Source organism: Urocampus carinirostris, chromosome 8 (assembly GCF_059441175.1).
Source record: "Urocampus carinirostris isolate Australia breed hairy pipefish chromosome 8, RoL_Ucar_1.0, whole genome shotgun sequence".
Lineage (NCBI taxonomy): Eukaryota > Metazoa > Chordata > Actinopteri > Syngnathiformes > Syngnathidae > Urocampus > Urocampus carinirostris.
In genome coordinates this window covers 43,989,989-44,062,077 of record NC_142356.1, presented here as the reverse complement: position 1 = coordinate 44,062,077, position 72,089 = coordinate 43,989,989, and the positions used below count along the sequence as shown (strand labels likewise).

General features: G+C 41.4%; 1 protein-coding gene across 2 annotated transcripts; it reads right to left on the bottom strand.

The window, feature by feature from the left end:
• Positions 1-22,726: 22,726 nt before the first annotated feature.
• On the bottom strand, positions 22,727-59,773 carry LOC148361969 (uncharacterized). Of its 2 annotated transcripts, XM_088342835.1 has the most exons (10): positions 59,451-59,772; positions 51,043-51,137; positions 48,806-48,884; positions 43,814-44,135; positions 39,615-39,686; positions 37,015-37,387; positions 36,468-36,804; positions 31,657-32,483; positions 27,618-27,860; positions 22,727-24,833 (listed from the first exon to the last, which is right to left on the bottom strand). In XM_088342835.1, the coding sequence occupies exons 1-10, from the start codon at positions 59,543-59,545 to the stop codon at positions 24,580-24,582; spliced, it is 2,697 nt and encodes an 898-aa protein (XP_088198961.1). In that variant the 5' UTR covers positions 59,546-59,772; the 3' UTR covers positions 22,727-24,579. The 2 variants fall into 2 exon arrangements, with proteins under 2 accessions (XP_088198961.1, XP_088198960.1); XM_088342834.1 differs by having other exon boundaries at positions 36,468-37,387; positions 59,451-59,773.
• Between the last annotated feature and the right edge of the window lie 12,316 nt (positions 59,774-72,089).

The window sequence follows — 72,089 nt, the reverse complement described above, 5'->3', positions numbered from 1 at the left end:
ACACAAAGTATCGTATTTTCCGCACTATAAGGCGCACAAAAAATCTGATTTTTTTTTAAAAAGCTGACTATGCGCCTTATAATCCGTTGCGCCTTATATATGGATCAATATTGAATTACAAGGTCTCGCAACTAAGAGAAGCAGCCACCGACTCCATTTTTCGCGTAGAAGAAGTGCGCTGTGCATACTGGGAAATATTAAACAACGATTCTCTTTTATTTGTGCGTTTGTATAAAGACCCTGAAATGGCTCCTATTAAGAGACACGCTTACAACGCAGAGTTTAAACTCAAGGTGATCAGTCACGCAGTAGAACACGGAAATAGAGCAGCAGCGAGAGAGTTCAACATTAATGAATCGATGGCCAAGTAAGTAAGACTAAACAAAGTTTCCGTGGCAATAAAGCGAGATGGCCACAGTTAGAGGACACACTTGAACAGTGGGTTGTTGAACAAAGAGCAGCAAGTAGAAGTGTCAGTACAATAACTATTCGAATGAAGGCAACAGCGCTGGCACGGGAACTTAACATTAAAGAATTCAGAGGTGGTCCTACTTGGTGTGTGTTTACGTTTTACATTTTACAGTTATTGTGTTATTGCTTTATTGTTTTGCACTTGTTGTTTTTGCACATTACGAATGTCACTATATTACGATTGCACTAACGTTTAATTTAACAGTATCAGACGTTTTTTTTGCATGTTGACTAAATGGAGGAAAAGTGAAATGTTATGCCTTGCTGTTGTTCAAAGATGTTAAAGATGTGTCACGAAAAAGCTTTACCTCAGAGAAAATAATAAAACGGCTGTTCATTCATTTTGGGAGTGAATGAAGATTGTGGAAAGCTAGTTTGTTATATATTAATAAAGTTTGACTGACCTATCTGACTGTTTTGTTGACATTCCCTTTAGCGCAGCACCATCTAATGGTTGCATAACGTAACTACATCCTCTACTGTAGCCAAGTCAAGTCACATTTATTTATAGAGCCCTTAATCACAAAAATGTCTCAAAGGACTGCACATGATTACAATTACAAAATTGCACAATTACCTGATATTAAACCAGCATGCACTTATAGCGCCTTATAATGGGGTGAGCTTTACTGTATGTATGGAAAAAGTTTTAAAATATATCATTCATTGAAGGTGCGCCTTATAACACGGTGCGCCTTATAGTGCGGAAAATACGGTGATATAATACTGTATGTCCTTTTTTAAGCACCTAATATGATAATCCTTTAGGAGCAAGCCACTGGATGAAAGAAAGGCCTTTCTCAAGTTAAAAACCCCTGTTGCAACCCTGGTCATATCCCTCGAGTGACGTGACTGACAGCAAGACGAACACATACAAAAATAAAGAAAATAAAAAAGGGAAAAAGTAGCAAAAAACACACAAATTTTTTTGGGACCACGGCCAACCCAAATGCCCAAACACCCAAACAAGTTAAGCACATCGGCACCCAAGTTGGTCATGCTTTCGTCCCTCCAGATGAAACTGGACACAAGAAAGCGGCCATGTCACTCGGGTCCGGGTGGCACAACACACTCTTCTGTTCAACAGCAGGTCCCGACAGCTTTCACTTGTTTACCCCTGCCCCATCATAAGGGTGCCCTACTCATCCCTTAGAACGCGTCCAAACATCCCACTATCCTTTCGCAACACCCCTCCACTCATTCCTATCACCAACGAGAGCTATGGCTTGCACTCATAACACTATCCATCCACGTCAATCGTGGCCTTCCTCTTGGTCAGGGATGGCCAACCCGCGGCTCGCTTTGCCTTCCCCACAGCTAGATGGCACACAGACAGTGTAAGCCTGTTTGAGTGTCGTCAAACGGGTGACGAGAAAATATTTGACAAAACATATTGTAGTCAATTTACGTGAAATTACCTCTTGAAATGGCAGGTAAAAAAGCACAGCCAAACGAAAATATAAGGAAATGAAATGAAATGAAATGATCTGCATTTATATAGCGCTTTTCAAGTCAAGACTTCCCAAAGCGCTTTAGAATGTGCTGCCATGTAAGGCGCTAACCTGCATATTGGGGGTATTAGGGGTTCAGTGTCTTACCCAAGGACACTTCGACATGTAACACGGAGAAGCCGGGATTCGAACTGCGATCTCTTGATCCCAAGACAAGCAGAACATAGGCCCTTTTTGGCAGAGTGGGAGAGTTTATATTTTTTTATTGAACGTAACGGCAAGCCCATCTGCCTTATATGTGACGTAGCATTAGCACATTTCAACGCTTCAAATCTTCAGCGTCACTTCAGCTCACTCCACCCTAACATCGGACAGGAATTACCTAGAGGGACCGAACTTCGTAAGAAAAAGTTGTTAACTATGAAAAGCAAGGCAGAAAAACAGTTGCATTTTTTCCCCAAAATTATGAAACACACTGAGACCGTAACACTTGCATCGTATTAGTAAACTTGGAACATAGCACGGGCTAAAAACCTATACAACGAAGGGGAATTCATTAAAAAATGCCTCATTGACGCGTTTGATATCTTGCCTCTTGGAGACAACAAACTAAAACAGAGCATATCAGATGTTCAACTGTCTCGCCACAGTATGGAACAAAGAATATCCAATATTAATGCTGCTGTTGAATCACAGTTGCATACTGACCTTCAAACATGTGAATATTTTAGTGTTGCATTGGATGAGGGCAGTGAAATACAAGATAAACCTCAGATGGCAATATTTGCGCGGTCTGTGTCAAATCAATGTGCAATCAAAGAAGAACTCCTCGATATTGTGCCATTAAAAGACAGAACCCGTGGCATAGATGTGAAAGAAGCAGTGATGACTACGATTGCAAAAGCAAATCTACCCACACCGAAACTAACTGCAATAGCACGGATGGATCCATGAACGGGCTTGTGGGACTGTACAAAGCTGATCAAACATTTCCAGACTTTTGGGATATCCCCTGCATCATCCACAGGGAGCAACTCATGTTTAAATCACAAAATTTTGACAACGTCATGAAACCTGTGATGGAAATCGTCAACTTCATCTGCACACATGCGCTAAACCACAGGCAATTCAGGAATCTCATCGCTGATCTTGACCAAGGGCTTCCAGGTGACCTGCCGCTGCACTGCACCGTGAGTCTGTGTTTTCCATCCTGAAACATGTGAAATGAAAGCATCGATCTCTTCTGACTGACACTCATTTAAAATAATTGCTTAGAGTAGCAGTAACAGAATACAACCCAGATTTGAAGAGGATTGTTAAAGATAAGGATTGCCAGAAGTCTCACTAAGCAGCAAAGTAAGAGAAAGATGTCATGCTTGAACTAAGAGTGTGTGTAGAACAGTGCTCACAATGTTAACTGTTGAAAAATATTGATATTATCATGTTGGTGTGGTTATTTTCATTCGAGTAGAGGTCTGTGTATGCGTGCATACAGGATTAAAGATTGTTTATGTGTACCCATGTGTATAATGTGGCTTTTTTTGTAACAAAGAAAAAAAAATTGACTCGCCCCCGTCGACAACTATGATGTGGCTCTTTGTAGTAACACAGACGAAAAATTGGCTCTTATTCGCTGAATAGTTGGCTACCCCTGCTCTAGGTCTCCTTTCATTTACTTCTGCTCTGTAGATCCTCTTCAACATTCGCTCCTCATCCGTCCTCTCCATGTGTCCAAACCAACCAACGACTCTCTTATCCACACGCTAGCTCAGTTCAACTACTACTACTGTTCTGTCTCTCACAATTTCATTTCTCAATCTATCCAATCTTGTCACTCCTAGCAGTTTGCCTCAAAAGCGTTTATTTTCCTTCTCAAATCTGTGTTCAGGTTCCAAGTCTCTGCACCATAAAACGCAGTCGGCACAATCACACTCTTATACAGTCCCCTCTTAACATACATACTCATACTCTTGTTGCTCATCACTTTCCTCAGAGCACCCAAAACCTTGCTTCCTTGATTAATTCTGTGCAATACCTCTCACTCCATTCCACCAACTGCAGCCACATCACAACCCAAGTACCTAAAGCTTTAAACTACTTTGAGCACCTGTCCATGCAACCTTATTTCTAACGCCATGCCTACTCCATCACATGAACACTTCATCACCTTACTCTTCCCAACATTCACACATAACTCACACCGATCACACACCTTTCCAAACTCCGTTACCAACCCTCTCAATGTTTCCTCAGAATCAGCCACAAGTGCTGTGTCATCTGCAAACAACAACTGACTTCCTGCCACACCGTTCCACTGTTATCCATCATCTCTACACCTCTGCCAAATACTCTTGCATTCACCTCTCTCACCACACCATCCATGTACACATTAAACAGTCATGGTGACATCACACACCCCTGTCTCATACCAACAAAGGGTAGCATTGAAGAATTTTTATGTGAACAGCAGAGCATGTGTTAGAGTAAGGAGTGAGACAAGTGAGTGGTTTCAACAACTTTCCACCCACTCTATACATAACCATCACCTGACACAACGCCTCTCTATCAACTCTGTCATACCCGTTTTCCAAGTCCATGAAAGCCAAATAAACAACTTATCTTTTGCAAAATATTTCTCACACACTTGTCGTACTGCAAACACCTGATCCACACATCCTTTTCCTTTCCTGAAACCACTCAGCTCCTCCATCACCACCTCATCGGTTCTTCCTCTCACTCTCTTAATCAAGACTCTTCCATATAGCTTACGGACAACAAACTGATACCTCTCGAATTGCTACATTTATACTTATCATCTTCACCCTTATACAATGGCACCACACATGCATACACCGGGGGTTGGCAACCTATGACACGGGGGTTAACCAGTGGCACGCAAGCGCACGGCAAAATAATAATGATTATACTTTAAAAATTCAGATTCAGATTCAGATTCAGATCTACTTTATTGTCATTCTAGTACACGTGTATACAGAACGAAATGTCGATACATCTGACCCGCACAGTTTCCTCGAATGTACAGATATAAGTAAAAGTTGTATTGTATTATGGCTACGTATAGTATTTTACCATACCATAGTGCCGATAGTGCAAGAGGAGTAGCTAACCAGATGTGCAAAATGGGCATTCAGGTTAACAAGTCAGGTAAACAGTAACATTAACACTGTAACAGTAACGCTGTAAGTACAATAGTGCAGAGAGCAAATGTGCAAGGAGTGGCAAGCTATAAAGAACTGCCAGTAGTGCAAAAAGTCAGATTAGCAGCCGTTAAGATTTAGGTTAACTATATGTTAGATTGACCATTTAACAGTCTAATGGCCAGGGGGACTAGACTACTGCGGAACCTGGTGGTCCTGCACCGCACACTGCAGTACCTCTTCCCAGAGGCTAGCAGAGTGAACAGTCCATGATGGGGGTGAGAGGGGTCCCCGATAATGTTCTTAGCATGGGATAGGCAGCGCTTCTGGCCAATGTCCTGAATGGAGGGAAGTGTAGTCCCGATTATTTTCTCTGCTGTCCTCGTTACCCTCCTCACACTACCCCAGTCGGTAGCGCTGCAGCCTCCACACCACACAGAGATACAGCTGGTCAGGATACTCTCTATGGTGCCCCTGTAGAATGTGATGAGGGAGGGTGGGGGCAGGTGGGCTCTCCTCATCCTCCGCAGGAAGTACAGGCGCTGCTGTGCCCTCTTAACCAGTGATGCAGTGTTCACAGACCAGGTGAGTTTGTTTGTAATGTGCACCCCTAGGAACTTGATACTGCTGACAACCTCCACAGCCTTGTTGTTGATGCAAAGTGGGGCATGGTTGGGCTGGTTTTTCCTAAAGTCGACAATGATCTCTTTAGTTTTGTCAACATTCAGGACCAGGCTGTTGTCCCTGCACCAGGCCACCAACTGCTCCACCTCCTCTCTGTAGGCCAGGTCGTTGTCGTCCCTGATGAGGCCCACCACTGTTGTGTCGTCAGCATACTTCACGATGTGGGTTGTGGCGGACCTAGGGACGCAGTCGTGTGTCATCAAGGTGAACAGCAAGGGGCTCAGGCCTTGGGGGGAGCCCGTGTTGAGGTAGATGACATCTGAGATGTTCTGACCTATCCGCACTGATTGGGGTCTGTCACTGAGGAAGTCCAGCAGCCAGTTCCGCAGGGGGGTGTTGAAGCCCAGGAGTCTCATTTTGTCTACCAGATGTTGTGGGATGATGGTGTTGAATGCTGAACTGAAGTCCAGGAACAGCATCCGCACATGGGTGTTCTTCTCCTCTAGGTGTGTCAGGCTCAGGTGAAGCGCAGAGGAGATGGCATCCCTGGTGGAGCGGTTTGTCCGGTAGGCAAACTGAAAGGGGTCGAATGAGGAGGGGAAACTGGAGGTGATGTGCTCTTTAACCAGTCTCTCAAAGCACTTCATTATGATAGGAGTCAGTGCAACGGGCCGGTAATCGTTGAATGATAAGATCTGGGGTTTCTTTGGCACAGGGATGATGTTGGCAATTTTGAAGCATGATGGTACTTTGGCTTGGTCTAGCGAGGTGTTGAAAATGTCTGTTAGTACACAAGCCAGCTGATCGGCGCACTCCCTAAGTACCCGCCCCGGAATGTTGTCCGGGCCTGGAGCCTTCCTTGTGTTGACCCCTCTCAGGGTCTTTCTCACGTCGGTTGAGTCCAGGTGGAGTGCCCTTTCGTCCTGATTTGGAACCGCTTTCGCTGCAGTGGTGCCGTTTTGTGCCTCGAACCTTCCAAAGAATTTGTTGAGGTCATTCAGAAAGTCCATGCTAGTGTCCTGCACTGGGGCGGTGGTTGGCTTGTATTTGGTAATGGCCTGAATGCCTTTCCACATATCCCTGGTGTTGGTTTTATTGAGGAAACGTTCCTGGATTTTTTGACTGTACGTTCGCTTTGCTAGTCTGATAGCACGGTTCAGGTTAGCCCTCGCTGATCTCAGCGCCTCCTTGTCACCAGATTTAAAGACAAGGTTCCGTACTTTTAGTTGTTTGCGTATCTCAGCAGTCATCCAGGGCTTCTGATTGGCACGGGTGCATATAGTTTTGGTATTGCTGACGTATACTGCGCATTTACTGCTATAGGCTGACACAGAAATGGCGTACTCATCTATATTTATTTTGTTGTTGTAAGTGGCAGCCGATTTAAACATGTCCCAATCAGTGCAATCAAAGCAGTCCTGTAGTGCCTCCATTGCCCCCTCAGACCACACCCTCACCTGCTTCACTGTAGGTTTTTCTTTGGTCAGCAGGGGCTTGTATGCTGGAATTAGCATAACAGAAAGGTGATCTGATGAGCCAAGGTGGGGGCGGGGGGCTGCTTTATATGCACCTTTGATGTTTATGTAGGCCAGGTCTAATGTGTTCCTACCTCTTGTAGCAAAATTTACATGCTGATGGAAATGCGGGAGAACTGTTTTCATATTGGCCTGGTTAAAGTCCCCCGCCGCAATAAAAATGCACTCGGTGTAAGCATGCTGCAGTTCACTCACAGTTCGGTAGAGAACGTCCATTGCCTCCTTCGTATTAGCGCTGGGGGGCTGGGGTTTGGTTTTGGCTTCTAACATGTGACCAGGAGGCGGGGTTTGTTGTTAGTCTTACTAGAGAGAACTACAAAGGTAAGACATATCTTTTGGTGCTCCACAAAAGAAGTTAATTTTAAACATTATAACCCCAGCTGACAAATCTCTCACCATGCATAGTAATGTGATTGATATTGTCAAGCTGTTTAGGTTTATTTTTGTTTTGTTTCTGTTTTACTAAATATTAATTCCCCTTGTAGAGATCAAAGAGATCAAACCCAGCAGAAAAAGCTAATGTTGTGACTTATCCATTTGCAGGTAAATTGTACCCATTTTTATACTCATTATTGTTTTAATTCCTATTTTCTCATATACATTAAAAAAGGATGATGTTGGTTAAAATTCAGACTAAAGAAAAACATGTTGAATTCATTGTAAACGTTAAAAATCCACTATACGATCTCTTGTTAAAAGTATCTTGTTAAAATGTAAAGATGTAAAAATGTATTGTGATATTCTAAAATGTATTTTCTGTAAAGTGAAAAGAAAGCTCTTTGATATGCTTTGTTGTTAGTCTTACTAGAGAGAACTACAAAGAGATCAAAGAGATCAAACCCAGCAGAAAAAGCTAATGTTGTGACTTATCCATTTGCAGAAACTGTAATAATAAAAACCTCATCATCCAGTCCAGCGTGAATGTGGATCTTTGGTGGGACACGTACACCGCGGTTACATTGGTACAATGCGCATTTTACCTGGAATGTAGACATTTTTAGTTGCGCGCAGTGTTTAGGATAGCGCCCGTCCTTTTCTGTTTTGTGTGTGAGTGCGTGTCTGCGCCACGCCTCGCAAAGAAGAGGTCCGTGTTTTAACGCAGCCAACGAAATACACGCGCGCGATAAATGAACGAATCACGACTGCTCCCCAAGCGAAACCATCGCGTTATTTCCAGCCAGCGTGGACAGATGACTGGGGCTTTGTGCAAAAAATTACCGTGCTGTTTTGTGCATTATGCCCTGAGAGCGTTGTACCTCGCGCATCAAGTGTTAAACGTCATTACGAGACGAAACATGAACATGAATTCAAGGCGCAGACATTAAAACATGCTGTGTCCAGATACAGCAAACAAACACAGACCCTGAAAAGCTTTGTCACTACTAAAAACACCACCACTGAAGCGAGCTATGCTCACTGCATAGCAAAGCACAGAACACTATTTACTGATGGCGAATATTTAAAAAAAAAGTGTGTGTGTATGCGTGCGCTTGACTTCTGCTTTTCGACTGTTATTTCAAGTTTTGATATTTTCTGCAACAAGATATCATTGATGAATGGTATGGTAGCTGTCCGTTGAACTTGTTTTTGATTGGAGTTCATTGTTGTTGAAAAATGGTTGATTCTGGTTAATTCTTGTGACAAAAAGTTGAAGTCATGGATGGCTACAGGCCTTTCCACTTGTTATTCACATTCCATTTTTATTTGATCGATGAACAAGAATAGTGGAAGATAAGTGTTTTTCAACCCACTAATGTGCCGTGAGAACTTGTCTAGTGTGCCGCTGGAATTTGCCCAATTTTATTTTTCAAAAAAATCAGGCAATTTTTCAGTATTTTTGCTATCTTCAGACGAGGAACTGTAATAGTCATCCATATCAGTAGGTGGCAGTAGATTTTTATATACTTTTTTATGTACTAATTATCTGCTCTTGAGGTAGCACAGTACATTTAAGAGCTAATTTGTTTAACAAAGTGGTTTAAGATTGCTCTGTAGAAAATAAAAACATAAAGCACATCATTGTTTTTTATTTTAAGTATTATTTTCTTTTTATATACTAATTATCTGCTTATGAGGTAGTACACTGAAATATTTGACATAACTTCATTTTCAAACTTTTGCGACGGACGGTGTGCTTCTGATTTTTTTTTATCAATAAAAGTTTACCCTGGTTCAAAAAGGGTTGAAAAACACTTGAGTTATACGATTGAAATGTACATCCATGTTGTATATTTGGACTGGTGTAAAATGACAGCTCTGTTGGATATTAAAAAAGTGCGAGTCATTAATCTTGGTGTGGCACACTGATTTACAAGGAAATTTGAAAGTGGCACTCCACACCAAAAGTGTTGCTGACCCCTGCACTACACCAATCATCAGGGACCACACCACTTAAAAAGCATACATTCACCTTTTGTGAAGCATTCAGCAGTACAACCATCCAACCCAGGCGCCTTCCCGCCTTTCATTTATTTCACTGCCTCTTGCACCTCCCATGTTTCCACAGGCTTCACATTTAAATCACGCAACACGGGCATTCTCCCCATACATCTGTCTGAAGACTCTAACTGAAAGTCTTAAGCCCTTTTGCACAGTGTTTCAACAAGCCCAGAGCAGGTACAAGTCAAGTCAAATACATTTATATAGCCCTTAATCACAAAAATGTCTCAAAGGACTGCACAGGATTACTATGATACAATTACCTGATCTTATACCAACATGTTCAGTTTCAATGTTGAAAAGTTAAAAAAAACTGATCGAGCTAAGGAACGATTGCTCTGGTTATCAAGAACAACGTAAGCCTTTACTGTTCTGTTTTTGTCACTTTTAGGAGACATTTGTGTGAAGCAATTTTTTCACATGAACGACCATACTGACCTGGACCGTTCACTTTTATGCAAGTTGTTTACTGCTGCCTTTTCGGGTCTTTCTCCCTCCCCGCCATCCCCTTATCAGGAGAAGGAACTCTGTCCTTCTGTAGTGGAAGGCCAGGATCCCTGACAGTGTTGTGGTATGTACTACCGCATTCAGAGCACTTTTCTGTAGATTTATAGTAACTAGTGAGATGAATGTCGGATGAGCAGCACTTGCAACATGTGCTTTTTAACTTGAGAAAGGCCTTTCTTTCATCCAAACTTTCTTATTTGCAAATGAAGCTTTAAAGTTTGCGGCCTCTGCTTTTGCATGGGCGCGGGCAACGCTGCTCCGTGATGACAATGAGAGGGCTGATGAAGCTTTATATGATTTCCTGCTTGCCATGTAGTCCACATTGAGAATTAACTGCTACCTTTTAACTTTAATGTCATCGATATGACACCGGACCAAACCATCAAAGAAGGACAATGACCACAGTGGACGTCACGTGTAAGTAGCTTTAATTCCTTTTCTGAATGCTGAAAACTGTAATGTACATTAGAATGCATTGGGTCCATGTGCCAATAAGTTCACGACAAAAAAGCAAGTTAACATCTGTCAAAACGAAAACAAGATATAGTTGTATATACATCATATAGATATTTTTAGAAACTTACGGCATTGCCTTGTTAATCTTTCAACATGAATGGAGTCAGATTAGAAAATTTACTTGTTCTGTCAGCCCGTGTGTAACTACTGATGACAACAATTCTTTTTTTGTCCGCAGAGAGGTCCTTGCCATGGTGTGGGATATTGGGAGTTTCAGTGACCAGTATGACAGTGTTAGAGAGCTGTACTACAGATTCAACACACCTGCTCCCTATTCAAGCTTAAGACCTAGCAAGAGTAATAAGTCACATGGTATTTTGGAGGAACTTATTTTTATTGTGTCTAAGTGATGTTTCTTTAGTGTTGTTCTATCCATCCATCCACTATCTGCACCGCCTATCCTCAGTAGGGTTGCGGGGGTGCTGGAGCCCATCCCAGCTATCTTCGGGCAGTGGGCAGGGGACACCCTGAACTGGTTGCCAGCCAGTCGCAGGGCACACACAGAGAAGGACAATTTACTCGCTCAGTCACGCCTAGGGACAATTTGGACCGGCCAATGTTTTTGGAATGTGGGAAGAAACCGGAGTGCCCGGAGGAAACCCACGCAAGCACGGGGAGAAATTGCAAACTCCACACACAAAGGTTCGATCTCATGACTCCAGAATTGTGCCGCACACGCGATAACCACTGCGTCGCCGTGGTGTTGTTCAATTGAACGTTTTAATGAAATATCTGCAGTGGTATGAAGTGTGTACTCCATCCAGCCTATACCAGCTATCTTTAGGCAGTAGGCAGGGGACACCCTGAACTGGTTGCCAGCCGGTCGCAGGGCACACAGAGACAAAACAACTCACTCGCTCTTTCACACCTTGGGACAATTTGGACCAGCCAATTAACTTGACATGAATGTTTTTGGAATGTGGGAGGAAACCGGAGCTCCCAGGGGAAACTCACGCAAGCACAAGGAGAACATGCAAACTCCGCACAGGAAGGCTGATAGCTGGATTTGATCCCATTACCTCAGAACTGTACCGCTGACGTGTTAACCACTCAGCCGCCCTGCCGCCGGGGTGTACTCACATTTATGAATTTGTGTATATTTTTGTTAGGTTCATGTCACCAACATTTTTAATAAAACGCTCTGAAATAAAAGAAGACATAGAGAATCGGTTATTTAGAATTAGTTACTTTATTAATCATCATTTTGAGAGCCCCGGAGATCGAGCTGTTACGAATCTCCTCGCTTGCTCGCTAGCTGGGCTCTGAAGAAATCTCCGAATCTCCTTCTTTTTATTATGTTTTTTGCCCTGTAATACATGAGTCTCTTTACTGAGGGGCGGGGATTCTATCTAACAAAGGAGACTGTATTCTAACTTTTGCTACGTAGAGTTAATCAGTCTTCTTTGGAAAGCCTGGTTTCCGGCCGATGATGGAAGGTTTCCTTTTGTTTTGGGAGAGACTCCCTTTCCTTCTTCTCACGGCTCTTTGGTGAAAAACAATCTTGAGTTATGGCATGAAGAGGTCATTCCAGGTCAGGCTACATCCGTTGGTATGTGAGAACAAAACACAGTCTGTATATCAAAACACAACTCATGGCCTTGGAAAGTAATTTACAGGCTGAGAACTCTTCAAAATGGCTGAGAACACATATAACATTTTAAATATCAACTGTAGGATAAATATAATTATACAATCCTAACAATTTTAATACAAGTTTCAGCAAAACTGCCAAATTCGCTCTCTAGACAAAATTTAATTCTACAGCACATTTTATTCACCGTGTATCGTTAGAGGATTTGACAAAATTAATTGAAGTAAGAAAAATGCCAGAACCGGTGTTGAATTCCAACAAACATACCACTTCAAACTTGTCTCCCTACCGCAGTTACTTAAGATCATTGAGTCTCTATTTAACCTTAATTTATTTTCTATATAAAGGTGCAAAACAAGGTGCAAACAGACATCTTTTGTATAAATATCACAAAATAATGCAACCGAGGATACTGACATATTGACCTAGATTCCTTAGCAACATTTAGCCAAAACAGGGTCTGTTTGTGTGACACCTTAACTGTAGTAGGAATTATGCTCTTTATATACTGGACCGAACTGTTCTCAATAATAGCACTTAGTTGCTATGCACACAGTAGGATCGACTTCGTGCTTACCTGATTTGGATTGCTACAGATGATATTCAAGTACAATTTCATTTCCGAGCCGTATGTACTTATGAAAAGAACCATATATGGCTTGCTAGTCATAGGTTCCCGACCCCTGGGTTAAATGTTTAAAAAAAAATGCACACATCTGGAAGCAGCACAACCTCGGGAGAAATAATAATTAAAATAAGCTGACAGATAATTTGGAATTATTTAAAAATATTCAATGACAAAGTATAATTGACGTCACATATTAAAAGCTTTTTAAGGCCAGAAAAAAAGCCTTGCAGGCCCTGACGGCCCACAACTGATACATTGTCGTGATACTTACAATTTTTGTTTGATGGCCCGATTAAAAAGCATGACGGGTCATATGTGGCACAAGAGCCATAGTTTTACTAGCAATGCTCTTAGCGGCAACTTAGCACACCTAGCTTTTAAACCTACTGTATCGTCTAATATGTGTCATGAAAAATACGTGATCAAACACTTGCAGGGGATTTTTAGAGCGGAATGATGTGAAGATTGCACAGCAGCGACAGCTTATATTACAGTGCTAATGCAGTGAAGCAGAAAATGAAGGAGTGTGGGGGAGAAAATAAAGCATCAATCGCTCTTCTTAGAACTGAAGAACACGTTTCAGTTAGTGAAATTACAGCAATGTCATTGTTTATAACACATGGGTGATTAATTGTATGCAGCAACATTTTGGTTTCTTGATTTTTGGAAAAAAAAAAAAAAAAAAAACAGAAATATACTTCTCATGGTTTTGTGATTTTATTACAAAACTAATACGTTTAACACTAAGAATTTCATAGCAAGCTCAGAAATGGATACAATTAGAATTAGAGCTCGTTTTCTTAAATATTTTCTCAGAGTTTTGCCAAAAAAAGCTTGTTTTTTAAAATGTTTTGTTCATAAACACATACATCTATACAAGCAGTCTCCAACATGGTGCCTCCTAAGGACAGTTGAGGTGCACGTGGACCTGTTCTGAAAATAGCTCACCAGTGCTGGGTCAACGAACTTTTCTAGTAAAATTTAATTTTTTTTAATATTGGTTGAATGAGTCTTTTTAACCCTGTCAAGTCATGTTTATTTGTATTGCCCTTAACTGCATAGAGTCTTGAAGGGCTGCACAGACTACAGAGCACTGTAAGCCACAGACTATTACTACACCATCCCCCGATCTAAAACCTACCTACCAGCTCGGTAGCCTAGATGGTAGGGTGCCCGCTCCGAGACTGGGAGGTCGCTGGTTCAAGCCTCGGCCGAGTCATACCCAAGACTTACAACATTGGTACTCATTGCCTCCCTGCTTGTCCCTCTGCATTAAGGGTTGGAATTGGGGGGTTTGGTCACCTAATGACTAAAATAGCTGCGCCCTGTTTGGCTGCGGCTGCATCGGCTCGCTATAGTTTAACTGTACGGGTCAGGTGTATCGACATTTCGTTCTGTGTGCATTGTTACAAAGAATGACAACAAAAGTAAATTCTATTCTTCTATTCTTCTTCTTCTACATGAGGGCAGGGAAAAACTCAAAAACCTCAATATGAGGAGAATGTAGGGACCGCACATGTAATCCCCCTTTTAGGATGACCAGGCTGCAATGGACATTGCAAAGACAAATAATACACAGATATTGTCAACATAAAATATACATTATTCATATGCTATGCTCTCGAACCTGCAGATCTCTTCTTGGCTCTTGGGATCACTAGTAGACCAGCATTTTCAGAGCGAAGGCTCCAGACCGGAACAGAGGGGGGAATTCAATCTGAAAGATATGAGGGAGCAAGTCCATGCATTATTTTGGATATTACCAACAGAACCTTAAAATCACATCTTAAGCTAACAGAGAGCCAATGCAGGTTAGCTAAAATCGGGGTAATGTGATCAAACTTTCTTAGTCTTAGTTAAAACTCTCGCTGCAGCATTTTGTACCAGCTGAAGGATCTAAGACTTTGGGAGAATCATAATCCCCGCATCCGACTGAGACGGCATAGGGCGAATTTTAGAAATGTTGTTAAGATAGAAAAAAGCTGTTCAAGTAATATTCTTAGCGTGTGTTTGAAAGGACAGATTGGGATCAAATATGACACCTAAAATTTTGACAAGGTCCTACAGCAGCTAGAGTGATGAAGCGCCGGAGTCCATTGGCAGTAGAAGATCATTGGTTACCTTAATCAGGGCTGTCTCAGTAGAGTGGTTAGCCCTGAATCCTGATTGCATGGATTCAAAAAGATTGTTTTCGAAAATAAAATCATTTAGATGCTCTGCCACAACTTGTTCAAGTACTTTAGAAAGAAACGGTAGGTTTGACACAGGTCTATAATTAAGGGGCCGGTCACACAGCAGTTTGCGGCTGAATCACGGCCAGAAATTTCTGCCTGTGAGGCGGACGCTATTGGACGCTTTGAGATCGCCATAGAGAAGAGATACAGCAGTGCTTAACACGCGGTCGGAAATTCGCGCGCGAGTGGCAGTTTTGCGCTGCTCAATTCTTTAAAGCGCGGGTACACAGCCTTTCACGGGCGTATCAAGGCTGAACCAGAAATTTCTGGCCGTGAAGCAGACGCTGTTGGGCACTGTTGGACGAGATACAGCAGTGCTTTACTCGCGGTCGGATATTCACACGCGGGTGGCCGCGCGAAAAAGTTTTGAGCTGCTCAAAACTTTGAGCACGTGTTAACCGCGGGCGGCACACGAAGTAACGACGCGGAAATGACGCGGAACGACGTGCTCTGGCCGCGGCCAGGGCGTGGTTACACATGGGTAGGACGGGAAATTTCAGCGGGTCATCGTGGGTGGAGCATGGTAATAGCATGTTCTGCGCCTGTATCGCGGTGTTATTACATGAAATTAGCGTGTTACGCGTGTGACGGTCAAACGCCTTTCTCCGCGTATATACAGCGCGATTTGCCGAGCACACGTCAGCTGTGCTCGAGACGTCAAGGGGGTGAACATGGATCCCCGTCAGCGTAGTGACCTCGTCTTAATCCATTTATATTTCTTGACATTTCTTTTCAAGATAATAAAATAAAAATGAAAAACTATTACAATAATAACATATTGGCTTTGCGTAGGAGTCGGATTTGGGCACAACACCGGCTCGGGAGCTTTTATACCCGTGGTCCACATGAGAAAAAGACGCAGAAATTACGCGATGAGGAAGCGGAACAGTCGCCGGCGTCTGTTTTGCGGGCATACCACCGATGAACAGCGGTTTGGCCAATTTTGCGCATTTTCCATCGCGGGCAACCACGGGCAAAAAAAAAACGCAAAATTTTAGCCGTGATTCAGCCGCAAACGGCTGTGTGACCGGCCCCTATCATAAGCTTTCTGGATCAAAGTTGGGTCGTTTCAGTGTAGGTTTAATAACAGCGGACTTAAAGCCGCTGGAACTACACCTGAGGAGAGTGATATGTTTATAATATTTAGAACTGAAGGTCCAAGGATCCCAAAAAGACCTTTAATCAGCAAACCCGGAAGCAGGTCAAACAGGCAAGTAGTCTGTTTGGCCGTATTCACCACCTGTTTAAGATTATCAAGTGACAGATCGATAAAAAATAGGCAAAAAATCCCTGGACAGCCACCAGATTTCAGACCTTTAATAAGTAATGTATTCACATTTTCTTTAGAAATTTCTTCCCGTATACGTTGAATCTTATTAAAGAAGACCATAAAGTCATGGGCTACATCTGTAGAACTATCTGGAATTATCTATTGCCTTGTTAGCGATGCTACAGTGTCGAAAAGGATTTTGGGGTTACCGTATTTTCACGACTATAAGGCGCACCTAAAAGCCTTTTTTTCAAAAGCGGACCATACGCCTTACAATACAGTGAGCCTTGTATATATGGATCAATATTAAGTCGCAAGGTCTCTCATCTAAGGCAAGCAGCTGCCGACTAGATTTCCCCCAATAGGCGAAGTAGTCCACGGTGTATGCTAGGATATATATACCGGTGTTTCATTTCCTAACTAATGTGTCAATCATCGTTGGGATTGGTCACTATTGGCTAAAGTTATTGGGAGGTAAAGGAGGCCAGTCTTATTTAGCATTTACAGGTTCGTGTAGGCTAAAGCGGGCAAAACAAAGCCTGCAATTGGCCGAAAAAGATGTGAATCACATGTTTGGTTGCTCTACGGCCAGGAGAAAACATTTCTACTCCTGTAGTCTGTATTTGTCAACAGGAATTATGGGGCTAAACAGACAGCTAGCAACAACCAACATCCATCGATGCAGATGCTTCTCATCTGATTTTTTCTTTTGTCGGCATTATTGTGTGTTTTGGAGTGTCTAAATGTTTTACACGGTTGGATTTACTACACTCATGGCTGTAAGAGGACCATGGTTGCGTATTATTACAGAACGTGATGGCTGCAAGACGACTTTGGTGAGCTACTTTATATTTTCCCAGTATCTTGTTCCTGTCTGATCTTGATGTTTCTGTGATGAGTCTATTTTTAAATTCAATTCAATTCAAAGTGCTTATTGTCATATGCACAATAAATAACCACAATTCCATGCACAATTAAATTCTTACTTTGCTGTCCACACAGTTGCCAGCAAAAAGAAAATAGAAACAAAGAAATGATTGGCATTTCTTGAATCCCACCACACCAATAGTTTACCCTTCCTAATGATGTGGAATGAATGAATGAAAACTTTATTTCGAACATTAAAATAAAAACGGAACAAGACACATATTTGCTTCTTTGCGAGCCGTCTGAATGTTAAGGGGTTAATACGTTTGACTGAACAGACTGTTTTGTTGACGTTCCCACTGTAGCGCCCTATAGTCCGGTGCACCTTGTGTATGGAAAATATAGGACAAAAAACTATTTTTGGGGGGTGCGCCTTATAACCCGGTGCGCCTTATAGTCGTGAAAATACGGTATTCTTTTGTGCCGCAATCACCTTCAGCTGGTACAAAATGCTGCACCGAGGCTTTTAACTAAGACAAGAAAGTTTGATCACATTACCCGACTTCTGTTCCATGGCATTTGAATAACCTATATTTTATGTTGACAATATTTTGTGTATTATTTATTATTGCAACATCCATTGCAGCCTGGTCATCCTGGAAGGGGGATTACCTCATGTGCGGTCCCTTCTCAAGGTTTCTTCATTTTCCTCATGTTGAGGTTTTTCATGCTCTAATGTAGGTTTTAGATCAGGGGGTGGTGTAATAATAGTCTGTGGTTTGCAATAACCTGTGGTCTGTGCAGCCCTTTGAGACTCTTTGTGATTAAGGGCTACACAAATAAACATGACTTGATTTGACTTGAATAAGTGGCTGCACCGCAGCCGAGTGTTAAGCACATCCGCAGGACAGTCCTTAGGTCATGCATCCCAATCCAGCAATCTGTATGTTCTCGCCGTGCCTGCGAGTGTTTCCTCAGGGCACTCCAGATTTCTCCCACATTCCAAAAACATGCATGTCAGGTTAATTGTCGGTCTACAGGTAAATTGTCCCTCGGTGTGAATGGGCGAGTGAGTGGTGTGTCTCTATGTGTGCCCTACATCTGGCTAGCAACCAGTTCAGGATGTTCCACTGCCCGAAGTTGGTTGGGATGGACTCCAGCACTCGCTACTGAGGATAAGCGGTGCAAATAATTGAATGATTTAAGTATTTTTTATGGACATTTTGCGACTTTTACAGAATAATAAGGGACGCAAATGATGCGAACATGACACGTTGTTTCACAGAGAATTACCCACCGACAAAAACATAAATGCACTAATGCCTGCTATCTTTTCTTCTTTTCTCTCAGGGACCAATGAAACGCGATGCAAGCGAACCTCACAAGTGTTCTGGTCCATGAAGTAATAGTTCTATCTAGTCTCCGTTTATCATTCTTGCAAACTAGGAAATTTAGCGGGTGTAATTTTTTTCAAGATTTTTTTGTAAATCATATATGATGAGCAGTGCAGATAATGGATAGAAATTGTCTTGTGTTAAACAACTTGCATATTCAATTAGAGCATGTGCGGCCTTACAGATTTGACTTTAGCGACCTCTGACGGTACAAGCGAGCCTCACAAGTGCTTCTGGTCCATGAAGTAATAGTTCTATCTAGTGTCCGTTCAACATTCATGCAAACAATTTGGCGGTTGTATTTTTATTTTTTTTTTGTAAATAATAAAAAAAAAGACTGCCAAGCGTATTTAATGGAGGATTGTGGTATTTAAACCTAAACCTATGTCTGCATTTAATACCAACCGTTTTATATTTTAGATATTTCCTCATGGGCGATTTTAGGTTCAGAGTTTTGGGGGTGCTGAGCACCTAGGGTTTTCTTCATTTCACTTAAAGTGATATATTATTTAAAATTCCATTAACATTTTAATTTAAATATTTTGCTAAAGAGGTGGCACAGTGGATGAGTGGTCAGCACGTCGACGAGTGGTCAGCACGTCGACGGCCCAGTTTTGAGGTTATGAGTTCAAATCCAGCTACTAGCCTTCCTATGCAGAATTTGCATAATCTGCCCACGTTTGTGTGGGTTTCCTCCAGGCACTCCGGTTTCCTCCCACATTCCAAAAACATACATGTCAGATTAATTGGCCGATCCAAATAGTCTCTAGATGTGAATGAGCAAGCGAGTTGCCTGTCTCTGGGTTCCCTGCGATTGGCTGGCAACCAGTTCAGGGTGACGCATGGCCACTGACCGAAGATAGTTGGGATGGGCCCCAGCACTCCTGCGACCCTACTGATGAGAAGAAATGCAGATGAAAGATGGATGGATATTTTGCTAAAGGACTTTTGTTTTAAAATGTCATTATTATTAGTAGAATGTTTCGTTTTTAAGACTTTTTATTGCTTGAATGTTCCTTTTTCTAACAGAATTATCACACTCTTCCTTAATAACTACTCTCACCATAATACACCGGGGCCTCCCGACTCTGCCGTTATGCACCAAATGAAGAGGAGTGCTAGGTATGAAATTGACTGAATCATTTCAAGGCAGTGAAGTATTTTCGATGCTGGATTGTTCACATCACTGAGTTTTGTTTTTCTTTAATTTTGCTAGCATTTTTCAATAAATTAAAGCCTATTCTGTTTTTATTAATGAAAATTGAGTTTTAAAAAAGTTGTAATATGAGGGTGCTTGAGTGCAAAATCTGGCTGATTACACCTGTGTATTTTATATTAAAACATATATATATTTATATATATTATTCAAGTGATTAAATGTTTTTAAATACCACATATTTATTAATCCCCACTTTCAATAAACATGTGATGTATACCTGCAGATTTTAAATATTTGGAGAAGAGTTTGCACAACTATAATTAAACTAAGTAGGCCCAACAGTTGACATTATCAGAACAACCCATGTGTCTTATTTCTGGAATAAATCAAGTATAATACTGACCAGAACTAGCCTTAATCTTAATGTCCAAAGAAAGGACAGTGTCGTAATTGTAAATTGTCAGTTTTATGGTCCTTTTATAGAGCAGTTTAAAAAAAAAGTAGGATTTTAACATACAAGTATGAATTTATTTTGTCATAAGTCAACAACCCTACATTAAGCATCCATCTGAAGGCTTAATTTAAGCCTAAAACTAGCCAGATTTTTTCCAGAACATGTCTGGTGCTGTCACATCTAATTTTAAACGTACATGTTGTTACATTGATCAAAATTGGTTGTATCAAAATTAAGTGAAATATTTTTTCGAAGTACCAACTAATCAAACCCAATTTTACCAGTCCCATTTGTGGACTAAATCAAGTCTGAAGCCGGACAGATTTGCCCAAAAAACAGCCGTTGTCGTTACTTTTAAACTTTTAAATCGGCAGTTGGATGTTTCTTTTACGGCAAAGAGTTATATCAAAAAGAAAAAATTCGGTTAAATATTCTTTTGAACCAGTATTGAATTGCAATCAGGACTAACAACTCAATTTTCGAAGTCTCTTTGTGGAGTAAATCCAGTCTAAAACCAAGCGGATTTTTCCAATCAGTGCCGTCGCTTTTCTGTTAGTTTCATAGAAACTATCTCGTTCAAAAAAAACAATTGAATTATTGAACTATTTTCAAAAGCGGTGCAGCATTTTTACCAATTAATAGTACTACAGGTTAACAACCCAACTTTGGAAGTCCTATTTGTGGACTAAATCAAGCCGAAAATGTTTTTTTTTTTTTGACAAATCTGGTCAGAATTAAAGTTTAAAACCAGACAGATTTGTCCAAAATACATCGTTTTGTAAATGTTGTTTAAAAAAAAAAAAAAAAATGTTACTTTCATTGTAGATAGTTATGAAAGTTAATTGAATTGTTTTTTTTTCAATGTACTAATAAATCGTACCTTTGGTTAACAACCCAATTTTAACCATTTTTGTTTAGCTGTCCTTTTGTTAGGACGTACTTTTGTTGACCAAATCAAGTCCAACACCAACCACATATATCCAAAAACACCCAGTGTGGTAACTTTAAGTAAAATGTCAGTTTTCTGTTACATTTACAAAAGATTGTTGTATTTAATAAAATAAAATAAAAATTTAAAAATTGCATTTAACCCAATTAAAAAAAACAAACACTTCAACCTCTAATATTTAAATTTCATCAGGAAACCACTCAATACAATTAACATATCTATCCAACCATCCATCTTCCGCTTGTCCGGGGTCAGGTCAGCAGCCTCAGCTGGGAAGCCCAGAACTCCATATTCCCAGCCAATTCGCCCAGCTCAACCGACATGATCCCGAGGCGGTCCCAGGCCAGCCCAGAGACGTAGTCTCTCCAGCGTGTCCGGGGTTTTTCCTTTGGCCTCCACCAGGCAAGAGCATGCCACCTTTTTCCGGCCAAGAACTATGGTCTCCGTTTGAGGTGCTGATGTTAATCCCTGCTGTTTTGCACTCTGCTGCGAAGCGCTCCAGGGAGAGCTAAAGTTAATGGCTTGATGGAGCCAACAGCACCACAACATCTGCACAAAGCAAAGATTCAATGCTGAGCCCGCCCAAAACTGCCCCGCTACAACGACACGTCTCAACTACAAATTCTGTCCATAAAAGTTTGAACAGAATGGGTGACAAATGGTAGCCTTTGCTGAGTCCAATCAGACACACTACTCGCAATGCGGCCAAGAAACTGGCACCAGTCATACAGGGACCAAACAGCCCGGATAAGACTCTCTGGTTCCCCATACTTCAGATGCACCCCCCACAGGGCTCCCCGAGGAACACAACTGAGCATAGAGCCAAGTGCCTTATTAAACACAACATTGGCTGCAAGGATGGTGCTTCTACTCTCGGCCCTTACTTCATTCCTCATCCTGCATGGAAATCTGCCAGTCCCAGATCTTTTGGGACTTTTATGGAAGCCATCAGGCTATTTGACACTGGCGACGCAAGAAGGCGGGCAATGCTAATCCATGTGGCCTGTGCAGTGAAGGCCAACGGATATTTCAAAGCCTCTGACCCAGGAAATGCGTAGACTGCATTCCTCGTCTTTCTCTTCACCGCTCCACAGAGCCGAGGTGCGACGGATTATCTTACGGCAGCGTCGACAGCTTTCCACCGTTACGTCACCAACCTCCAGGGCTCAACCACACTCTGCAGGTTCGGAGATTTGGAGGACGAGATGATTAGAGACGAGCTAGCTGAGCAGACGACAAATCTAACAGCGCAACAAGCCCGGGCCAATGATGGATGTTGGCCCGGCCAGAAATCCTACCTCTACTGCAGTGTGTAAAGCTTGTCCGCTGCTCCACAGCCCAGACAAAAACCACACTACTCCTCCTGAATCCAAGATTTTACATCAGTCATGGTCAAAAATATAAGGTAAAATATAAAGTGCAAAACAACAACAAAAAAAACAGGAAGAGATCTGGCTTTAAAAGAAAAACAACACCAACCAGAGCGAAACAATCATTTGTTTTTTCGTTTATCTGACAAGTATTTACAAACAAGAAAATATACTCGGAAATAGAGGATACGTATAGTCTTAAAACTTGTTATGTACAACATATATGACAAGGCTGAAGCAAAGAATTGACATTCGAAATCAAACTAAAGTTTAATTTGACTTCAAGTATGAGTCTTCGGTTTTCACGGAAGCTTTTAACCGATAGAGATGTATTGAATGATTTTTTTTTCACCGCCAAGTGTCAGTGACAAAAATACGCCAGCTATTGACACAAATATCAAAACACAAAAGTATCACATTTCACAGGTGATAACAGCTATGTCTAAGGAAAGAATAACGACCACAAGTCATATCCAGAACAAGGAGGTCAAAAAAAGTTTTTTTCCTGCAGTGGAAAACAAATGTTGGTTACAGGTAAAGAAAAACATGAGGGAAAGAACATGCACAAATTCTGAAAATGTCAACAACAAAACATTCTGACGTCACCTTAATCGTCTTTCACGTGAAAACTACAATCTCAACTCTGAGTGAAAAAAAATTACCTCCATCGCAAGCTCTCAGTCCAATAACACCAAGTACATTAATTTACTGTAAGGATTAGGAAAGTAAATTGAATGACATACAATGGGACAAATAAGTATTTAGGCAAGTTATCTTAATGAAAAACGTGGGGGTGGAAACGTGCCGTTTTTCAAATGGACCAGGACGACTGATCCGTGTAAAAGAAAGAATGAATGGGGTCATGTATCAAGAAATTTTGAGTGAAAATCTCCTTCCATCAGCAAGGGCATTGAAGATAAGACGTGGCTGGGTCTTTCAGCGTGACATTAAACCTAAACACACAGCCAGGGCAACAAAAGAGAGGCTTCCTAAGATGCATTTAAAGGTCCTGGAGAGGGCTTTTATCCAGATCTCGACCCCATAGAATATCCGTGGAGGGAGTTGAAAGTCCATGTTAACCAACGACAGCCCGACAAAACATCACTGCTCTAGAGAAGATCCGCATGGAGGAATGGGCCAAATACCGGCAACAATACATGAAAAGCTTGTAAGAGTTACAAAAATCGTTTGTTTCCATTCTTGCCAACAATAGGTACGTAACAAAGTATCAAGATAATCTTTTGGTATTGACGACACACTTATTTATCACCATGATTTTCAAATTAACTCTTTGAAAATAAAACTTGCACAATTAGTGGTTGAATAAATACTTATTTACCCCACTGTAATGCACAATACTGAGGCTAATTGCACCATTAGAAAAAAACCCTCTTCTAGGCTTGGCGTAAAACTTAAATGTTCCTTTCATTCTAATTAAACACATTAATGAGCGGAGACATCCCACCTAAAAAAATCAGAAAAGGCTGCATTACATTTACTGTCTTCCTTTGATCAGCTTTGTAACGATCACAACTATTCATATCAGTAGGTGGCAGCAGATGACTTTTTTACACGCTATAATTTGCTAATGATGTTGTTTAAGGAAATTGATTATATATTGATTATGATAAAATAAGGCCAAAAAAAGGAAGAACTTGCCAATAATATTGCTGATTTGTATTATTGGGTTGAAACTATTCACTTTTTGTAATGCGAGTTTAATGTAGATATAAACATAAGTAAAATTGTTGTATAAATACAAGAAAAATATGAATCGTTTTCTGACAATGAACTAAGAATGTAATTTTTTTTGCAAAGGGAGTGTATTTTGTTGTAAATTGAAGTAAACATATACAAATAGAAACAAAAAGTAAAATGACATAAAAATACATAAATGGCGCTGAATGAGTTAATGGCTCTGACTGTTAGATGTGAATAGTTCTTTCTGGGAGTCCTTTATTCTCAACAGACGGAGAGGGGCTGCATCTCGCTTTCGCGCCGTTGATTTTTCTTAAGCAGTTGGATGCGATTGTGGCAATAAAACTTGATAGCTCGCCAGTCCCGCTGGTTGCTGACCAACAGGGGACATTTTTGTAAGCAGCGCTCGCAGTCGGCTTTTGCGGGCACTCGGAACTCGTTGATGTTTTGGGTCAGGTGAGCCTCCACTGCAGCTCGCTCTGCTTCCGACCAGGGACGCTTTAGGACGCCGCGCTTACCTGAGGGGAGGAAATGTTGTGGCGTGTCAATGCTTGGCTTCACGGATCCATTATAACAAGAAGTCTCAGGAATTTTCTTACCCATTTCAGAATGACCATCAGACAGCCAAAGGGCTGTGCAATTTAAAAATATATTATCAGCCATTTCGTCAACATTGTTATGTAAATGCATCAAGGTGGGGTTGTTCAAATGAAATGTGGTGGGTGGTAGTACAAAAATACTACAGAAATCAAACTGCAGAAACACTACAAAAATAGAACAAGAGTAGTAATGCAAAAATATGTGCTCGTTACGCCCCTATTTTATTTTCGTCAGATTAGCTGACTCGTTCACAGCAGAGTTTGCCTCATTTACAGATCAAAGGCTAAACTAATCCATTCAGTTGGCTGCCCTTTGGGCATTCTATGTAGGAAAGCCAAATGGCTTGGCTGAGGTACTTTTGGTGTTAAGAAAAATTATTTGATTTTAAAAAAATTAACACATTGCATTACTTGTGGCTTTCATATTTCTGTTGAGACACAAACTTTGTGGCAATATTTGTGACATATAAACAGGTTCTTTGTCCCATAAGGGACTTAACATTTCGTATATTTTTGTTTCTTTATTCAAGTTATGTATGCATTTAAATGAAGAAATAACGAGATGGATAAAAAAAAATGGTTCCGTTAAAAATAATTCAATAAAATGGTTTCATTAGAAATACACAAATAAATAGATGAGAAATAAAAATGTACTCCCCAAGAGACATTGTTAGATGCCCCATTTTTTTCATTGCATTGTTATCTGGACAATAAAAAACTAATTCTATAGATGGACAGTATAGATCACATGCTAGAGCCAATAACAGAGTTCAATAATCGCATGCTGAAATCAGAAGCCACAGGAAAAAAGACCAGGAGCAGAAACTGGAATGGACCGCTAATAGCGCCAATATCAGATCCAAGAACAAAATCCAGAATCAATATGGGATTGGGACAACCTTCGAAGTAAGATCGAGCCGAAGAAATACGAACAGGGTCTTTTTTCTTAACCCAAACAAATTGTTCCATCTATAATAGCACTATTCCCAACACTGCTCAGGTATGACAACGCTTTAAACGTACCGGCGTTATTTTTTTTCAGTGACGGGGTCATTTGACTCACTTTTTTACCTGTTACTTTTGCTGTGTTAAGTACGTTTTAATGCATGTTTACGTGCGTTTACGTAGGCATTTTGTGTGTATTGACCAGGGCTGCACCTTTTTGGAAAAAAAAATTGTGATTTTTCAGACCTGTATTGCAATTTCAATCCGATTTTTGATTTTTAAAGAAAAGTGCATTTCCATGCTTGTCTTGTTTATGGGGAGAACTTCAACTTGCCTCGAGATGACATCCTTAGAGACAGAGTATACGACTAACAAAATCACGACTCTAGATGTACAAATAAAAACAGGATTGCAGTTGAATAAATGGTAGTTGTTGTTATGATACATAAGTACAACAAAATTGGGCTATTCCTTTCAGTGTAAGAAAGCGATTTAGAGAGTGGATGACTAGCTACAAGCTTGTGACGGGTAATCGCGACTTCTGCTAGGTTTTTGTGATGATTAAAATACAAGAGTCACGAATGTAGCCGTTTTACACCAGTGGTAGCTCCAAGTCGTTCGTTATAGTGGCACTGGATCAGGCGTTTGTGACTAGCCACGTTTGGCAGTGGTAGCTTAAAACTTGTTAGCTTAGCTGTTAGCTTTCCCTTCAGAAACTGCCTAACTCCACCCGGCGGAGTAAAGGCCCACACTAAACCACACCCCCTACATTGCATATTACCGTACTTTTATTGTAGTGTGTATTTTATGTAGCACTATTTAAATACTCTATTCAACACGCTACAGTGGGTATTAACACGTCACACTGGGTATTTGAATATTGTATTCCTTTTGCTTTATTATTGTATTGTTCTCAGCGAAGGGATGCTGCTGGAAATGTGAATTTCCCTGCGGGGATGAATAAAGTATCTATCTAAAGATTCCTGGACACGATTAAAGTCCAGGGAGCACTTACTGTTGATCATATATTCTTTGCGCTTTTCTGACTTTCCTCAGAGTCCGATTTAATTGATCAATTAATTTTCAATGTAACGAGTCACTAAAGTTGATTGTGTTTGTTCAAGTGACCAGTTGTGCACCCGGCTACACCAGCCTATCGAAGCCATGCACACACATCCCGCAAACTTTGCCCCGCCTTTATTGGCTGCTGCCATTAAAACCTGCTTCTGATTGGTCAGTACTGCTAAACCCTGAAATGTGACAATTCTTTCGGCCAGACACTCCACTCAAATAACAAACTGAAACAATAAATCCTTGAAAAAAATGCAGTGTTTTGTGGTTACACTATCGCACCACGTCATTACGATATGGATTACATTTTGGTAAATCGTGCAGCCCTAGTATTCACATACGTTTTATGTGATGACATACGTTTCCGTGCGGGTTCCCCTGCATTTTCACGTATGTACGTACACCACGAGTTTACTTAAGTTCTGTGTTTACGTACAATTTTGTGCGTGCTTATGTACGTTTCCGTGTAGGTTTAAGTACATTTTCATGTGTGTTTACATACGTTTCTGTGTGTGTGTTTCAAGTGTATGATAATTGTTTTTCTAGTGAGGTGAAATAAATATTACAAGGTTTTAGTTACCGTACTTTTACTTTAGACCAATTTAGTTATTTACCTCAGTTACTTTTTTGGAAGGAGTAGAGAGTAACTATAATTACTTTTTTCAAGTAACATGCCCAACACTGTACCTGAGCCTCTCCTTCTGTTGATTGGCAGTACAGGAGGAGGAAGAGAAGGCGGAGCAAGTATCTTTGCGTTTTGGGGTTTCTTGGGTCGCCCCACTCTACCGTTGTTCTTGCCTTTCCGGACATAAAGCATGGTGGCTGTAGATTTAGGAGACGAGGCCTGCGTAGGCGACTCTGGGTTCTCCTGGACATGCTCCCCTTCAGATTCTCCCTCCGAAAATGAGTCTGCGGAGTTTCCCGACATGACTGGAGGGTGGAAGAGAAAATAGGAAAATGTATCAGTCTATCTATGGCAGTGTAGAGGTAAGATCCAGCCCTACCTGACCCAGACCCACAGGTATTAAAGCCTGACTCAGCCCGAACCCAACCCATCAACTTAATTTGCAGAAGCCAGGAGGAAACCCAAAATTTCATATTTTCTTTGAGAGGACTTGGGAGGAGGAGAGGTGATTTATGATAAATATACTTTGCGTGTGTAAGGTCCTGGGTTCAAACCCCAGCTTCTCCAATAAACTTTTACGATCCCAAAACTGAATGTAACATCCTACTTGCCCACATTTCTTGTGTAAATATTGTGTAAATTATAACCTTTATCTTCTTGGTTCCTTTATATTGTGTAAATTATAACCTTATCTTCTTTGTTCCTTTATCTTATTTGTTTTCTTTTATCCTCACTGTGAAATGTGAACTGGAGTGCCACGTCAAATTTCGTTGTCACAATATGTTCAACCCATTTTGTAACCATGACAATAAAGGTATATTCTATTCTAAAGCCAGTCTTTTGTAACTAAGTCTAGATTCAAAGATACTGTGTAAACATGTACACCTTTTATATTTCTTTAGATTTTTTTTAAGTGTTGAGTGACAAATTTTAAGGCTGTCAGGGAATTTGACGGATTGAAATTGGGCACGTCCTTAAAGGTGCTGTCTGGAATTTGTTATTCTCTACCGCTATCTCCTGGCTTTAAATCATGATAAAAGCCTAAGGCAGATCATTTATCAAGTCATTCTTTTTAGGCTTTGGGTTGGCGTTTGGACTGTATTTGAAACAGGAATTTCTTACTTTTACTATTTTCATGCTACACAAAAAATTGCGATGACTAGCACAAAGTCACTTTCCAACCTCCCACCTTTCTCCCACCCTTTACTTCTACCTAATGCAGGGATGCCCTAACTTTTCAGAAAGCGTGCATGATTTGGCATACTGAAAATGGGTGAGGACAGACGATTCAGCCTGGATATTCTTTGAACAGTCTTTCATTAATTCAGCCTCCATGAAAGGTTTGCAGTGCTTTGCTATCAGTGTCGCGACCTTGTAGTAGAGCTGTACAATTAACCAAAATCTTATTGACATTTTTTTTTTGCAATCACATTCAAGATGAGTTTAGAATTGGCATCTTAGCTAGAACACAGCTGGGACAATACCATGAAGACTTACCTGGTCCTAGGTTATAGTTGATCAAACTAAACATTAGTATTTTATACAATTTCTAAGGGTAATGATCTGATTTGCATTTATATACCGGTTTTCAAGTCAATGAAGACTTCCCAAAGCGCTTTACATTGTGCTTCACATTTACCCATTCACCCACACTCACACACCAATAGCGGCCGTACAGCCATGCAAGGCGCCAACCTGCTTATTGGGGGCATGAGGGGCTCAGTGTCTTACCCAAGGACACTTCGACATGTAACACAGAGGAGCCGGGATTCGAACTGCGATCCCAAGACGAGCGCTTTTCCTCCTTAGCTACTGCCGCCCGGGTATGTCTGCGTGTGACTGGTAACATCATAGAAACAAGTCTTTGCTTCTTAACAGTCTGACCGCTAGCAGGCGGGTTAAGGCATGTTACTAGAAATAACACTAAAATGCAAAAGTAGGATTTAAAAAAACGAAATTATTCTTCTAAAGATGATTTAAAATAAAAAAAAAACAGTTGGCTAATTCACTCATGGAAGAATGTATGTAATGGCAAGTCAGCATCAAAGTGTTAAGTATTTACAAAAATAACAAAACTAGCAAATAAAATGCACCTTTCTTTTAAAAATCACATCGAAATTGCAACACAGGTCTGAAAAATTGCAATTAGGTTTTTTTCTCAAAATCGTGCAAGCCCTACTTTGTAGCATTTTCATTTGGCTCGCATGGTCTTGTTAAAAAGCGCTGCTGTACTGTTGAAACATCTTCCAGTTGATTTACCTTTCCACACCGTTCGTTTGCAGTTAGCTTTTACTTTACTCCCATCCCCCCTGACCAGGATGCGGCGGCCCTCACAGTCAACTTTCCTTTTTTTATTTACAGTGACATGTTGTAAATGGGATGGGCTAACATTTTCACAGAAAGCCAAAGGAAAGGTGGCCAAAGGGCTATTGACATCAATTGGTGAAATAGTGAAAGAATCATCTGTACAAATGTATTAAATACTATGGTCAACATTACTGGGGGCCACATATCGTTGATTTAATGACAGAGGCCGCAGGCCAGTAGTAATTTTTATTACGTGCCGTAACTGGCCTCCGGGCCGGACTTTGGATATGCCTGCCCTAATGTGTTGCGTGTCCAAGCAGATAGGCACGGTGGAAATAATAAATTATAAAAGTTATTTGAACTTAGCTGGGCATTGTTAACACATATTTATTAGATTAAATATTATATTTAAACCTTTTAGGGAAACCTCAAATGACACACCCCACCTTTAGAAATCTAGCGCAGCACTTTAAGAGAAGCCGAGAGACAAAGCATAAACCGAAAGTTTTTTTTAAATCATTTTTTTCTTAAAATGTAGGTTTTTTTTAAGTTTAGTATCCACCCATTATTTTAGGAAACATTTTTATAAACTTATATTTTTATTTTATTCAGCGAGAGAGAAGCAAGCCTGACCCAAACATAATAATTGGCACTTTAGGCCCGACCCGGACCGAAATCTGGGTTGGGTTCAGACGCGGGCTCGGGCATAAGATCTTACCTCTGGTCTTCCTATGGCAGGGGTCTCCAAAGTGGTGCCCGCGGGTACCAGGGTGCCATTTAAGGAAAACTAAGGTACATGTTTGAAAAGTAGCTCACCAGAGCTGGGTCATTGGGATTTTCTAGTAAAATGATTGTATATAAAAATTGGTTGACAGGAGTCTATTCAAACCTATTATTAACAATTAACCTGGTTAACAACATAGTAACAACATAATAAATTTTGGATTTAGAAGTTAAAATAGATTCCAGTTCATACTATTAATAACTTTTTAATCAATTAATTAAAAGAGTAGAATGAGAATCTATTCATGGATTAAAAAAATGTATTCTTTCATATTTTTATTGATTATTTGCCAAAAAATACAACAAACTAAATTCTAATTTGTGGGTTTTATAAAGCAGATGAGCAAAAAGTTTGAATTTTTTTAGCAAGCTATCTGGCTGCATTTTTAGGTTTGTAGCTAACTAGCAATCTTCCTACCTTTTTGAGTAAGCTATCTAGCTAGTTTCTTTACATTTTTTGCATGCTATATAGCTAACATTTTAACTTTTTTGCTAGTTATCAAGCTACATTTTGGCCTCTTTCCTAGCTAGCTAGCTTTATTTTTAAGCGCTCGATCTGGCTATTTTGAGGGCTTTTTTACTCTTTTAGCTAGCTATTTAGCTTCCTTTTGTTTTTTTTACTTGTTTACCTGTCTAGCCAACTTATCAAGCTACCTTTTTAGATATTTACCAAGCCAATAGCCACGTTGTAATTTTAGAAATACATCAAATTGGGTACCTTTTGCGCTAATTAGTAACAAAATGTAGCTCTCAGCTAAAAAAAAGGTTGGAGACCTCTGACCTATACCAAAAGCTGAAAACAATTATCTTTTTCGTCAAAAGGGTTTTTTTATGTTCAGTGCCAACACATTATTTTAGTATACATTTTCATAAATATATTTTACCAAATTCAGCAGGGAGAAACTTAATGGTTGACATTTTAAGCCCGACCCGGGCTTAAGATCTTATCTCTGGTCTACCCATGGCAAAAGACTAAAACTACAAACAAAGTTTGCTCTTCTGTCTTCTTACCATCCAACTCCAAGCAGATGTGGTTCAAGCTCATCCCTCTGAAGAGCACTCCATCTCTCTCCCCACACAGAACAACCCTGCCCACTCTGCCCATGAGACTCGGGTCTTGTCCAATCCCGGCGCAGTTCTGCGTCACATGGTACTCCCGCTCCAGGAAGTGCTCCAGCCTCTCTACCGCGCTGGTTCCTGGCTGGGAAAGTTCCTCCCCTTCTCCGAGGAGCAAAAGCTGTGTTAAAATGGCCACTTGCCGCCGCACCCTGGTCTGGGTGATGGCCCTTGGATTGCGAGTACCACTGGAGCGGGCTAGACTTCGGAGGAGATCTGTGCCTCGGAGGGGTGTGGCCGGGGAGTGGTAGGGTCTTGCAAATATATAAGGGTTAAGTGGATCAACGCCCACATCATGCCGTGTCAGGAGGAGGAGCTCCAGGCATGGTTCACAGTGAGGTGGCAAAATGAGGGGCTGGTTGCGCCCGCGTTTACCCTGGACGCCAACCCTTGGGAGGTGGGAAAGAACGAGACGCTCGAAGGGGGACAGCGAAGCCTCTAGTGGGGTGAGGGCCGGAGGTGATCCAGGAGGAACAGGAACGGGACATTGGGGTGTGACCCGGCCTCTATACTCTGTTATGGACAACTTTGACACCTCACACTCGCGTCGTCTGTTGTACAGGATGAGGAGTGCCAGACTGGAGTGGCAGAGGAGGCGCCAGGCCTCGGCTGACTGCATCTGGCGGGACAGGGACAGGAAGGCTGAATGCTGCAGCCGGCGTAGGTACAGGACGAGTGACGACAATGACGACAGGAGGGGAAGCATCTGGTGATGCCCGGAACTGCAGGGAAGGGAAGACAGAAAATTGTTGAGCATAAATGTTGTTTTGGCTCTAGCTAGTGGAAATTTAGTGCTTATCAGCAAAGTTGGACAGAGCGGTAGATCGTTTTTTTTCCCTTTCATTTAGTCAGGTCATTGTGTGTGTTACTTTGCTTTTAACAAAATGTAGGTTGTAGTATTGAAATGCGTTTCTGCATATATAGTCATAGATGAATGAGCAAAGGAATAATTCAATTCCTACCGGGACCTTGATGAGGAGCTCTACGAAGAATGGACGTGTGCTCATTGACCCTTTGCACACACGTTACCTAACCGTGTGATGTCAACATGACGGACGGTAGTAAACTGTAGTGAACAGTGGATGAGGCCATTAAAGAGTAGACAAAAACAACAAAAACAACTATACTATTCAACACCATTGGCAAGGAATAGTCAAACAAATATTGTGCAGCTGTCAGATGAGGTAGCTCACCTTGTCGGAAAGCACAGAAGACGCTTCTTAGAGAAACTGGGGATAGCAGTAGCAAACCTAGCTACCGACCCATACAGTCTTATTCTTGAAATATTCACACATTCAACCAAATCGTTCTGACCTCAGTCCACACAATCTGTACCACTATATTGGAAATTGAGTATCCCGATACACCGATGCTGATCTAAAAGCTTATAGAAGTCTGGATGCTTACCAGTTCTTTACAGCTGGTGTGCGTTGCTGTGGTTTGTTTTGCCGACAAATGCACCCCTGGCGTGAAATGTCCCCACCGCACAAATGGTACTATAATGATTCTGTATCCAAAATTTGGGGAAATGTAATATAACAGTAAATCAAGGAGATATTGCACTCTGTATAGAATTTACTTTGAATATTTTGAAATTATTTACTTCGGCTATCTCCTGAACTTTTGCGTCAAGTTTTATTCATTGCTATTTTGGCCGTTTATTTTGGTGCAATAAGCTTTATGGTAGAGCACACAACAGTTTTCAATACTGTACATGTAATAGGCAAAAGATTAAAGTTTTGAATCCCTGGATATCTACAATAAAAGCAGCCCGTTCATGCAGTAAGAAATGGCAACGGTAAGACGCTAACGTAGCTAGTTAGCACTACCTAACTTATAATAATGAATGTCTTTGGGGCGACTAGTACCTACTAAATAATAAGTTGCACGGAAATAAATCAAACGTACTCAATAAAATATGCTCGCTATAAATCCTGGAAGAATTTAGGACTGCGAGTCCCTCCCTTTTATTTGCAGATAACCATCGCAATCTTTTGTCTTTATTGAAACAGATCGGATCAAATTCCAAAACTGGCCCAGAAACTTGCTGGTTGGCACAGCAATAAATCACCACTGTAAGTGATTGTTATATTGTTCTGTCGTCATTATTGATTTTTGTTTTAACTCAACTGCTCATTCAACTGCTACTTGCTACTGCAGAGCAAGCACAAATAATATAATCCCCCGAGATCATTTATTCTTATATCCATCTTCTGACAAAAAAGTAACTCCTCCCAGAGCTTTTGGAGTACCCAAACGATTCATATACCAAAAATCCTGGTCCGACCAGGACTCGTGTGCTTCTATCTGGATAAGCGATACGAGTCCCCATCCGGAATAATGGGTTTTGAGAATCTCCCATCCGGAATACATGGGCCCAAATATTTGCTGGGATTGGCTGATGCTATGCTTACTCATGCTAGCTGTAAACACTGATTGGTCAATGCTATCTGCTTCTTGCTTACAAATTATGCTTAGCGATGAGAAGTTGATGCTATGCTTACTCATGCTAGCTGTAAAAACTGTTGGTGACGAGTTGGGCTGGCACAAGCTAACTGTAAACACTGTCGGCAATGCTAACTAAAAATTTTGGTAATGCCTATATTTTAATGACATCATATTTACAGATTATGCTAATGGCCTCAGGTTAATGAGTTATGCTAATGGGTAAATGCTAAATAGTAATGCTAACGTGTAAACGCTAAATGCTGCATGCTAAAAATCTTTGGTAACGGCAATATTTTACGACTTCATATTTACAAATTGCAGCACGGCAGCGCAGTGGTTAGCGCGTGTACGGCACAGTTCTGAGGTCGTGGGAACCTCCTGCGTGGGTTCAAATCCAGCTGCCGGCCTTACTGTGTGGAGTTTGTATGTTCTCCCCGTGCTTGCGTGGGTTTCCCCCGGGCACTCCGGTTTCCTCCCACATCCCAAGACATGCATTCCAGGTGAATTGGCCGGTCCAAATTGTCCCTAGGTGTGACTGAGCGAGTGAGTTCTCTGTCCCCGTGTGCCCTGCGATTGGCTGGCAACCAGTTCAGGGTGTCCCCTGCCCACTGCCCGGAGATGGCTGGGATGGGCTCCAGCCCCCCCGCGACCCTAATAAGGATAAGCTGTACGGCTGATGAGATGAGATGAGATATTTACAAATTATGCTAATTGGGGGAGTCCCCCCACAGAAGCAAGTAAAAAATTACAAATACATCTCTCTGAGTTAATAACTTTATGCTAACTCATAATGCTAACAACTCAACGCTACCGGTTCTTAACCAAATTATGCCAGATCCATCACAACTCTTACAATTGCCACGGGAATTGTTTAGTTTGAATTGTCATTACAATTTAAGTGTATTGAAGTGAGTTTATATTCTTATAAGAAAATAGATTTGGATTGATTTTAAAATCCGATCGGTGTGAATAAAAGTACATTTTGCCTCTAATAATAGGTTTTATTTATCGAGATGAGAGTAGATGACTTCTCCTTAAACTGAAATAGAACTAAAACAGGATTAGGTAACCAATAACCAGTAACCAAACTTAGGATTTCTCATCTAAAACCTTAAACCACATAAGAGTGTTATTTCAATATACACACTATATGTATTGATGTCAAATTTTGTCTCTGTTGTTTTTCATTGTTTGTTAAATTTTCGGGTTTTGTTCCAATTTTCTTTGACTCCAGTTTTTCCCTTTAAATTTACCACACGGAACAAAAATTAGGGCATGTGATGTAAGTGATAATTAATGCATATAATTGAATGTATTTATTTACTACTGAATTAATGCAACACTTGATTCCACAATATATCCGTTTATCTAGTCTTCTTACAGTCTCTGCATTAGTAGTGTTCCGATTTACAGTTGGGAGGCAGGCCTCGAGTCTTATCAAATAAATTGCTTGTCTGGACACATGATTGGTGTGAAGTTGGTGCCTTGGTAATTTTCCACTTACTTCCGTCTACCACTCCGTTTGTATATAAATGATTGTTGGCCATTTTGAAAATGCATTTGTGGACTCTGTTACAGCCCTGTTCTGTACTCACAAGCCCAGAATATTCGCCATTAAAAAAAACACTACGTAATAAGAAACTTGAAACTAATGAAACTGCTCAACTCCACCAATTGTTTTTACCCTTCTCGTCTCGGGACCCGTATGTTGAATCCAAAAGCCCATCCTCCTTCATGGTCTGTGTTTGCATAACTCTTTGGTCTTCCAAGGTCTAGCATCAAGGGCCAAAGCTGGTACAAAATGCTGCAGCAAAGCTTTTAACGAAGACAACAAAGTTTGATCACATTACCCTGATTTTGGATGACCCGAACTGTCAGTTTGCTATGCGATTTTAAGGTTCTGTTGGTCTTGTACAAAATTATGCATGGACTTGCTACCCCATATCTTTCAGATTTAATTTCCCACTAGATTCCTGCTCAGACCCTTTGCTCGGAAAATGCCGGTCTATTGGTGATCCCAAGAGCCAAGGAGAGATTGGCAGGTTGTTTAATTTCCTCATGCTGAGGTTGTGAGTTTTTCCTTGCCCTAATGTAGGTTTTAGATCAGAGGGTGGTGTAATAATTGTCTGTATTCTGTACAGCCCTTTGAGACTTCTTGTAATTAATGGTTATACAAATAAACATGACTTGACTTGTACTCTTTAATGATTCATGAACAAACTCTTCATTCGTCACAAGAGTTCCATTGAGTTCCTTACCTTAACATCTCTTTTTCTTTATCCTCGGCCCCGCTTTCCTCCTCAACATCTACGTCACCATTCTCATCTCTGTCCCCCTTGGCATATTCTTTCTCCATGTTATGTTCGGGAAGCTCGTTTCTGAAGGAGTGAGCGCACAACACCTCCACGTCCTCATCTTTCGGCCTCTTTGTTAGGACTACATCCACAATTTCGTTCTCTTCGCCCTCTTTCGGGTGTTCTTTTTTCAGCCTCCTTCCTCCTGCCTTTCTGGCCGAAGACGGGCTCCTCTTCAAGACAGACACCGCCACGCCATTCTGTCCTCTTGGGGGTGTCGTTGAGGTTGTTGATGTTTTGGCTGCAGAAAAAGAGAATAGGGAGAGATCTTGAACACCACTCAGTGATGCCTTTGTTTTGAGTTGACCATGGGCCGCAGCTTCATTTGTGTTTAGCGGGCGAGGCATTTGGGTGGAACGCTCAACGAGGGCAGAGCAAACATCCGGCTGGTGGGCGTGATGTTTGTCTAAATGTCGGCCCAATGAGTAGAAGTGGCATCCACAGTACTCACAAGTTTGCTGCATGGAGTCTATGGATACATCTCCATTGGCGGCCTGCGTGTTCCTGCTGGGGCTGAGAGGAGCAGTGGCTTTAAAACACGGTTTGTTTGAGGTGGGGAAACAAGAAGTGGGCAAGGGAGGCTGGGAGGAGGAAGGGAGTAGTGTCCGGTGGGGGGTCTTTTTCCTCAATGGGGTGCCACGCTTCTTGTGATGACGTGGGGTGCACCCACGGGGGGTTGCGTTGTCTTCATCCCTTGCATCGGACTCACTAGCATCAGAATGGGAGAGGGGTGAGGATGAGGGAGAAAGGGACCAGGAAGGCGTGACATAGTCCTGGTACTGCTGTTTTTTCGCTGGGTGGTTGGTTGACGTTGCTTCATCTTCCTGAGAAAAAAATAACAGAAAATTACGCTTTAGAATAGGGGTGTCTAAACTTTTCAGAAAACGAGCCAGATCTCATAATCTGAAAATGTGTGAGGGCTGACGATTCAGCCTGACATCTTGTAAACAGTCTGTAATAAACTCACCCTCTGTGAAAGGTTTGCGGTGCTTGGCAATCAGCGTTGCAACCTAGTAGCTCGCCTAGTAACATTTTCATTTAACTCACTGGGTCTCGTGAAAAAGCACTGTTGTGCCATTAAAACAGCCTCCACTTGCTCCACCTTTTCACAGCGTACGTTTCAAGTTAGCTTTTTGTAGTGGTCAGACGCAATTGTTCAGATTTTAATGAAAAAATTACTCCAATTTCCAATTATGCCGGAAGCTGAGGCCCTCAAAGTCAACTATCCTATTAAAATTCTCACAGAAAGCCAAGGGCAAGGTGGCCAAAGGGCTACTGCCCCACCTTTTTTTGTACAAATGTATTTTATACTGCAGTCAACATAACTTGTTGGCCACATATTATTAATTGTATGACAGAGGCCAGATATTGGACATGCCTGGGTTAGGGGGGGTTCTGGCGAAGTTTCCATGGGGGGGTGTCCGTTTCACATACAAAAATTGTTAAATGCAAATACACATAAAAATGTTCAAAAAACGTATAAAATATGGGAAAAATGTACAAGTTGACGTGTATGTTAGAGTAAAAAGTAACCTATTACTGTTGGGAATTCCAGGTCTTTTCAGCTCAGCTCACGATCGGCTCTTTAGATTTTGTTGTTGCGTTAACAGATATACTAACAATAATAATCTATCACTATGCATGAATGAATAAAAATATAATTGTACTGATTATACTAGCGTTTATTTCCACACTTTACAATAAACGTTTAACTAATTGTAACTTTCTTAATACTAAGCAACTTTAAAGTCAAGCAACACTGAATTTAAATATTACCTCCTTAGTTCTATAAAAAATGTAAATACAAGAACTTTTAACTAGTCATAACTCAATTTCTAACCCATGTTGACACAGAACCTCAGAAAAACAAAATAAATAAAAAATGTATACACCAAAAACAAAAATATCATTAGTCTCCTGAATACTAGCATTTAGGAACAAATGCTACACATAAATACAACTTTTTGGAGCCATTACCTCATGAATGTTTTTTGTGACAAAGAACTACTTGTTCCAATCGCTCTATCAGATAAAAATCAGAGTTGTATAAATAACTGGAAACTCAAAAGAGCTATGACATTATGTTCTTCAGAAGTGTATGTAAACTTTTCTGTTTGCTACTGTACACACACACACACACACAAAGCATCATCGAAGCGGCGCTGCCACGAGCGGCTGCCTTTTCCAGCAGCTGCCCTATTGTTTTATTGTCTGCTCCTATCTTCGGTGTTTTTCTTCCCGTTTTGACAACTACACTATGGATTACTTCTATCCTATGGACATGGGTTTTAGTGCACAAAAATGCGTTTATTCAAGGAATCAACTCCTTGCCCTGAAGAATTCCCGTGCCGGCGTGATGAAGGGGCCTATCGTGGAAGAAGAGCCGGAGCTAACTAAGCGACTAGCGGCGTTATAAGTCTTCGCATTTACCATCCGTAATCATGGTAAATGCGAACTCACGACCAAATATGATCATCGTGTGCTGGTGGAAAACATCGAAGCGCACAGGGAGCGTAGTTGCTGTGTTTTGCGGAAACGTGGCTCACGTTTAGCATTCCGGACGCTAACGTGTAGCCACCCGGAGCTACCCGGCTTCAACGCCGCTATACAGAGACACGAAAGCCGGGGGGAATCGGAGAGAAGGCGGACTTGCTAACACGAGGTGGTGTATCACTGGATTTTCACAAAGAAAAGATTTCCATCTGCCGCAGGGATGTCGAACTTTTGGACTAGCGTGACGTCATCCACTCCGCTATACATATATATATATACCTACACATATGTATATATACACATACATACATACATACATACATACATACATACATACATATATATATATATAGTTATTAATCTAAATACTAGAGAATTTGGCGAGGACCCTGGCAGCCCGCCAAACACATAAAATTATGGGAAACACTGCTACAACAATATTTTTAATTTATTATTGCCAATTACTGTGTGTGTTACAAATCAGATTTTCTGAAAACATAACAAAAATGAAGCTCTCCGCTTCAACTCTAATCTACTTGAAGTAGTAATTGATAGTACCTTTTTAAGGCTGTTATTCTCCGTATCAGAGTTACACTCTTGTTGTGCTGGAGACAGGGAACCACTGAAACCCTGCAGAACACAAGCAGATTAAATGTGTCATTACATTCATCTTCAGGTAAAACCAGCCCATGTCTTGATGGTGCAATTGTACACAGTCTAAAATATGTGTCAAATTTGTGGCCCACAGGCCAAAAGTGGCCCAACCATGTAATTTTATTTAGCCCAAGAGACTATGCTGAGAAGCACATAAGAAACATGAGCCACAATGACCTGTAGTTTAATATATGTTCCCTGGATGTTGCCAAGCCAAGCACCACTAGCAAAGCTCCCGCCTGTACCTGTATTTGCAAACTACTATTAATCAACCAGAGAACATTGTGAACACCTATTGCGATGTGATTTTGCTTAAAGTAAAAGTGAAGCGAGTGCTGTTTGAGGCATGACGAAGAATACAAAAATTAAAGAAAGGGCACCAGGGCGTCTTTGCAAAGGTTTAAAGAAGCCTTAGCTCTGTTCTAAAATAGATATGAAATCAGGGTAAGGTTGCCATATTCATTTTATAAAAAAAAAAAAAACATAAAAAATAAAAAGTAGAAAGACTTTCAAACCATTAAATCAATCATTGAAATTTGTGTTTGTCTGCTTGTCACTTTCCATTCTGCATAGTCTCCCTGAATTAAATAAACTAGTGGAAATGGAATCAATTGTTGTTTTCCTTTTTTTTTTAACAAATGGAAAGTTGATCAATTCTAAAAATATTAGCAGAGGGGTGCATAGTTGGAGAAGTTAATAACCCAAAAAGTTTTCGATTAAATAGTTTCTCAATTAAGTATGTGTTAACAATGCCCAACTGAATTCAAAGATCCCAACTGAATTTTCACTGCGCCTATTTGTTTTATCTTACTTTTATCATCGATTGGTATAGCCACATCAGGCTAGAGCAGGGATCAGCATTTTTTTTTTGTGTGGAGTGCCGCTTTCAAATTTCCTTGTAAATCAGTGTGCCACACCAAGATTAATGACTCGCAAAACATTTTTAATATCCAACAGAGCTGTAATCTTACACCAGTCCAAATATACAAATGGATATACCTTTTAATCGTATAACTGACCAATTTATTTTCCACTATTCTTGTTTATCAATCAACTAAAAAAATGAATGTGAATAACAAGTGGAAAGGCCTGTAGCCATCCATGACTTCAACTTTTTGCCACAAGAATTAACCAGAATCAATTAACAATGAACTACAATCAAAAAACAAGTGCTATGGACAGCTACCATACCATTCATCAATATCTTGTTGCAGAAAATATCAAAACTTGAAATAACTGCAGCAAAGCAGAAGGCACACGTGCGCACACATGCATACACGCTTCTTTGAAATATTCGCCATCAGTAAATGGTTTTCTGTGCCTTGCTATGCAGTGAGCAATGTGATAGCTTGCTTCAGTGGTGGTGCTTTTAGCAGTGGCAAAGGTCATCTGGGTCTGTGTTTGTTTACCGTACCTGTGTTTTAATATCTCCGCCATGTCAGACTCTTCCTTGAATTCAAGTTCATGTTTCGTCTCGTAATGACGTTTAACACTTACTGTGCGAGGTACAACGCTCTCGAGGTATAATGCACAAAACAGCACAGTCATTTTTTGCACAAAGCCTTATTCGTCTGTCCACGCTGGATGGAAAGAACAAGATGTTTTCGCTCGAGGAGCCGTCATGATTCGTTCATTTATAGCACGCGTGTGTTTCGTCGGCTGGGTTAAAACACAGATCTCTATTCTGCGAGGCGTCAAGCAAACACACATTAACACACGAAGCAGAGGAGGAGGGGCGCTAACATAAAGCCTCTAAATAACATGCAACTGAAAATGTCTAAATTTCAGGTTAAAATGCGCATTTTTAAAATTATATATATATATATATATATATATATATATATATATATATATATATATATATATACATACCACAGCCATTCCCCCTAGTGGGAGGTGGCTAGTCATTTCTGACTCTTTTTGAGAGATTGATTTAGAGGAGGGGATTCCCAGCCCCCTCGCTCGACCCAACTGAGGTGTTGGGAGTCATTAGGTGACTAAACCCCCCCAATTCCAACCCCTAATGCTGAACGCCAAGCAGGGAGGCAACGGGTACCAATTTTTAGGTCTTAGGTATGACTCGGCCGAGGCTTGAACCACAACCTCCCAATCTCGGGTCGGGCGCCATACCCCCAAGGCCACCTAGCTGGTTTTTAAAATATAATCATTATTTTGCCATGCGCGCCACTGTTGGCACGCGTGTCATAGGTTGCCAACGCCTGGGCTAGGGGAACCGAGAGGACGGGGATGGTGGTTGTAGGGATTTTACGCTTGTGCTTGTTATCTTATTTTATTTTTTGGATAATAATGGTGAAAGTAAAAAAATTACTAGTTCAAATACAGTCCAAATTCGAACGCAAACCCCAAAAAAAGAGAAAAAAAGTGTTTATTCAAGTGCGTCTAAGAGAGACACGTACATGCAAAAGCACACTAGCAGCTTGACAGAGAATGCAATGATGATTTCAGCAAATAGATGATGTCAGCAAGTAAAATATTTTGAAGGTTACACACACCATCCTTTAAATCTTAAAAAAGGAAAAAATAATGAGGGAACAAAACCCTCAATAATCATTTTATAATTAAATGTTACATCACTAAATCACAATGTAACCGTGCGCTTTCAAAAAAGACCCTCAGCCTTCCAAGTAAGGCACACTTTTTATGCCATTTTTTACTAGTCTGGTCTCCATAAGAATGTTTTTTTCTACCATGTTGCCCCGGAGCCAGAATGACTTTTGACACCCCTGGTCTAAAAAAAAAAAGCTCCCCATAACCTTTGATCACAATATATAAATGTACTTCCTCTAATATATTTAAAGTGGCTATTATTATTCTTGACAAATCAAATTTAATGGAGTCCATTACAGGAGTAGTTGTCATCCACCTACAAAGGTTAGTTACCTAAGCACCATAGGTAGGAGTTGGAGCTCGATCATCACTGTGGTAACACCGTGCTCTAGCTCGGGTACGTGTGTCGAATTAAGTGTGAGACTATTGACATTATTGTTTCCCAATGGCAATCGGTCTGCAAGGTTCTTCAAGTTCTATGGTCACTAATGTCAAGGAGTCGATAGCCATTTACATTTGTTTTTGCTGTATCCCAACCAATGTTGCCCCCCCCTGTTGCATGTCATATTAGTGTTGGGAATAATCCTGTTATAAATAACGCCGTTACATTTTCCGCCGTTGCCAAGGTTCAAAAGCAATGCGTTACGTACGTTCTTACATAGGTTTTGTGTGTATTTGTGTACGTTTTAGTATGTTTTCCCTTGCGTTTTATTAGTAATTTTTTTGTGTGTGTTCACATACATTTGTGCATTTATGTACGTGATATGTGTTTGACGTTTTTGAGCACGTTTACATACATTTGTGAGAGCATTTACGTACGTTTTTGTGTTTGCATTGATTTTTGTGTGTATTTATGTACATTTTATGTCTAAGTACTTTGTGTGTTTACGTTCGTTTTTCTGTGTATTTATATACGTTTTGTGTTCATGTAGGTTTTTGTGCGTGTTTAGATATTTGTGTGTATTTTATGTACATTTTATCTATTTATGTACGTTTGTGTGCGTGTTTACTAATGTTTTTGTGTGTATTTAGGTACGTTTTATGGGTTTACGTACGTTTTGTGCATGTTTATGAACATGCTGATTGTTAATATATTGTTTATCCTTTATTTTTGCTCAAATGGAGGATACATCTGTTGCTAGTGAGGAGCAATAAATATTACAAGAATCATAACACAACTTCCTGACTGTTCTTTATTCAACTGACTAAAATACTGCTCGGAAAATTTTTAATTATTGACGTACAACAACTCATTTTTAAAGAAACAGAAAATGTTACTTTCCCTCGTAACCGGTTCTTTTACTATAGAGTAATTCAGTTACTAATTCAGTTACTCTTTGGAAGAAGCAGTGAGTAATTATAACTAATTACTTTTTTAAAGTAACGTGCCCGACACATCTTATAATCCACATGCAAATGTGATTAAAGAGAGTCGCTGTTTAGTTGGGGTTGTGAAGTATTTCCGTAAAAAAAGCACATCAGTTAGGTGGACCAAATTATTTTTAAAGTTTTAAGGATTATTTCAAGGAACTGACCAGGTTCTCGCCCCACTCGTTCAGGCTGTAGTCCACAGTGATCTCCTCCCCTTTGCTGATGTCTCGGATGGCGATGACCACCAGTCGCACTTGGCTGCCACAGTTAACTTCTCGGATGCGACAATTGGGAGAAAGAGGCAAGGAGACAGTTGCCGTGGTGCCGGCAGCAGGGGTGCACGGTAATACTGTTGTGGAGGTCATGAGAGGGGCTTGTGTGGGGGTCACCAGACCAAGGGCAACCACTGGGGTCTGATTCCCCGTTATGGATGACCGGTTGGAGCTTGCCTTGGAGGTTTTCTCCTGAGTGGGTTCTGGTAGATCACTAGTAAAAAAGATCAAACATATCATTGTGAAAAGTGTTTACTCTTAAAGTCTTAGGTCCAGGGGTTCGTACACTTTCTTCATTGCCAAATTCAACCACTTTCCAAGCACCTTCAAACACAATTTTTCATTTTTTTTCCAGTACCATCATATGAGAAAATCCAGCGCCGATCAAAATAACTTTTTGGTTGACTTTGATGACTAAAATAAAGTTGCTATCTTGCAGCTAGCACATTCTTTGTGCTGTTTTGAGCTGTTCCTATCATGAACTACGACCTTTTTGTGTCAATAGGCTGCTATACAATGCACGCGCAGCCAGGCTAAGTCACACTTGTTTACAAAACACTGAAAAGGCTCTATAGGGGACAGGTAATAAATGTGTTCAATATGGAAAACAAGAAAAAGAAAGTAATGGATGTAAATAAAGCAGAAAAATGAGCCAAATTTGTACAGAAAAGGATGAAAGCATTTGAGAATTAAAGTTGGGTCAAAAGTTTACATACACTTGTGAAGAACATAATGTCATGGCTTTCGAGTTTCCAGTCATTTCTACAACTCTGATTTTTCTCTGATAGAGTGATCAGTCACAAAAAACATTCATGAAATAAAATCATTGTACATTGTCTATCACTGACAGAATAATCTCAATCAGTCCCTCAAAGCTTAGCACTTTGTGTTCCTAAATGCTTGTATTCAGGAGACTAATATAATATTTTTGTTTGTTTGTTTTTTATTTATAATGTTTTTTCTGAGGTTCTGTGTCAACATGGGTTAGAAGATATGTTATGTCTGGTTAAAAGTTCTTGTATTTACATTTTTTTATAGGACTGAAGAGTTAATATTTCATTTTTTTTTCGTGTAGTTTGTTTTGCAGGGTTTCTGTGTTGCTTGACTTTAAAGTTTCTTCGTACAAAAAAAAGTTCCAATTAGTTAAACGTTCATCGTGGAGTGTAAAAATAAAGGCTAGTATAAGTACAACAATAATATTTTTATTTATTCATGCATAATGCTACATTATTAATGGTAGTATATCTGTTAAAGCCATAACAAAATCTAAAGAGCCGATCAGGAGCTGAGCTGAAAGAGAAGGTTCTCTAAAAAGACCTGGAATTCTCATCATTAATAGTTTGTGCTTTACTGTAACATACGCGTCAACATAAACGTTTTCCCCATATTTTACAAGTTTTTGGATAATTTTAAATTGTGTATGCATATAACAATTTTTGTACGTGAAACAGACACGCCCCAAATTGAAAATTTCCCGGAACCCCTAACCCAGGCATGTCCTCTGTCATTAAATAACAATTTTTGTACGTGAAACAGACACGCCCCGAATGGCAATTTTCCCGGAACCCATAAACCGGGCATGTCCTCTGTCATTAAATTAATAACATGGGGCCAACAAGTTATGTTGACTGCAATATAAAATACATATGTACCCCTAAACCCAGGGATGTCTAATATTGAGGAATTTGAAGGTAATCGCCCTTCTTCATTATTCCATTCACTCTCTGTAAAGCAGCAGTTCCACGCATAATACTACCACCTCTGTGCTTGACGGTAGGCATGATGTACTTGGGGTTAAAGGCCTCACCTTTTCTCCTCCAAACATATTGTTGGGCATTGTGGCCAAATAGCTCAATTTTTGTTTCCTCTGACCACAGAACTTTCCTCCAGAAGTTCTTATCTTTGTCCATCTGATGAGCAGAAAACTTCAGTCGAGCCTTAAGGTGCCGCTTTTGGAGCAAGCGCTTCCTTCTTGCACGGCAGCCTTCCAGTCCACGGGGATGGAAAACACGCTTGACAGTGGAAACTGACACTTGTGTTCCAGCAGCTTCTAGTTCTTGGCATATCTCCTTTTTGGTAAATTCTCAATGGAATCTTTAACCTTCTGACCAATTTTCTCAGCAGCAAGTGATAGCTTGCATTTTCTTCCTGATCGTAGCAGTGACAAAACAGTATAACGAACTTTATACTTACTAACAATTGTTTGCACTCTTGCTCTTCGGACCCGCAGCTGCTTTGAAATGGCTCCAAATGACTTTACTGACTTGTTCAAGTCAATGATTCGCTTTTTCAGATCCATGCTGAGCTCCTTTGACTTTCCCATTGTAGCGTTTGTGGGCGATTGCATCCAATGAGACCCATTTAAATGGCCTCACAGAAGTCACCAGCTGTAGTCACTTATAAGCACTCACGAGAAGTTAAGAGGCCATGCTATAAAGCTCATTTCACTGGCACAACTATACAAGTCACCAAAATTGCTATTTCGTGCTGCTGTATGTATATTTCCGACGCAGCAGTTTTGATTACTTTTTCTGTTAACCCATAAAAAAATCATAAAAGAACCAAACCTCAAAAATGTTTTTTGTGACAAAGAACTATCTGTTCTAATCACTCTATCAGGGAATAATCAGAGTTGTAGAAATAACTCTAAACTCATGAGAGCCATGCCATTATGTTCTTCTAAAGTGTATGTAAACTTTTGAACACAACTGTATAATCATGGTAAATGCGAACTCACGACCAAATAAGATCATCGAGTGCTTTTGGAAAACATCGAAGCGCACAGGGAGCGCAGTTGCTGTGTTTTGCGGAAACGTGGCTCACGTTTAGCATTCCGGACGCTAACGTGTAGCCACCCGGAGCTACCCGGAGCAATCCGGCTTCAACGCCGCTAAACAGATACACGAAAGCCGGGGGGAATCGGAGAGAAGGCGGACGGACTTGCTAACACGAGGTGGTGTATCCCTGGATTTTCGCAAAGAAAAGTTCTCCATCTGCCGCAGGGATGTCGAATTTTTGGACTGGCGTGACGTCATCCACTTCGCTACAAGCACCCCTCGGGCATCATGTTCATCTGTTAATAAACAACAGGGTAGACTGCTGGAAGTGTGAATTTCCCTACGGGGATGAATAAAGTATCTATCTATCTATCTATCTATCTATTAGAGGAAGTGAATTTATATACTGTGATCAAGGGTTATGATATGGATTGCTCCAAAGCAGAGTGCATTTAATCTTAAGAGACTGCTGATCTTTTGCTTTGTGTTTAACTCATTTTAATGTAGAATTTTTGTGTGGTTTTCAGAAGATATATTTTTTGTTGTTCGACTTTAAATCTATTCGGTGTGTAAAACCCTAAAATTGTTGTTGTTTTTGTAGATCCGTTAATATCTTAATTTACATTGAATGCGTTTTTCAGGGATCCACTGCAAAACATATGAAGTAAATACTTACTAATTAATTTACTGCATACTTTTTTTTTGTGCATATTTGAAATGTGAGGCGTGTCGGTGTTATTTTCATGCACTTTTGTCTATAAAAATGTATCTTCATTATTGCGTAGTCTATAGAGTCAGACTGCCAAAAAACATGACAATGGCAACAATTTCAAGCATTTTAAGCACTTCACCCACAATTTAAGAATTTTCATGACCTTGAAAACACAACATTAAAATCCAAGCATTTTCAAAGTTTTCAAGCACTTGTATGAACCCCGTAAGTAAGTCCGAGCCCGACCCGGATTTTGGGCTGGGTCGTGTCGTGTCTAACATGTCAATCATGACATTCGGGTTTGGCCAGGGCTCATCTGTCGCTACTATCATTATCCACTCTTCATTGTTGTTCTTAGTCTTTTAGCCTCTCTAGTGCTGCATTAAATTCTTAAGGACATATTTCTGTGGCTTGTGGCCCACTTTTCAACCGGTCAAAATGATAAACAGCCCTAAGATTTTCCGATCAACTCTTAAAAAAGTATCTGTTGGTTAAACCTCTACAGAAACAGAAATATAAAAGATATGATTTTTTATACAGTCTTGTTTAACTTGGATTTTGTTACAAAAGACAGACTTTAATTTGTTATCATATATCACCTCTCTTCCTCACGAGTCCTCACAAATTAAACATGAAATTTTGGGTTCGCTTTGGGGTCGGTCCTGCAAATCAAGTTAATTGGTCCAACTCGAGCTGAGTTGGGCTTTAATACAAACGGGCTTGTGTCGGGTTGGGCTAGTCTTTTTGGGGGCCTGATATTAGTAACATGGTAAGTCGGTATCTTAAAAATGCATATTAAACTAATAGATTTTTTTTTTGTAAAATGTAAAAATGTGTAAAATTAGGAGTAAGATTTTTACTTTATGTCATTAATATTTTTTGCAATACAATCTCATCAAAAAAAGTTATTTAATATATTTCCCAGTAATACCTACCTCAGTAGCAGCTAATTATTGTATAGAAAAGAAAAAAATAATGCTGTATTTTACAGATTGTAGGTGCCACCTAAAAAACTGAAATTCGAAAGAACGCTTTACAATTCGGTGCGCCTCAGAAGCAAGATTTCCTAGTATTCATGTTCTATGAAATACAGACACTGATCGCTTCTTCGCGTTTCATTTATTGCTTGTTCACTCCTTTGCGGGGAAAAAACAATTAAAAGTTTTTTGAATTTTAATTACAAAAAAAAAAACAATGCCTCCTGCATCACTGGGGAACATTTCGGTAGCTAAGATTTTAAGCCATTCCCATTCCCACACTGTCTGTTTGTCTGTCTCCCTCAGTCTCTCTCGCTCTCACACACACACACACACACACGCAATTTTCCACGGCACACGTGAGAAGGTCTCACGGCACACTGGTTGAAAACACTACCTTAGACAAAGCACAACTTACCCGTTGATGGTAGAAAGTTCTGTCTTTTGCGGAGTCCCAGTCTCAGTTGTGGGATGTTTACTTTCAACTGCTTCCTTACCTGAGAGGATTACAATTGTGGCAGGTTACAAATATGCAAACGCCCTTGCAAACAAACAACTAAGCTAAAACATGCTCAAAACACATCTCTTGATTGTTCCAGATCACATGCAGGGCTGCGTGTATGTACACAATTGCACACACAGAAGTAGGTCACACTCAACTGCACAAGCTCCACCTCCACAACAATCCTGACAGATGTGTGCAAGCAGACGCACTTGCATTAAAGGGACAGGATGTAATACAGGGCTCGTATACCTTTTCCAAGGCCAAATTCAAGAATTGTATTAAGCGCCAGTGTGTAATATTTGACCACTAGATTGCACTGTTGTCTAATGCGAACAAAAAACAATGCCTCAGCTAGCAGCAATGCGGCAGAAAAACATGGCCAGAACCCTAGGTATGGATTCCATTATGTAAAAGAAATAAATATCTCAACCTTACATTGGCATAATAGTTCATGTATTATTAAAATAAAAGGTTTTTTTTGTATTGAATGACAGTTTTTTGTACCACTAGAAGGCACTAAATATTACAAACGGTCCCTTTAATGACTTTCAAAGACAATTTTCCAACTTCTTAAGTAGCACTAAAAGAAAAAAGGAAATTGAGTAAATCGCAAATATTTTTGTGGCTCTAAAAAATACGTGTGTAATTATTTTTGAGACAAATCTCTCCCTATATAAGTGTTGGGTGAAAAAGACAGTAACATGTAGCTTACATATTCAGTTGCAGGAAGTTCTTTCCATTACAATTTACCACTGGGAAACGCTACCTCCATTTTTGCATGTCCCATGATAAATTTTCACAGTTGATACGTAATCCTTGCACTAATACACAATTCATAGAACCCTGTTAAGGTGTAGCATACACCTGTCCTCTTGAGCACAACCCGTAAGGGGCGATGATGCGTCCTAGGACAATGCAATACAAACTATCGGCAGCTGCTGTTATTCACAAAAAAAAAAAAAGTGTAATGACAAAGCCGCCAGAGAGCAGTGTCGGCATCATTTTGAAGCAGACTTGAGAAACATGGCAACATTTTCAAGCAATTACAAGCAATTCATCCAGAATTTAAGCACTCTTCAACATTTGAAAACACCACAATTAAATTCAAGCATTTTCAAGGATTTCAATCACTTGTATGAACCCTAGTAATATTTAATGCCTTCCAATGGTACAAATAACCCTTCATTCAGTAAAAAAATAAAAATACAATGTAATCTCTACTTACGAATTATTTGGCACCAGCAGTGAAGTTGCATAATAAAACAGTTGTAAATCAAAACACGTTTTCCTACTGAAATGAATGGAAACGGGATTCATCAGATGCAACCAAGCCCCCATTAAATCAACTGTAACTGAACTGTAGGTACACTAATGTTTAGTCAATGTACATAAATATACCACATAGTGTAAATAAATAAAAAAGGCTGACGAAATGCAAAAGATAAAAGTTAATGTATGGTGAGTTAAGTTGGATGTGTACATTGGATAGCGAAACATTTGTAAGATGGATTGATTGTAAGTAGAGGTACCACTGTACATTGATTCGAACACTAGGCAAAAATACATGAACGATCATACCAAAGTTATTTTTTTTATAGATATTCATAGGTCGAGAAAATTGTATTTCTTTCACATAGCGAAACCAATACCTAGTAGTCGCCGCCATGTTTGTCTGGCATCTTGCTGCTATGCAAGTGCTCATTTGGTACTGGTGTTTGTTTGCATTACGAAAAGACTAATATTCATCATGATGTGCTACATGTGCTTAATTCATTTATATGACTTATATTATTTTTATTTTATTGTTTATTAAAGCACTTGATTTTTTTTGATGATTGTTTGGATCTAGTATTAAATTAAATGTATTTTTTTTGCTGATCATATTTGGCATTTGGATTCTAGAAACCAAGTTACATATTTACTTTTTCCATATTTTGCTGAAAATATTCCCGTTCCCACAAAAATATTTTATATAGCTGATGTTATATTTTACTAGTTATTTTTTGTTGTTGTTGTGTTCTGTACAGCCCTTTGAGACTGTTTGTGATAAAGGGTTATACAAATAAATATGACTTGACATTAGACAATACAGTGCCATCTAGTGGTTATTATTACACAGTGCACCGTTATGAAAATTGGCCTGTACATACCTTTGCAATGTACTTGCTCAGGATTGTTCTCTTCCTCGACGGACATGACAAAGACTTTCACAGGTGTCCCTTTACGTTTCCTTCCACAACCGCGTCTGGAGGAAACACATAATTGTCATTTAGTCAATAGCCGTGCTGAACAAAGATTACCTTATTGATTAATGAGCTCTAGACTGCCTTTGTGGCTGATATAATCGTTGTTTTTAGCCGTCAGACACAAACAAGTGGTTCCCAGCCTTTTTTCCAAAAAGGCACATTTTCTTTATGCCCGCCAAGGCACATTTCATTTCACAGGAAAAAAACTTGAGGCACACATACTGATCAGATGAAAGTCCAGTAGACAAAATAAGGAGTGAAGACTTCAATGGATTTTAAACTTGCAAGGAGAACAGGAGACTCAAAGCCCTGATAAAAAATTCCAACCTATTTTAAAAGAACTTTCTTTTAAATCTCCTAGGCCTGAGGTGTCAAACCCCTTTCTACCGAGGGCCCCATCAACATAGGGGATGTCCTCCAAGGGCTTGATGTAAATTATAGACGTAATTAGCATGTCAAATACATGTAACCAATCCTTCGTGTAAAGTAACTAAGTTTATTTAATATTCAAGTCACAAACATTACATTTGCATTACAAACATGTCAAAGCAATTATACAGTATACTAACTTCTAAATCAATTGGTTTTCACTTATTTCATATCGGGAAAACTTGCCCAGGATTCGGGCAATTCTAGATACGGGAGCGAATTATTCTCGTATGTAGAAGTATCACTGCATAACAAAATGACAAAATCTTGGGCATTAATAGGATAATAAATTTCTCCATTCAAGTCATTAGCATTAATATGGAAATACTGGCGTGTAGACGTGCTGAGCAGTCACTTCGTAAATAACGTTTATTTTCTGGTTCTGACCCCTCTCTCCAATATGACAGCGCCAACACAGTTTAATATGGTGACAAGTTCAAGCTCTTGATGGTTGATGGTGATGTTAGTGGTGATACCTTGGGGGTTGTTGGTCATTAGTTTGGTTTTGGCATTGCTGATTTACATCCCATACTAGTTTGGTGCTTTGTCCAGGCAATTAACCTGATCTCCAGGTTCCTTTTCTGCTGCTAGTCTGGCAATATCATTTGAAAAATGGAGGTTAGCGATGTTGTATCTCCCAATACCGATTGTAACTTCATGCTGGTCCAGAGATTCAGGCATGATCCAAAGATGTCGAATAATATTGGAGAGCATGCAACCTTGTACCACACGGTTGGCATTAAAGTACAGATGTTGAAGTTTCTTGGCGCGCCCCCAAAAAATCTGTGAACCTTAAATTTCTTTCTACACAATTTAGCACAATTCCTTTGAGCTGTCGAGTGAGACAACTCTCCCTCACTTTGTCACCTGTTAGAGACTGCTAGTGGTCTGGTCGATTGTCAACTTTTTTGCGTGTTTCTGAATGTTCAGTCTTCTGTTGCCTCTCACCCGCTATATTGATTGCCGTCTTTGCAAATATATTTTCACTTCACCACAACGCACACTAACACACAAAGGACTCACATTGGCGTGAGAGGACACACACACTTCACAAGCCACATGTGCACACACAGACAAGACATACACTTACAAACTTCCCCCTCCCTGCCCCATATACACTCACACAAAAACAGGCACTCACACAGTGACGCACGTCCACCCCTTCCACCCCCTTTCGGGCTTACATGGACGAAAAACACTCACACACACACAAATATCCTCTTTTGAGACAAGCTTGCACGCTTGACACACCCTCCCCCTTCACTAAATCTCACAAACACACACATGCACGCACTCATGCCCTCTCTCACTTGTTTCTCTCTCTCAAATAAGCAAACCATAGTCTCATGTTCCATCTGACACACACTTGCACTCAAATTCCCCTCTCCAACATACAATAGCTACACACAATTTGTTCTTTTACATCCATGTAGGACTGCTGCGTGAAACTGTGCATCCGTGTTCATTAGTACATATTATACGTTCTCCTCTCTTACACACAAACTCATATGACGCACAACGCGCACCACCTCAAATTAAAACATAACAGTCACTAACTCCCCCTGCAAGTTTCATGTTATGTACTTGTCACATGCGCACAAACAAACATAGGAATTGTCAACAACACACACACTCACCCGCCCTCATTCTTGCATTTACCGTACCACCCACACACAACTTTTGCTTGAAGCACATACACGCGAACACACAAACACTGTCTCTCCATCTTTCATAAACAAAGCAGATGCATAAACACAGTCTACTTCCCTCCATATGACAAACACGCAGAGACAGACACACTTGCATATGTATCACTTGCATAGGTGACACACAAACTCTGTCACTGCAGAACACACACACACACACACACACACACACACACACACGCTACCAAGCCCTTTTTTCAGTTTCCAAGACATACACACACACTCACACATGCAGACACAGACTCACCCTCCCCTTCAACAGCTAGCATGCACACAAGACACACATACACAAACTGCGTCACACACCCTGCCTACTCTTTTCCTCTTCAACACACACACAATTTAACATACATACACAATGTACTTGTGCTGCAACACACACCCAACATCTCATTTGAAACGCACACAATATGGGGACTTGAAGCCAAGCGCACACTCCAACGCTCAATCGCCAGGTAGCACTACTGACATTGCTTGATGCCGACAACACTAACGCACGCCAACTCTCATGCGTAACAGGTTTAAACCCCTTAGCGTTCCTGTAAAATTGGCCTAAAATCCCAATGCAAGACGTACCCAGAGTAAATTGAATGGTGTTAAACTGTTGGTTAATGGTTAATATGTATAGTTTTTGTCTCTTTTGAAAGGTAACACTCTGAAGTTTAGTCCCCAACTGAAATAATCAATGCAAGTTTTACTAACATTCAGTAATCCAAATTGGAACCCACAGAAATAGAGTTTTTATTCCTGGCTGAATTGTTTTTATTATCGCATGCCTGCAGATAAGTGCAGCATGGGAATCTTAGCTGGGAAACAGCTGGTGCAATAGCATGAAGCCTTACCTGGTTCCAAGTCAAATTTGTTTTGAATCTAACAAACTAAACATTGTATTTTACACATTTCACTAAGAGTATGTCTAGGCATTTTCAAAAGCGGCCATTTGGAGACCCCGGAAGGACCCTATATAACCGGTTTCACAATGTATTTGACTTTGGCCGATTTTTTAGACATTGTAAATTAAATTTTAAGAGTTGTAGTTGTTTGAGTTCTCTTTCCATGTCTTCAACTGATTGTGCAAACTTGCGCGTGATAATTGCGCGTAAAAATGGATTTCAAGTGGCGTTATGCATGTTTATTTTCCGTTCCAATTAAAATACACATTGTAAATATGCGCATATATATGTTTGGAATTTGGCAGCACGGCGGCGCAGTGGTTAGCGCTTGTGCGGCACAGTTCATGTCATGGGAACCTGTCGTGGGTTCAAATCCAGCTCCAGACTTGCGGAGTTTGTATGTTCTCCCCGTGCTTGCGTGGGTTTCCTCCGGGCACCCCGGTTTCCTCCCACGTTCCAAAAACATGCATTTCAGGTGAATTGGCCGGTCCAAATTGTCCCTAGGTGTGAATGAGCGAATGAGTTGTCTGTCCCTGTGTGCCCTGCGATTAGCTGGCAACCAGTTCAGGGTGTCCCCTGCCCACTGCCCGGAGATGGCTGGGATGGGCTCTAGCCCCCCCGCGACATTAATGAGGATAAGCGGTACGGCTGATGAGATGAGATGAAATGAGATGTTTGGAATTTCATTGGCTCACCAATGGGTAAATCATCATTTGAATCTGTCACTACTGGCTAATGACAATTAGAGTAGAGGTCGACGGATTATCAGGCGGGCCGATTATAGGCACTGCTATTTGGAAATTTCGGTATCGGCATCGGCATATTATAAGCCTGATTAAGCAGATTATTCCACACAACACCGTGCCAAACTTTTCTCTCCTGCCTTCTGTTTCGGACACTACTTACCCGATAAGTGATCGGGGGCGGAGCCACTGAAGCAGGAAACCCACTCAGCACTGTGCACAGTGATCGACTGCAGAATGTAGATAGATAGATAGATAGATAGATAGATACTTTGTTCATCCCCGAAGGGAAATTCACATTTCCAGCAGCATCCCTGAGCTGAGAACAATCGAGAACAATCGAAAATAACACGGGAGCTGCTGGAGTGGCTGCCATTCGTGACGGCGCCGGAAGAAAAGATTCAATTTGAATCATGTACAAACAAACAAACAATTGAATCATGTACAAACAAACAAACAAACAAAATAGAAAGAGTTAATATTCTAACTCTGTCGCTAATATTTTTAATATTCCCAAATGTTTTACATTCGCATATACTGTGTTTTTTTCTTTCCAACCCCCTTTTAAACTACCCTTGACTAAAATGTCGTCAACGTGCAGCAATGCGCACACGGAAGTAGACAACACCGGAGTCTCACTCCCCTTTACGTGAACTCCAATTTTCCTATGCTTTTCAGCACTTCGCTTCCGATAGAACGAGTGTCGTGATTGTAGTCTGTACAATGTGTTTATTAAGACTTTATATAGCGTGCTGTAGTAGCCTTATTTTAAAGCATCCTTATTGTACGGGGTTTTTCACTGATCGCTGCAACCAGAGAACTATTGTAAATGAGACCCTGGTTATATTGGATTTCCTTGTTTAAACAAATGTTTGAATTAAATTTAAAATCTGACAATCTACTCTTTGCAAAGGAAGACACACTTCAACATATTTTGTTTTGTGGCTATGGGGAACTACAGAGGAACCACACTTAAAGGTCATGTGAGTTGTGTTGAAATTCTATTTGGTTTACTCTAAAAAGGTTTTAGAGGGCTATTAAAGTTTTATATGAATTCATAACAAATACTCTTTGTGTCATGTTGCATTATTAAAAATTTCTTGCGCCAATTTTTAAACTTTTACAGCAAATAAATATCAGCTCCAAATATCGGTTATCAGTGTCCCCTTAATACTAATGTATTGGCTGTGAATAACCCATGTCAGCCAATCCTTAATTTTAAGCCAAAGTTCTACGCTTACATTTTCAATACAGGCATTCATTGGTTATTGCAGGCAGTGGACTATGAAAAAAAGCTTTCAATTGGTCGAGAGTGGTGTCAATCGAAAGGTCAGAGGCTAGTGGCCATCTTGGAAATTATCTTATGAGTTTGCCTACTTTTAAAAAGGCAATTGTGGGGAAAAACAAACGGATTATAAACAAGGATTTTCAAACGATGCAGAAATGCTTGAGGCAGATTTTTTTTAATCTGTCGGTTGGATTCACTGAATGGTCCTTGATGCAACTACTATGTGGGATTTTTTAAGGGTTATTGTTCTATCTTCTTTATTCATTATCCATTATCTGTTATCGGTCAGTTCATAATACGCTACAAAGCCTAGGAGCCGGGACTCTTACTCTCAGCCAAAAGGCCAAGCTAAGGTCCTAGCCTTAAAGCCTTGCTGCGATCATTGCTATTTCGCAATTGCGGTATGGCTTTTATAGGTGGGGGGATTTTTAAGGGGCATTGTCCTGACATGCCGACACTCTTATAATTTTGCGAGGAATCTTACAATCAGCTGACTACCAGGGGACTTATTTGCGAGCCATCCCGGCTTTATAGTTTTCGAGTATCTTGTATCAGACTGATGGTGATGTTTCTGTGATAAGTACATTTTGAACTGGTCATCATATCTTGAATACCAAGAGTTTGAGCTTTCCAATTAGAATAGAATAGAATATACCTTTATTGTCATTGTTACAACATGGCAGACATGGGACCAAGTCACACATGTGCAAGTCTCAAGTAAGTCTCAAGTCTTCACCTTCAAGTCCCAAGTAAGTCCCAAGTATTTTTTTCTTGGGCAAGTCAAGTCACAAGTCAAGTCCCGAGTCTTAGATTGCCAAGTCCAAGTCAAGTCACAAGTCATAAAAACAGCGACTCGAGTCGACTCGAGTCCAAGTCACTAAGTCTCAAGTCCCCATGTCTGCAACATGGGATATATTGCGACAACGAAATTGGACGTGGCACTCCAGTACCACATTTTACAGTGAGGATATAAGGAAAACAAATATGTGGCATGACATAGTTGAGAGACTAATGACATCGTCCGGACAGTCTTTGCTTCATAACAGTCTGACAGCCTTTAAGGGGTTAACATATAATCATCGACGCACAATCGATGATCACCCTCGTCAATATACAAATGATATTCTCGGAAGTCACTCACACTCTCGCACACTCTTTCTTTACTTCACACACAACACAAACACCCCCCTACTGTTACAACACGCATGAACGTGCAAACACACACCTTTCCCCTATATCTCTCTCTAACATATGTCCTTCATATCATGCCTGTGTATCTTCTGACACATAGCAAACTCACTTATAGCCATCCACCCCTCGTCTCGCATATATGCACACAGACCATCAAGACAAAAAACACACACTCACACACTCCTTGCACGCTGCTCCCCCTTCCCAACTCTCTGCCCCTCCCTCGAACACACACTCTCACACATAAATGCATACTCGTGTCTCTCTGTCACGCACACACACACTGTCCCTCCTATCCTTTGCACATACTCCCTCCTCTTTCCTCTGCTCTTGCACACACGCATCCATGCAATAATACACACAGACACACACTACTTTGCCCCTTCTCTCTCTCACGCACAAGGACACACATGCTAATAGACTTTTGTATGACTTGAGAGGACATCACGTTGTGTTTCTGGTTTCTTTTGGGGTTAGGGGGTATGAAGTCACTTCTGGACATGACCTTTGAACTTACCCACCTTATCACGGCATTTGGATTGGGTGCCTCGGTTTGTCGTCATGGCAATTTACTCTCAGACCGTGAGAGGCAGACAGGGCCCCGTAAGATGTGATGTGTAAACAGATTGAAGTCAACATAACATATGGAAATTCATACGCACTCTCTCTCTCTCTCTCTCTCTCTCTCTCTCTCTCTCTCTCTCTCTCTCTCTCTCTCTCTCTCTCTCTCTCTCTCTCTCTCTCTCTCTCTCTCTCTCTCTCTCTCTCTCTCTCTCTCTCTCTCTCTCTCTCTCTCTCTCTCTCTCTCTCTCTCTCTCTCTCTCTCTCTCTCTCTCTCTCTCTCTCTCTCTCTCTCTCTCTCTCTCTCTGTGTCATTTTCGGTCCCTCTGAGTCTGTTTTTCTCGGTCTTACGGTCTTTCTCCCTCTTTCACTCTAACTCACTCTGCTCCATTTCTCTCCCTGTCTTTCTTGCTTGCTTTCAGTTTCTCTCAGTCTCTTTTCTCTTTCTCTCTTAGTCTTTCTCTCAAGCACTCATTCTCTCTCTGTCCTCTGTCTTCCTCTCTCACTCCCCATTTCTATCACTCTTGTCATTCTTTCTCTGAAACTTTCACTCCGTCTTTCTCTCTTTGTGTCCTCACTATCATCACTTACTCTGTATGGCTCTTTCTCTCGCTCTGTTTCTCACTCCCTCTCTGTCTTTCTCCCCTATCTCTCAGTCAGACTTTCTCTTTCAGTTTCCTCTCTCACTCTCTCTCTCTCTCTCTCTTTAGTTATTCTCTATAAGTACATATTCCTCTCTCATCACGCTCTCTTTCATTCGGTCTCTTGTCTTTTTCTTTTGCTCTGTTTTACTCTCATTTCTCATCCTTGGTCATTCTGTTTTTTCTTTCTGTCTCCCTATTTCTCCATTTCTCTTGTCACTTTATCTCCCACTTTGTCCCAGAGTTTTTTTCTTTCTGTTACTTTCTCTGCGTGTGTGTGGACACACACACACACACCTGCTCCTTTTTCTCTCACGCAATTCCCCCTCCCTTCAGTGTGCGTGTGTCCTTTCCAATCCACAACCAGGCCATTGCAGACACACTTGCACACGCAACTCTCACGCACATACTTCTGCATGCGCGAGCACCCAAATCTTAAGCACACGTTCGTGCAAAATAATAGCAAATTTTTTTTGCAACTCAAACTTCTAGAATGTTATCTACACAAAATAAACAAAAACAAATTTACCGGTAAATTGACAATTAGTCACGTGATTTTTATTGGGGGATGTTTTTATGTTCACCGTCTTGTCCCGCACGCGCAGAATACACACACGCACGCTTGCTTGCGCGTTCGATGGTGGTATAAAATCAAGCGTTACTCCATAAAATGAAGCGACTTTCACATTTTGAGGGCGACAAGACAATGATTTACGTATGATTACAACTTGTTGTCATAAAGAAAAAACACGCACGCGTACAAACACACCCACGCCGGGTCTCGCTGCTATAGGTGGGGCGAAGTGAGAAGAGTCTAACGCGTAACGTCGGTCCTGAGACTGTTCTTATGCTCCACTCACCCGCACGTTGACACTGCAGTTTTGACAGCTTCTCCGTCCCGGTCATGAGCGTGTGTCTCCCGGTAGATTTCTGGCGAGCGCTCAGTCTCCGCCATGGTCACCACTCTGGCTGGGCGATGTCGCTCGCCGGAGTTGCTGCCCTTTGATTGGTAGGATCCCTGAATCTCACCAAGGTTATTGCAGACGAGTCCGCTGTTGCACTACGTAGGGGGATGTTTCGAAGTCCGTAAAGAAAAAGTAGTTCTTTTCTTACGAGTATCCTCACTTCTAGTCGCATTAAACGCAACTATTGACTTTTTAATTCGTTACACACTCCAAATGATACTTCATTGAGGCAAACAAAGAGGGTCATACAGGACAAACGAATATCCGCGTCACCCCTGTGACGGAATGGTTGCGTCTACAAAGCAGCTGGGGTGGGCTGGGTGACGGCGTGAGAGAAGCATCTTCGAAGAGTGATTCGCAAGTGTACTTTTTAATGACTCGTCACAATGAAGGAAACAACAAGCAAAGACGAAACCAAACGTATTTAACTGTCTGATTTATGAAATACGATGTTTCGTTCGTTGTATTAAAAATTTTGTTCGGTTTTATTTTGTAGGCTGTAACACAACGTAATACTTCTCTGTTTCAGGCAATTTCTTTGTTTATCATCCTTTATCTGATATCATACCTGTTAACTTAAACGTGTTTCCAGCCATTGTTAATTTTTTTGACCGTCTTAAATTATGTACACCGTATATAGATTTTTGTGCAGAAATAACTTTTTTAAAGGGACAGTGTGTGTTATTTAATAAAAAGAAAATAAAAGCACTGTTTCAAAATATATTATAAAAGGAACACTCCCAATCTTAGGGGTATAATAGTTTATTTTTTATTTATTTATTTAATGTGGATTGAATGTTTGTAACTGCATTTTAAAGGGGGAATATGTAGTTTGAGGTGTCCTTAAATCACCGTGCCTATCCGGTTTTACCTTACTTTTATCATCGGTCTTCCTGCCACCGAGCGCATTAGATAGATATACAGACGGACGGACGGACAGATAGATAGATAGATAGATAGATACTTTATTCATCCCCGCAGGGAAATTCACATTTCCAGCAGCATCCCTGAGCTGAGAACAATACAATAATAAAGCAAAGAGAATACAATATAAAGTAATACAAAGTGCTGCAAGTGTTGCAAGACAAAACACTGAAGATATAAGCAAAAAAACAATAAATCACAAAAGTAACGAAAATAACACGGGAGCTGCTGGAGCGGCCACCATTCGCGACGGCGCCGGAAGTAGGCTTGGGAAAAGGAAGTTTTCTATAATTGTTGGATGAGAATGGTGAAAAAAACAAGACTGATTCAACTGCTGTCCAAATTCACACCCAAACCCCCAAAAAGATGAAAAAAAGAAGGGTTTATTCGAGCTCATCTAAGATAGACACGAAACTGTTCTCGCCATACCAACAGCTTGACAGAGGCTGCAGTGATGATTTCATCCAGAAGATGGCGTCAGCAAGTGGAATATTTTGTACCCACATACCATTTAACTTTCAGTTGCATTGCAGTGTCTGAAAATTGCCTTACAAATAAATTTCAATTTGATTATTTTACATATTTACCCATTGCACTGTTTAAATCAAGCTTTTTTCCCTTTATAATCATCGAAAACAAACAAAAGGATTTGGTAACAGTATTCAGGGTTCGTAAAGGTGCTTTAAATCCTGAATTTTAATGTTGACTTTTCAAGGAATGAAAAGTGCTTGAAATTTGGGTGAAGTGCTTGCAAATGTTTGAAATCATGCTTGTCCTCAATCTGCTTAAAAATGATGCTGACCCTTTTCTCTGTTGGATTAGCTTTGCCATTGAATTTCTTCATCCCTCGTGATTAACGGCAACTGGCATTAATTTGTATGAAATTGTCCTATGAAGCGTCATCGCCCACTATGGGCCGCAGCCAAGAGGACGATGATGACGATGAAGGTGCTGTATCTGAGTGAGATCAGGAAGCTTCCCCTAATACTAGTATGCATGGAATCAAGTACTGTTTCATTTAGGTGAGCAAAGCCCTACCCAACAAAAACGGCCTGGAGAGGGATGAGCGCCGCCAGGCTGCACTTGCCCAAGACACACCACAGGAGTGGTGCATTGGCGAATCAGGTGGTTAAGGTATCCATGTACCGTGATTATCCATCCATCCATCCATTATCATCCGCTTATCCAAGGTCGGGTCGCGGGGGCAGCAGCCTTGAAAGGGAAGCCCAGACGTCCCCACCCCCAGCCACCTCCTCCAGCTCATCCAACGGGATCCCGAGGTGTTCCCAAGCCAGCCGAGAGACATTGTCTCTCCAGCGTGTCCTGGGTTGCCCTCGGGGCCTCCTGCCGGTGGGACATGCCCGGAACACCTCCCGTGGAAGGGGTCCAGGACGCATCCTTATCAGATGCCCGAACCACATCAACTGGCTCCTCTCAATGCGGAGGAGCAGTGTATCTACACAGAGTCCCTCCCAGATGACTGAGCTTCTCACCTTATCTCTAAGGGAAAACCCAGACACCCTGCAGAGGAAACTCATTTCGGCCACTTGTATCCGGGATCGTGTTCTTACGGTCATAACCCAAAGTTCATGACCATAGGTGAGGGTAGGAACGTAGATCGACCGGTAGATCGAGAGCTTTGCCTTTCGGCTCAGCTCCCTCTTCAACACGACGGACTGGTACAGGGTCCGAATGACGTCAGACGCTGCACCCACCAGTCTGTTGATCTCTGTTCTACCCTCACTCGTGAACTTGAACTCCTCCACTTGGGGCAAGATCTCATCCCCAACCCGGAGGGAGCATGCCACTCTTTTCCGACTGAGCACCATGGTCTCAACAGCTTTAAGGGGTTAAAAGCCAATTTGCTTGGCAAGCCGATACCTGCCAGCTGCTTCCAGAGTCCCACAGGCCAGGAAGGCCCGATAAGACTTGACGGCATCCCTCACTGCCGGTGACCACCAACGGGTCCGAGGGTTGCCGCTGCGGTAGTCACCGACTGCCTTACGGCCACAGCTCCGATCAGCCGCTTCGACAATGGAGGCGCGGAACATGGTCCACTCGGACTCAATGTCCCCCGTCTCCCTCGGGACATGGGCAAAGTTCCACCGGAGGTGTGAATTGAAACTTCTTCTGACAGGAGATTCTGCTAGCCGTTCTCAACAGACCCTCACAACACGCTTGGGTCTGCTGGGTCGGACCGGCATCTTCCCCCACCATCGGAGCCAGTAATCAGTTGACAGCTCCGCCCCTCTCTTCACCCGAGTGTCCAGAACATGCGGCTGCAGGTCCAACGAAACGACGACAAAGTCGATCATCGAACTACGGCCTAGGGTATCCTGGTACGAAATGCACATATGGACAGCCTTATGTCTGAACATGGTGTTTGTTATGGACAAACCATGACGGGCACAGGTGTCCAATAACGAAACACCACTCGGGATCAGGTCAGGGGGGCCGTTCTTCCCAATCACGCCCATCCATGTCTCACTGTCATTGCCCACGTGGGCGTTGAAGTCTCCCAGCAGTACGAGGGAGTCCCCAGGGGGCGCGCTCTCAAGCACACCTTCTAAGGACTCCAAGAATGGTGGGTACTCTGAACTGCTATTTTGTGCATAAGCACAAACAACAGTCAGGACCAGTCCCCCACCCGAAGGCGGTGGGAGGCTACCTTCTTGTCTACTGGGGTGAACCCCAACGTACATGCGCTGAGCTGTGGAGCAACTAATATGCCCACACCGGCTCTGCGCCTCTCACCACGGGCAACTCCAGAGTGCAAGAGAGTCCAACCCCTCTCGAGAGGATTGATACCAGAGCCCAAGCCGTGCGTGGAGGTGAGTCAGACTATATCTAGTCAGAATTTCTTAACCCCACACACCAACTCTGGCTCCTTCCCTGCCAGAGGGGTAACATTCCATGTCAAGACAAGACAAGACATTTTTATTTGTATAGCCCTTAATCACAAAGAGTCTCCCAAAAGACAGTTTCTGTAGCCGGGGATCGTCGCGCCAAGGACCCCTCCCTTGGCCGCTACCCAGCTCTCTGCGCACCCGACCCATTTGGCCCCTCCTACAGGTGGTGAGCCCATGGAAAGAGGGTCCCACGTCGACCCTTAGGGCTGTGCCCGGCCGGACTCCTTGGGGAAAGGTCCGGCCACCAGGTGCTCGCCAGCGGAACCCACCTCCGGGCCTGGCTCCAGAAGGAGGCCCCGGTAACCCGCGTCCGGGCGAGGAAAATTGAGGACCAAAATTTTTTCTCGTCATAAGGGGTCTTCTGATCTGCGTTTTGTCTGGTCACTCACCTAGAACCTGTTTGCCATGGGTGACCCTACCAGGGGATTAAGGCCCCCGTTAACATAGCTCCTAGGATCCATGGGACACACAAACTCCTCCACCACGATAAAGTAGCAGATCAAGGAGGAGTGTACTGTGATTACAGATTGATTAATTGCTTCACGGGCACACGTCAGCTGTGGAAGACATTAGGCCTCATTTGGGCAGACACCCACGCAGCCATCAACACACTGCTCACAACACCACCAGTAAACATGCACGGCTGTGTTCCTCCTGCTTCGTGAGCTGTACAAAAGTTGGTAAAAGTACAAATTCTTACTATTCTTCCTCGGGGCATGCCGGTCTATTAATGATCCCAAGAGCTAAGAAGAAATCTGCAGGTTCAAGAGCATCTGCCACTTTCGGGCCCTGGTTCTTTGGAATGCTCTGCTGTCTGAGATTCAATCTGCAAACTCAATGCAAATGTTTAAATCTTGGCTTAAAACACACATATATTCAATGGCTTATTAATGATGTTGACTTTAAGAAGCTGTCAACCACATTCTGTTATTACCTATATTTTATGTTGTAGTTTGTGTACTGCCCTCATGTAGGTTTAATTCAGGGCTATAAACATGACTTGACTTCTAATTTAAAAAGAAAATGGTCAGTTGGGCTCATTGTTATGATACTTCTTGGGGGAACTACAACATACTGTAGTGCTAAAAACAACGCAAAAATCAACAAACACACACACACATACACACACACACACTTGCACTATATCAATGCATACCCTCAATCACAAGCATATGCAAATAATGCACATGAGCAACACACGTTACAATCTCACTGAGTGCGCACACTCACATCATTCATTTCCTTTCTATTCAGTTCAGGCACGTATTGTGTGACTGTAACACACTGCACACACACGTGCACACTCTTGCACACGCTATTTGTGGGGCCTGCTCCCAGTTCTCCTGCACATATACACGCAGACACACACTCCTCCCCCTATCTCACATAGGCATACATACACAATAACACACACGTACACGTTCCCTCCTACGCGTACAAACACACACTCCCTGCAATGCACTTGTACACACCCGCAAAACACGCACACACAAGCCCTCTCTCACTTTTTTCTTTACCAGCTTTTTCTCTCTCTCTCTCACACACACACACACACACACACACACACACACAAAACCTTCCCCCGCTCATACACACACCCGCCCTCTCTCACTTTTTTCTTTACCAGCTCATTCTCTTTAGCTCTCTCTCTCATACACACACACGCGCACACACACACAAACATACACTTGCAAATATTCACAACCGTACACACACACACATCCTTCCCCCACTCACACACACACACACGACCCGCCCTCTCCCACTTTTTTTCTTTACCAGCTCATTCTCTTTGCTCTCTCTCACACATGCTCACACAAACACGCAAATGCAATTATTCACAACCATATAGACACACACACACATACACGTACACACACATCCTCTCTCACTTTTTTCTTTACCTGCTGTTTTGCTCTCCCACACACACCTACACGTATTCATAACCATACAACTACACAAACACACACACTGAGAGTATCCTACTCGCTTTCTCTCATCCCTCTGTTTGTGTCTTTCACACATGCACACACAAATTCCCGCGTAGACAAACACACGTGCGCACACCCATACTTTCCTACCCTTGCTCTCCCTTTTTATCTAGCTGACACACATGTACAGAAGCACACACACACACACACACACACATACACACACAAACGAATCCACAAGTACTTTCCCCTCTTCTACAAGGCATTCTGATTGCCACTTTTTTTCTAATACACACACACACACACACAACTGGAGCTACATGTTAACACACAGTCACACAAAAACTAACACGCAAATACAGGACTGTCTCAGAAAATTAGAATATTGTGATAAAGTTCTTTATTTTCTGTAATGCAATTAAAAAAACAAAAATGTCATACATTCTGGATTCATTACACATCAACTGAACTATTTCAAGCCTTTTATTATTTTAATATTGCTGAATTTGGCTAACAGCTTAAGAAAACTCAAAAATCCTATCTCAAAATATTAGAATATCATGAAAAAGTATACAAGTAGGCTATTCAACTAATCACCTGAATCATCTAATTAACTCGAAACACCTTGCGAGGGTTTCCTGAGCCTTAAAAACACTCAGCTTGGTTCAGTAAACTAAATCACAAGTATGGGGAAGACTGCTGATCTGACTGCTGTCCAGAGGACCATCATTGATACCCTCCTGATGGAGGGTAAGACACAAAAAGAAATTTCTCAAAGAGCAGGCTGTTCACAGAGTGCAGTTTCAAAGCATATCCACAAAAAGTCTGTTGGAAGGGAAAAATGTGGCCGGAAACGCTGCACAACCAAGAGAGATGACCGCAGCCTTAACAAAATTGTGAAGAAGAGCCGCTTCCAGAATTTGGGGGAGCTTCAAAGACAGTGGGCTGAAGCTGGAGTCCAGGTATCAAAAGCCACAGTTCACAGACGTGTCCGGGAAATGGGCTACAATAGCCGTATTCCCATGGTCAAGCCACTTCTGAACTCAAGACAACGGAAGAAGCGTCTGACTTGGGCTATGGAGAAGAAGCACTGGACAGTTGCAGAGTGGTCCAAAGTCCTCTTTTCAGACGAAAGCAAGTTTTGCATTTCATTTGGAAGTCAAGGCGCCAGAGTCTGGAGAAAGGCTGGAGAGGAGCAAAATCCAAGTTGCTTGAAATCCAGTGTGAAGTTCCCACAGTCAGCAATGGTTTGGGGAGCCATGTCAGCTGCTGGTGTTGGTCCACTGTGTTTCATCAACCCCAGAGTAAATGCAACTGTGTACTAAGAGATTTTAGAGCACTACATGCTTCCATCTGCTGAAAAGCTCTATGGAGATGAGGATTTCATTTTCCAGCATGATCTGGCACCTGCCCACAGTGCCAAAACCACCAGTAACTGGTGCACTGACCATGGCATCACTGTCCTTGATTGGCCTGCTAATTCCCCTGACCTGAACCCCATCGAGAATTTGTGGGGTATAATTAAGAAGAAGATGAAAGACACCAGACCTACAAATGCAAATGAGCTGAAGGCCGCTATCGAAGCATCCTGGGCATCAATAACACCTCAGCAATGCCACAGGCTGATTGCCTCCATGCCACGCCGGATTGATGCAGTAATCCGTGCAAAAGGATTCCCAACCAAGTACTGAGTGCATCAATGGACATTTTCAAATGTTTGATTTAGTTTTGCTGTTATAAAATTATTTTTTTACTTGGTCTGAGGAAGTATTCTAATATTTTGAGATAGGATTTTTGAGTTTTTTTCAGCTGTAAGCCAAAATCAGCAATATTCAAATAATAAAAGGCTTGAAATAGTTCAGTTGATGTGTAATGAATCCAGAATGTATGACATTTTTGTTTTTTTAATTGCATTACAGAAAATAAAGAACTTTATCACAATATTCTAATTTTCAGAGACAGTCCTGTATATGCACAGACACACGCGCTTGTGTTGGTGAGGAAATCCAAGTATGGCATCATTTTCACCTCCACCTAGGCCTAGGCGTTATGACAAAAATTGTATCAGTGTGTGTGTGTGTGTGTGTGTGTGTGAATGAGTGTGAAGCACATTGCAAAGCACTTTGTGAGGTCTTCAGTGACTTGAAAAGCGCTATATAAAATGCAGACCGCAAGTTTGAGAGCGTTTTCCATTTGGGCCCCGGTGTTGTGAATGGTCTCCCCCCTGAGATTTGATCTGCAACCTCAGTAAAACTATTTAAATCCAGGCTTAAAACACATTTCTATTCTATAGCTTATGAATGACCTATATTTAATGTTGACAATATCTGTGTGTTATTTGTTATTGCAACATCCATTGCCGCCTGGTCATCCTGGAAGGGGGATTACCTCATGTGCAGTCCCTTCTCAAGGTTCCTTCATTTTCCTTGCCCTCATGGAGGTTTTAGATCAGGGGATGGTGTAACAATAGTATATGGTTTGCAATAATCTGTGGTCTGTGCAGCCTTTTGAGGCTTCTTGTGATTAAGAGCTACACAAATAAAATTTGAAACTTCTTGCGATTAAGGGCTATACAAATAAACACGACTTGACTAGACCATTTCTATATACCTTTTTTTCTTTCACATTTTAAGTCTAATATTTGCCTGGGAGTGAATGTTGACACGATGCGAAGCTGTTTTAACCAATCTTTAAAGTTCACTTGAAAACTTAAGGCCGCAATTATGACTTTAAGCCAGGAGATAGCAGCAGAGTAACACATGTTTTGCCTTTATTTCTTAGACACGCTCGAAAAAACTTTTTCATCTGTTTGGGGGGTTGTTCCATCTCGAACAGGCCCGATAGAGGGAAATAAAAGCAGATAGGCGCAATGGAAAATAAAGCATAAGGGCTCTTTGCACTCAGTTGGGCTCATCATTATAGAGAAAAAAAAATCTTTCAATTTTTTTAAACACCTCAAACTATGCACCCCACTCTTAACCCCGGCTAGTCGTTGGATTGTTTGTTGATAAGCAAATACGTGTCTGTACGATGTCACGGTTCAATAAAATTTGTCATGCCACATTTCATTGGAAAGATTAAATTCTTGGGATTCAAGATAGCATGACTATTTCAAAATGTCTGAACAAAGATACCAAAGAACTATAAAGCTACTGTAGCTCACCAATTATCCCCCCTCGCAGTAATCAAATAAGTTGAATGTACGCAAACATTAAGTCGTTACATCCAGGACTGTCCAGTGAATCCAAATGTGTGAAAAAAATCCTCCAAAACACACGATGATGCCGACAGATTTAAAATCTGCCTAAAACATTTCTGCGCCGCGGGCCATTGCTTGCTAAAATCCGTTTGTTTTGCTCCAAAACCCTCCTTTTGTCAGGGCGGACCAGAACAGAGCAGGAGACCCCAGAGCGTTCGTTACAAGTCTTTTATTTGGGGAAGCGTACAGTGTTAGCGAAGACGCGATGACCGTCGAACGTCAGCAGCAACGCCGTGAAGACAACTTCGGGACACGTAGCCAATCGTAGCGTGGGACGGAAGCAGGTCGAGTTTACCGGGACTGGAGAGAAGATCGTAGCGTGGAACGGAAGCAGGTCGGATCGGAGGCAGGCAGAATCAGGTAAACAAGTCAAAAAGACACAGGAAAATCAGGCGAGTCAAACGGGGTAAAAAGTAATCCTCCGACGAAGAGGTCTCCGCGTAGCGTGCTTAAAAAGGGAACATAAACCAATCAGAAAGCGCATTCCAGCGCGCCAGATGATTACCCCAGGTGGCTCCACTTGGGTAATCATGACAGAACCCCCCCCTCAAGGGACGGCTCCAGAAGTCCTCCAGGAAAAAATAAATAAACCCAAGACACGTCACAGGGAAACACAGGTAAATCAGGAGAGTCAACTCAGGACAGGCAGAATCAGACAGGACAGGCAGAATCAGAACCGGCAAGACAGGAGAGTCGACTCAGAACCGGCAAACAGGACAGGCAGAATCAGAACCGGCAAGACAGGAGAGTCGACTCAGAACCGGCAAGACAGGAGAGTCGACTCAGAACCGGCAAACAGGACAGGCAGAATCAGGAGAGTCGGAATCAGGACTGGCAGGCAGCGGAGTCGGTCTGGCAGGCAGTGGAGTCGGAGTGGCAGACCGGAGAGTCGAAGTCGGACTGGCAGGCAGCGGAGTCGAAGTCGGACTGGCAGGCAGCGGAGTCGGAGTCGGACTGGCAGGCCGCGGAGAGTCGAACAGGCAGGCCGCGGAGAGTCGAACAGGCAGGCATGGGAGTCATTGCGCAGTCATAAGGCCGAAGGTGCCTTAGCCAATTTCGCCATGTCGGAAATGACTTGCCGAACTGCACATTCTAAAGGGGAATTGGGCTGCTGGTTCTGGCTTTCACAGTCGTCAGGGGGCAGATGTACTAACGCGAGGTCCATTCTGGTCGGAGGATTCTGTCAGGGCGGACCAGAACAGAGCAGGAGACCCCAGAGCGTTCGTTACAAGTCTTTTATTTGGGGAAGCGTACAGGGTTAGCGGGAGACGCGATGACCGTCGAACGTCAGCAGCAACGCCGTGAAGACAACTTCGGGACACGTAGCCAATCGTAGCGTGGGACGGAAGCAGGTCGAGTTTACCGTGACTGGAGAGAAGATCGTAGCGTGGAACGGAAGCAGGTCGGATCGGAGGCAGGCAGAATCAGGTAAACAAGTCAAAAAGACACAGGAATTTAAATGATCGACTTTTATCAAACGTTTTTATTTATCGTGGCAAAAATAATATGACAATAGTTATCGTTATCATTTCATCACCTTATTCCAACCTCAACTCAAGACGATATCCTTTTGGCCATTATGTTGATCCCTACACAAATATTTCTACGAATAGTGGAGAAACTCTGCCGTCTTTTCTGACAAACCTGCATTTCACCGAAGCTATTGTAAGAGTCCCGAAACAAAATCTATTTCAACATGTTCAAAAGGAATAAAAAAAAAATAAAAAATAAAACAATTATTTGTCATGAAAGTCTTGTCCAGGATAAGTGTTGGATGATAATTAGCCTTGGCCTTGGGAGCAAAACAGAAAGGTTAAGCTAATTTGTTGAGTTTCAACATAGGCCAGACGACAGCAGCTATCTTGCTATCTTGAAAAACTCTTATCCTAAAGGTGCCACCGCTCTTTTTTGTTGAAAATACATTCAGGCCATGTTGGCTCTACTGTAGCTGCTTCTATAACACTTTGAGCCATGATGCAATACATTTTGGGACATTTCAAATCAAATTCATTCTTGTATGTAAAGCACTAGATAAATTGCCTGAAAATTGCTGTATGAGAAACGTGTACAATAAGACAATAAAATACCCTCCTTTACCCACGTCCAACAAACCGAAACATGTAATACACAGACACACACAATGGTTAAAATACAGTCAAAAACAAAATAAACAGTAATAGGAATGAAGTATGAATATGATAGGCAGTACGGCGGCACAGTGATTAGCGCATGTGCGGCACAGTTCTGAGGTCATGAGATCGAACCTTCCTGTGTGAAGTTTGCATGTTCCCCATGCTTGCGTGGGTTTCCTCCGGGCACTCCAGTTTCCTCCCACATTCCAAAAACATGCATGTCAGGTTAATTGGCCAGTCCAAATTGTGAATGAACAGGTGAGTTGTCTGTCTCTGTGTGCCCTGCGACTGGCTGGCAACCAGGTCAGGGTGTCCCCTGCCCGGAGATAGCTGGGATGGGCTCCAGCACACCCGCGACCCTACTGAGGATAAGCAGTGCAGATAATGGATGGATGAAGGATTATGATAAAGCACAGACTAACCATGTGAGGAAAGGGAACTGAGGGAGGGTTATCCACACTAATAGGGATGGCAGCAGATGGCCTCAGGATTTCAGCAAATTGAACCGTTGATTCTCCAAGTTTAATGTCGAAGTGTCCTTTGGCAAGACACTCAACCCCCAAAACCCCTGATAGGCACCTTCTATGGCTGCCAATCAGAAGCCTGCATCAAATAAGTTTGTGCGTCCAGGCTCTCGCGAGCGTTATAAGTTCGTGCATTTGCATATCATTTACCAAAGTAGACGCACAGAGAACACAAGAAAAATGTATAAGTGGTTAGGAATCAAGCCAAAATCTCAGCCCCAGAACAAATATTCAAAAGAAGCTAACAAAATTTATGACGCTACAAAACGTAAACGTACATTAAAAGCATTGTGGAAAGAGGAGCTCACGTGGCTTGTAGCAGACGACGCAACGCAAACATTACATGAATGAGGATGAGTAAATAGAGGTACATACTGAAGGCAGTTGGAAAACAGCGATGTCATATACATATGCAATTAATGTTATAAGTAGATTTATAATACAGTGGGACCTCGCTACTTCGCGCTTCGACGTTCGCGGATTCATAGCTTCGCGGGCCTAAAAAAAAATAATAAAACAAAATAATTAAAAAAAAAAAAAAAAAAAATTCAGCATTTTTGAAGGGGCTTCGCTACTTCGTGGTTCCATGTTCGCAGGTTCAGAGATTCGCAGGTCTAAAAAAAAATAATAATATAGAATAATAAAAAAAAAAATTATATATATATATATATATATATATATATATATATATATATATAATTTTTTTTAAGCATTTTTGAAGGGGCGTCGCTACTTCGTGGTTCCACGTTCAGAGCTTCGCAGGTCTAAAAAAATACTAATAGAATAAAATAATTTAAAAAAAAAATAAAGTTTCAGACGCTGCAGTACACTAATGAGATGTAAGGCATCCGTGAA

What these genes read in the sequence shown, in the direction of transcription:
- LOC148361969 (XM_088342834.1), bottom strand. Translation starts at nt 59,545, where the DNA reads ATGGCGGAGACTGAGCGCTCGCCAGAAATCTACCGGGAGACACACGCT. An exon ending in ACTGCAGTGTCAACGTGCGG is followed by an intron (nt 51,138 to 59,450) that starts GTGAGTGGAGCA and finishes TGTTTCCTCCAG; the next exon opens with ACGCGGTTGTGGAAGGAAAC. An exon ending in TGAGCAAGTACATTGCAAAG is followed by an intron (nt 48,885 to 51,042) that starts GTATGTACAGGC and finishes TAATCCTCTCAG; the next exon opens with GTAAGGAAGCAGTTGAAAGT.